We start from the raw sequence: 68170 nt of genomic DNA, 5'->3' as shown, positions 1-68170 counted from the left end.
GCAGGACCCATTCCCCTCAGTGAGCTGAGGGCCTGGCCCAGGGCTGAGCGCAACAGGGCAGTCGGTAGTGGTTCTTGACCAGCTGAATGAGTTGTACCCGGTCAATCTTTGAGAACGGGTCATAGCATGATGGTGAGAGCCTGGGTTCAAATCTCAGCCTCACAACTTCCTAGCTGTGTGACCTTGAGCAAGTTACTTAACCACCCACCCCCCACCCGCCCCAAGCCTCAGTTTCTTCATCCAGAAAATGAGGGTAAAGCTATTAACAAAAACTGTATCATAGGATTCTTGTGGCCATTCAGTGAACTAACATGTATATGGCTCCTAGGACAGTGTCTGGCATACAGAAAACACCAACTCACTCAGCTTATATTATGTGGGTGTGTCATGGGTTATGATTTTTCTGCATCTCTTATCTGCATGTATGTTCAAGTGTGGATGTGGTGTGTGCAAGGGGGGCTTCTGGGCTGAATCACGGTGAGGGTGGTGGTGGCGGAGTGCAGTGGGAAGAGTGCTGGCTCTGTGGCCAGGTCAGGCAGGCGTGGGATCTAGTCACAGCCTCAGCACTTCCTGGATGGGGGTGAGGAGTCCCCAGCAAGGGGCTTCTCCTCACCTACAGAACATGTATAAGACCTTCCTCAGGGGATTGTCAGTGAGGAGGAGCCAAGTACCCCTGGAAGCATGACAGAGGGCTGTAATTCTTCCCATATTGTATGTGGTCTGTGGTACGTGGCTCTGCGTGTCTGGTGGTTGCGTGGATTTGCAAATACGGGAGACATGAGGCAATGGAAAGAAGCCTGATCTGGCATTCAGGGCACCTGGGTTCCCTCCTAGCTCTAGGAAGGGTGTTTTGGAGCCACGCCTCAATCCTTCTGGGTTTCGGGTTGTTCATCTCTACAAGAGAGGTGTTAAGACTGACCTCTCAGAGCTGTCATAAGGATCAGATGAGATGATGTGTGAGGTGCCGCCAGCAAACGGCACTTCTCAAGAGCTTTTTCCAGATGCCATGGTCCCTATGGCTAGTTTCCAGCCACCTGACACTGTGATCCTTCCCATACATGGGCACAGAGGGAGTGTGAATGTTTGTGCAAAGAGCCATTTCTTCAGGCAAGGCAGGAGGGCATCCCTTGGCATCCATCCTGGGTCCCTTGGACCTGTCCAGTAGCGGTGAAGCCTGTGGGCTCTGGAGCCAGGCTGCCAGGGTGTGAATCCCAGCTCAGCCACTTCCTAGCTTTGTGACTCCAGGCAACTGACTTACCCTCTCTGTGCTTCTCTTTCCTCTTCCGACACTGGAGACGAGAATGGCACCCCCATAGAGGCCTTTGTGAGGGGTACACAGTTCAAGTGTGTAAAGTGCTTACGGCACAGCCTGGTACAGATGTTTGTGGTTATTCCTGAGTCGGGCTGGGTCAGAGGGGTGCGCTCCGCTGCCCAATTCCCATGTCTTTCCTGGCCAACAGATAGCTCATCCCCTGGAACCGTCCTTTCTGAGCTCTGACCAGTTTCCCTGAGGCAGAAGTTCCTCGAAGGGTGCAGCCTGAGGCACAGCAGCCAGCACAAGCTGCTAAAATAATCACATTTACAGGAGGCCCAGGATGTCGGTGGGACAGATATTTTTGAAAGTGAATGTTAGTGAATTTCAGGAATGAGAGGCGGGGGACATACTTTTACAGGTCCCCAGCTGGCTGGAAATGAATAAGCTTTCCTGGGCTCTGTTCCCCACCCCTCTCATACCCCATCCCACCCGGAACTTCACAAGGAGGCAGGTGACTTGAGTGGGTGGCGGGAATCATCTTTGGCAGGGTCAGATCTCCCTTCCCACTGCTCCTGCTTGCCCTGGTCCTGCCTGTGACCTCAGAAGGAGGAGGAGAACCAAGAGTGGGAAAATGTAAAGGGGCGCTGGTGGGGTAGGGGGTGATAGGAATGAGAGAAGAAAGGAGGGGCGGTTAGGGAGAGGGACATAGAAGTATGGGGGTCAGCTGAACTGAGGCAGGCAGAGGCTCCTGTGCACGCGCAGCTCTATGTGTGAAAGAATGTTTGCCGGAATGTGTGAGTCAACGTGTGTGAGGCAGTATGTGTGTCTGTGCCCCAGTGTCTGTCTGTCTGACCAGGAAGATACAGAATCACAGACCAACACCACCGGCAGGGACCAGACTGCGGTTCTGCAGATGGGAAAGCAGGTTCAGGAATGAAATGTCCACCCAGTCCCTGGGCAAGTCGGGTACTAGACCCTGGGTCCCTGGACAACTAACCGAGGACTGGAGGCCGGGGTGGCGGGGCAGGGGTGGGCGGAGATGAGGAGGAAGGGGACCAGGAAGATACGTTTTGAAGGAAGAGGATTGGGAAATCTTCCTAATTCCTGCCCTTACTCTGGGTCTCCCCTGCGGCCCCCAGCTGGAGGAGGATGGTGGGGGGGGAGGCAGGACAGCGCTGCCCCAGCAACAGTAGAGGAGGAGGGGCAAGAAGCAGCCTCGCAGGGTGCAGGGCCCCTGTGGGAAGGGTCCAGCATCCGGCCTCCCCCTTTCCTGCAGACGTGGACTTGCCACCCCAGCCAGCCGGGACGTGTCATCCTTGGAGCCCATGACGGTAGCTGCAGCCTCGAATGTGGGGAGGGCCCTTCATAAAGGGGTTGGGGCACATTCTCAGTTTGGCCAAGCTCAGCCCTAAAATGGAGCGGGGAGGAGCCTGAGCCCACCAAAGTTCTGCCCCCCCCCCCACCTGTCCCTCCTCAGTTTCCCTACCTGGGCAATGGGAAAGAGGACAGGAAATTCTGTCTGTGAGGGGTTAAGTGGAATCTGGAGGAATTCTCTAAGCAGGCCCTCACCGGGTCTTGCATGTGGCTTCCCTGCTCCTCCTCCAGAGCCCCCTGCCTGGGAGGAGCACCCTCTGTCCTGAGATGAGGGGGGAGGGGGGGAGGAGGGGAAAGAGGATCCATGGCCAGGAAAGGGAAGCTGCAACCAGAACAGACATTCCCGATGACTCACGGGCCCGGAACGCCTTGAGAGGCGGCAGGACAGCCCTCTGTTCAGCTGGGGCAGCCGGAGAGGACCCAGGCCCCAGCCTCCCCACCCCCGCCCTGGGGGTGGGTGGCAGGGAGGTGAGGGGAAGGCGGAAGGTCAAGAAAGAGCCCCACAGAGGCTCAGGGAAGGTCACTGAGAGGTGCCTTAGGGAAGGGAGACCATGGGCCCCTCCACTTCCATGTTAGCCACAGACTACACTCCCGAGGCAGCAGGAGCAATGAAGGCTGCATGCCACAGAAGACACCCCCCTTCCCCGACCTTCAGGGAACTCCCTTTCTAGAGAACTGTTTGAGAATAGGAGAACTTTCTGCCTCTACCCCTTCCTGGGACTGGAAATCACACCTTCTTGCCCTAAAGAGTAGGGGGTTGGCTTCGATGGTCTCTACAGAGCCCCCCTTAGTCCTTACCCACTCCAACTTCCTTTACTGCCATGCTCCTCCTGTGACCCCAAACCCCTCCATTTGCTGGGCCTCATCTCTGGGGAGGGGAAACTGAGGCCCAGAGTGGTCTGGAGGTCCAGGAAACACGACTGCTCCCTCCCAGATCTGGCTGACCTGGTGGAGTGCTGGGCTCAGGGTGCCTATGTCCAGTTCCTCCTCCCCCCAGCAGAAGAGGCAGTAAAGCCTTTAGTCTACGTGGCAGGCAGAGGGGGGCCTGCGAGGGAGGGGAGCTGGGAATGAGGTCAGCGGGTTGGATGGGCCAGGCTGTGGCTGTGAAGGCATCTGGGCTGCAGCAGTCTGGAAGGTAGGGGCCTCCAGGCCGGCCACTCCCAGCCCCAACCCGCCATCCACCCGCCCACCATGGCCTGTCTCCCGGCTCCTGCTCCTCCCCTCCCTGCAGCCCACACTCCAGCCAGGCCAGATGGTTCCCATCAAGCCTCTTCCATGTGGCAGTTCCACCCTGCCCACCAGGCTCCCTTCCCCCTCTGGCCACACGGCTCAGCTGAGAGTTGGAGAACAACTCTCCTGCCCTGTCTTCCGCAGGCCTGGACTGGTATCATGTAAGATCTCTGTAGGTGTTGACCCCTCCACCCCCAGTTCCTTCCCTAGCCCCTCCAGCCCTCCAGCAGCCACTGCCACCCAGGATCTTGAAGCGCACCAGGGATTTACCTCTGACCCCTCAAGCTCAGCTGTGTGACCGGAAGCAGGTCAATTCCCTACTCTGAACCTTAGTTTTCTCATCTGTGCAAGGAGGGGGAGAGTAAGGCAGAATGAGCTCAAAGAGTCATTCTACCTAAACATCTGTGGTTGTATCACATTCCCACTTTGAAAGAGGATAAACTTTCCAGATCTGGTAATAATGGAACACCAACTTTGGAAGGGTCATCTGGTCTACCTCTTTGCCCACTCCCAAGCTGTGTTTCTTCAATGGTCTGAGACACACAAATCCCACCCACTTTCCTTGCATCTCCCCCTCTCTCCCAAGGGCTTCAGCCTTCTAACTTGAGCTCTGCTGCCAACGAGGTGTAAGATTTCCAGGCAAGTCCCTGGCAAAAGGCTTACAACCATACCCTGTTCAAAAGCAGTCATTGGCTCTCCATGGCCACCGAACAGATTTTAAATTCTTCTGCTAGAATTCCAGGCCTCTAGAAGTTGGCCCCAGCTTACCTTTCCAGCCTCACCTTCCATGTTTCCTTTGCTCAAGGCCTTCTCCCCACCACCTCTGGCTGTGTTGGGGTTAGGGGGAGGTTTCCTAGATTTGGTGGTGCCCTCCCTCCCATTCCAACCCTGCCTTCAAAGCCTCACCTCTAAGGCTCAGCTCAAAAGCAGCTCCTCCCCTAAACCTGCCTCATCTCCTTTTGTCATTCTCATCACCCATGCATCTCTCTGGAGGCTTCCATTGACCGAGCATGATGCAGGCCAGCAAGCTGGTCTCACTGCTACCCGTTCCACATACTGGGGAGATGAAGATCAGAGAGATGGAGAAACTGACACAAAATCACACAGCCAGTGCTGCCCTGGATGAGAGATATTTCTGTCTTTTATTTCCCACCTGGACTCCCCATTGTCTGAGGACAGGAGCTGTTGTTCCCAGAGCTCTCCTCAGCACGGGGCTGACCTCAGGAGGTCTGCAGTAACCATCCACTGCATAGAATTGACTAGAGTGTTTGCAATAGGCATCAACCTCAGGATATTCTTCCTTTACGTGGGGCCCTCGCCCAATCTCCTCCTTTCCAGAATACCAGGCCATCCAGTCTCTCAGAGGACCAGGAATCATCCTTGCTCCTCACCACCACACTCCCACTTCTGCCAACCCCAGCGCCTATAAACTCTGCCTCTCAAAGGGCTCCTGAATCCATTCTCTTCTCTGTTTCCATCCCCTTTGACCTGGCCTCGGCTCTCATCGTCTCTCTGCCCTGCAGTGGCCAACTTCTACCATAGCCCTCCCATCTGTACTACTGTACCAGGTGACTAGAACCATCTTCTACAAGCACAGAGCTGATTGTGTCCCTCCCTGCTGCAGACCCTCTACTGGGGCCCAGAGCTATAAGGAACAGACTGAACCCCTTGGTGTGGCTTCCTTGGTCTCCTAGCCTTTGCTTCTTGTGCTCCAGTCACCCCAGTCTTCTCTGGGTTCTGTAGGCATCTAGAACTTGGCATGCTCCCTCTTGTCACAGAGCCTTTGCACTATGGTACCATGACACTTACTGCAAACCCTCACCCTAACACCTACTCTTTATGTTAGGTGTCCCTTAGCTCATCTGCCAACCTCTTTAGGGAAGCCTTTCTGGGCCCCCAGGCTAGGGATGACTCCCTGGGATGCCTGCCACTCAGAGCTCTGTGTTCCTTTCCTTCACGACCTTTCAAGTTGCAACAACATATTTGTTCATGTGATTTCATTCAGGTCTGTCTCTAACAGACCCAAGCTCCATGAGAGCAGGCTCTGACTGGCCAGGCCCCGGTGCAAAATGCCTGTTGGATAAATACTGGTGAATGAACAATTCTGGATCCTTTCTGTGTCCAAGTCACACTCTGTCCAAAGGGGTGCTCTGTCCAGGACTGGTACAAGTGAGAAGACTGGGATCCCCCATCTTCCACTCAACCTTCACCCCAGAAACTCCAGATCCCCAGATTTTCCAGGAAGAACTGGTGGCTGATATAGAAGAGGACCACACCAGACACCTGTGGCCAAGGCTTCCTTGGGATGAGGGTAGGGGTGGGGGTGAGGGTGAAGGAACCAGATGGGCTCTGGACAGGTGCCTCCATCTCACAGAGGCTCCTCCCACCCCTTGCTCTTTTTCTTTTCAAATCTAAGCTTCAAAGGAGCCTTCGCACACACCTCCTAGGCACTTGGACCAGATGTCTGGCTGTGACAAAAGCCTCGGCCCCCTCAGCCCAGGCTCCGCCCCCTAGGCCCCTCCGTCCAGGCCCTGCCCCCTTGGCTGGCGGCTGGCCTCTCCGTGGAGGGTGGAGGCTAGCCCTGAAGCCTAGGGAGACAGCCCCCAAGAAGGGATGGAGGAGCAAAAGATACCGGAAGAGAAGGAAGAGAATATGAGAGAAAGAGAGGGAGGGAGGAGGAGAGTGTGGGTGGAGAGGTTGGGACCTGGGCCAGACACAGAGGAGAGCGAGAAGGAGAAGGAGAGGAAAAAGATCTAAGAAAAAGGAAGGAAAAATACATAAGCCGGAGAAATGCAGGTGGGGTGGGGGGATAAGAGAATAGGAAAAAGGAAGGAAGCGGGGAAAGAGAAGGGGGCTAAAGCAGGTACAGAGTGGAACCAAACCAGAAAGGGGCAAATCACAATTCAGAGAAACCTGCTCTGCCCCCAAACCTGGTGCGATCAAGCCAGGTCCCTGGCCCAGGAGCTCAGGCTCCAGCAGGAAAGATGAGCGTTGACTCTTCACTTGAGATCATCAAGGAGTGGAAGCAAGAGCCTATTCAGCACCTTATTCTCAGTTGCGACGACCCCGACCCATTGGGGACCTGGTGAGGTGGCTGGAGTGGGCCTGGGGAGCCCTAATATCACTGATGGGTTGCAGTCCAGCCCCCGACCCCTGCCGGGCATCCCAGCCCCTTCCCTGGCTCCTCTGGCTCCACTCTCCTCCCCACTCTTGGACTGGGGGACGCCCCACCAAGAATGGGGTAGACCTGCCAGGACTAGAAATCAAGCCTTCTCTTCAAGAGAAGAGAAATGAGGTGCCAGCTGGGCCCAGATGTGGGGATCTGAGGGAAGGGAGAGCCAAAAGCAAGAGGGACTCAGAGAAAGAGCTCAGGAGAAGGAGGGGTGGCAAAAGAACCAGAGTCCCATGGGAGAGAAAGACGAGAGACAGGGGACAGACACACAGATAGGAGTGGGGGTGGGGGAGAGCAGGGGAAGAAAGAACCAGGAAGGAGGGAGAATGGGGCATCTAATCATCTCCCCTCACAGCTAAACTGCTCCTCAGAGCTGTGTGCACTCTGACCCTGTTTCCTGGCCTCCCACCTGCTCCTCAGCCTCCTTCAGTCTGGCTTCCTCACCCATCACTCCACCAAAACTTAAACTTAGGGCACTAATCACCACCGTGCTGCCAAACCCAGGGAGCATTTTGCCCCTTATCGTACTAATTCTCTCTGCAGCATCTAATTCTCTCTCCTTCTAGAAAAACTTTCCCTTGCACACATGACACCCACCATCCTTCTCCTCTCTGCCCTTCTATTCTCACTCTTGTCCTGTCTCCTGTGCAGAGGGGCTCCTCCACCCCTTCCTGCCTCCTCAGCCTGGAGGTCCTCAGGCTGTGTCCCAGCCTTTCCTCTCTCCTCCCTCCATGCTTGCTCCGGAGACCACCCCTTCCACACCATCATCTGGGGGCCTATGTTTGTTTTCCCTCTGAGCTCCAGACTCAGACACCCAAGGGTTGCCCCCACCTTTCTGACCACATGTCTCATAGATATATAACACTCCACATGGACAAATTTCATTCATCATCTTCCCTCTAAACCTGGAAAAGACAAAGGGAGACCTGGGTGGCTCAGTGGTTGAGCATCTGCCTTTGGCTCAGGGCGCGATCCTGGGGTCCTGGAATCAAGTCCCACATCCAGCTGCCCAGAGGGAGCCTGCTTCTCCCTCTGCCTATGTCTCTGCCTCTCTCTGTGTGTCTCTCATGAATAAATAAATAAAATCTTTTAAAAAAATAATAAACCTGGAAAAGATGAAGAGACAGAGGGACATCTCCAAAGGCTGAGGCTGAGAAAAAGCAGAGCTGTGCCTGGAAGCTAAGGAGCTTAGCTGAGGACCCAAGGGCCCAGCCCCTGTGAGGCTGAACAGAGGAGTGAGAGAGGACCCCACACCCTTGAGATCTGGCCCAGACATTTCCCCGAGGGAGGGGTAGGACCAGAGCAGAGCTCTGTGATGGGGACCTGTGGAGACCCAGTTGTGCTCTTCAGCCACACTCTTAGACTTCCTCCCCTTCTCTCCTCAACCCTCTCCTAGGGACCCTCTCTCCAACCACCAGTTGGGGCTGGGGTTGGGGGAGAGGAGCATGCTGGAAGGTCAGACTGCAGAGGGAGGGCAAGAACTTCAGAGCAGCTGGGAAGGGCTGATCCCCCTCACCACCACCACCACCAGATGCACTACTTCTCCCTAATCCCACATCACAGAGTCCAGACTAGGAGCTTGGGGTGCTCCCAAGGAAGGGGGACCTGGGGGTCACAGGCCTGCTTCCTCTCTCACGGGAGGAGGGCACTTGGGGAAATTTGGAGAGGGAGAGAACTCAGAGCTCAGCACTTTCCTCTTTCTGTTTTTCTTCTTGAGGAATTTTTTTTCTCCTAAGTGCTGATGACTTTACCATTACTTGGGGGTGTGTGTGGGGGGGAGATTTTGGCTTTTGTTCCCCCCCAACTCCAAATGCCCGACTAAGTCTCACATTCCACAAGAAGCCAGAGCTTCAGAGTTTCCTAAAGATGAGGTGGCGTCTCCTCCCCTCGCCCAGCGCCCTCCCTCATCCCTCCCCGCCCCCCTTCCCCAAGTCTCAAGCCCAAGGAGGCCCAGCCAGGCTGGGAGGAGACCCCAAGCACATTCTTCCTCTCACTGTCATGCTGCAGAAATTAAAGACACATCTTCGGGCTGGGCGCCCGCCAAGCGTTTCAAGTCGAAAGTGGCAGAGGAGGCCCAGGGCCTCAGCTCAATGCCACGTGTAAAGAATGCTTGGAAAGCCTCTGCCCACAATTCCTGGGGCAGAGGTCTGCCACTGGATGTTGGGGCACTGGCTGTCACACAACACACACACACACACAAAGCCCACCCCCAGCCCCAGGGGTCCCCAGACATCCTTCAGAACCCCCAGGCCCAAGATGTACAACTCCTCCTTGTCATCTGAGGCTTAATCTCTCCTTTAAGGCAGGCTTGAGACAGCCTGGACCAGGAGCACCCAGGGAGGGGATTGAAGGCTGGAGTCCTGGCTTCGAGAACTCAGCCAGGGAGGTGGGCAGGTCACACCAACTCTCATCCTGAGCTGGTGACACCCCGCCCCAGACAGCCATGGCAGAGGAACAGAATCCTTCTCCCCTGTTGGGGAGGGGTGCTCCTTATCTCTGACCCACAACGTGGGGGGGATAGGAACTGCCATCTCAGCAGCCCAGTGCTGTTGTGCCCTGTAGTCGCTGGCACTAGGCGGGGGCAGGTCCTGGGCCGCAAGTTGCTGCCACATGGTGGGGATAATTGATGAAGGCCCATCCCTCCATTGCTGTCTGCAGCCCTGCCTCTCGGAAACTCTATATTTTCCCTTTAATTATAGCCCCTGTGCTCTCCCCCCGCTGCCCCACCCGCACCGCTCATCCTGGCTGCCCACGGCCAACGTGGCTCCCTCCCCTTCTGTTCCCTTGGTCTTTTTTTTTTTTTTTCCTTTGCCTTCGTTGCACAAAACCAGCTGGGGGAGGGCGTGGAGAGGGGTGGGGGGGGAGGCAATGGAATTTTGGATGGTTTGGGGGAGGCGGGACTCCCCGCTTCCACGTTTGCAGCTCTGGAGTGATGGGGGTGGGGGACCCAGGCAAGGGGGATTGGAGTTGATGGGCACTGCAAAGGGACCCCAACTGCCTTCTCTTGGGCCCACAGATTTCCGAAGGGCCAAGAGTAGAGCGTTGTTGGGAGGTTAGGACGTGGGCAAGGGAGGACACTGGCCCCTGGGGCATCCCCCTAAATACCATCTGTTGTTCTTGGGGTCTCTACGCCCCTTCAGGGTACAGATTATTCTCTCCCAGTTCCAGGGGCAGAGAGCAATGCCCGGGGTTTTCAGGAAAGAGGTGGGGCAGTGGGGAACATCCTCTAAAATAAGGTCACTTAACTTTCCCTGGAATTCCATCCCAAATGCCCAAAGGCAAGTTTCCCCCAGACACCCAAATTCTCCCGTTCTCAACCTTAAGTCTAGGTACAATCAGGGAAGGGCTTTCTGCAGCTCCCAGAAGGAGCACCCTTTCTCTGGTCTAATGTCTTCTACCCAAGTGCTCCCTGGTTTGACTCAGCGGGGGGGGGGGGGGGGGGGGGGGTAGGTGGGTCTCTAACCAGGCCCTGGCCACCACCTGGGCTGACCCTCACCCAAGACCCTTTTCTAGGTCACTAGTAATCACAGTGCTCCTGTGCAACCTCACTGCGCAGCAACTTCCCACCACCACTCTGTTGCCCTATCACTTAACCCCCAGAGCTTCCTTCTGGAGAGATCACACATTCAAATTTCTCACCCAGTGTGTCAGCGTCCCTACTGCATCCCTCTCAGTCATGACCTGGGTCTGGGGGAGAGCACTGAAGTCCACTGTGGGGCCTCAAGCATGGCAGATTTGACATCCTCATTATAAACCCCTTCTTGCCAACCACTCCCACCCAAGCATCTCATTCCTCATATATGCAAAGAAATCTCTAGCTTGTTTCCGAAATATGCCTAAGCTCCATATCCCCACTGTACAAGAAGACACCCCTAAACAGGCACATCTTTTAAATTCTCTGATTCCCCCATTTTAGAGGAGATCCCTGCCTCTTCATACCCATCCCTTAACTCTTGCCAAGGATGTCAGTAGGGTGAATGAGGCATGGCCAGGACTACCCTCTCCCGGATCACCCCCATTCCTTCTACCTCTGGAAGGTTCCCTTCCCAGCTCCCCAGTTCCAGTTCCTCCAGATGGGGGAGTCCCCGGAAGAAAGCCCAAGGGGCACCACCACCCACTCTGTAGCCCACACTATACGGAGGACCTAGCCGCACCTCAGCAGTAGCATCTCTGGCCCAGGCTGGGCTGGGGGGCTGGGGAGGCAGACCTGCTAAGGGGGGAGATGTGCGGTGGACTCCCTTCCCTTCCCTCCTCCTCCCCCTCTCCCTTCCAACTCCCAAATTGGGGGCCGGGCCAGGCAGCTCTGATTGGCTGGGGGACGGGCCGCCGGCTCCCCCTCTCCCCTGGGCAGAGTTCCTCCCAGCTCTCCACCAGGATGGTATAAAAGGGGCCCGGGCCAGTCGTCGGAGCAGACGGGAGTTTCTCCTCGGGGTCGGAGCAGGAGGCACGCGGAGTGTGAGGCCACGCATGAGCCGACGCTAACCCCCACCCCAGCCGCAAAGAGTCTACATGTCTAGGATCTAGACATGTTCAGCTTTGTGGACCTCCGGCTCCTGCTCCTCTTAGCGGCCACCGCCCTCCTGACGCACGGCCAAGAGGAGGGCCAAGAAGAAGACAGTAAGTCACAAACTTTTGGGGAGTCCAGGGCTACTTTATACCTTGCCCTGCGCTCAGTCCCGGGGGTCCGCGACTTAAACTGAGACTCAGGATGCTCCGGAGACTCCGGGATGGAAGGGAGATGGTGAGGGCTCTTCCTCGCGCCGCGCCGTGGGAGAGAAGGCAGTGCGCCCCGGGTGGAGGATGAACTTCAACGCCCTGGGTAGTGGGAGGGGAGGATGGAGCGCCCCAGGAGTCGGCACAGGAGGGAGTCCCGAGCGCTCAGGGTGGAGTGCTACGTGGGACATGGGGGTCTGGCCGTCGGGGGACGGGAAATTACGTCGAAGATGGGATGGGGGCGCCGTGCTGGGAGTTCGAGGTCCAAGATGTAAAAGCCATCGAGAAGGCTGGGGGATGATTCATAAGGAAAGATTGTTTGCCCTCTCTGCAGGCTAGACAGTGTTCCTGGGGCCGCGGGGGTGCGGGGCTGCGGGGGGAGGGGGCGCGCAGAGTGGGCGGATTGGAGGATGAGAAACTGGCGCGGGCTAGGCAGGGCGGGGTCCTTGCGCCCTCTGCCGATCCACACCGAGCCCCGCGCCTGCCCGTCCAGCGCTTCCCCGCGCAGCAGCTGCGCGGGGCGGCCCGGCGTTATTGCCGGTCGGGGACCCCAACTCTAGACCTAGAAAATAAAGCTGGGGACTGGGCAGCCTCAAGTCTCTAAAAGAACTGGTCAGTCCCAGGAAATTGCTTAGTGTTGCCCGCCACCTAGTGGCCGTCTGTGTAGACGCTCGCGCGGTGGGCGTGGTTAGCTAACTACTATTTGCGGACTTTTTGGTTCTTTGGCTAAGGAGCGACCCAGAGGTCCTGACTAGCTTTAGAAAAGAGGGGGTTGTCCCTAGAGAAGGCATTTAAGATGTCTGGGCGCTGGAGGTTAGGGTGTATCCTGCTTTGGGGGGTACGATTCAAGTCTCTGGGCGGGACCTCAGGCCAGTCGCCCCGCCCCATCCTCCTAGCCCCGCCCACGCTATCCCACCTGCCCTGGGATGGGGCGGAATGGGGGCTGGACCTCCCTCTCTCCTCCTACCCGCCCCCCAGCCCCCGCCCCCCACCTCGTCTCCACCCAAACCACTCCCCTCGAGCCTGCTGGCTTGGTGGGGCCCCTCCTGCTCTCTCTCCACCCCACTCCCCTCTCTCCCCTCCCCCACCCAGCGGCTTTTTATTTCACTTGGCTTCAGCGCCGATGGGCTGGGGTTGGAGTTGGAAGCAACTCCGGCCTAAAGCTTTGTTTAAATTCCTGAGAACTGGAAAGAGTTATAGCCGCCCTGGCCAGGCGCCTCGGCGCTGTCACTGGCTCTGATGAGGAGCAGATGAGCTTTTAAGGATTTGGGAAAACGGGGAGGGGGGAGAAGGAGGAGGCGGGAAATGGAAAATCCGTGTCCTTACGACGGACGCGAAAGGCGGGTGGAGCTGGGGTCCCTGGAGCCCCGGGGCGGGGGGCCTCGGGCGCCGCCGACAGCCCCTCCTTTCCCCTCTCGCCCCAGTCCCACCAGTCACCTGCGTACAGAACGGCCTCAGGTACTATGACCGAGACGTATGGAAACCCGAGGCCTGCCGGATCTGTGTCTGCGACAACGGCAACGTGTTGTGCGATGACGTGATCTGCGACGAAACCAAGAACTGCCCCGGCGCCCAAGTCCCCCCGGGCGAGTGCTGCCCCGTCTGCCCCGACGGCGAGGGTACGGCTCGGGGCCTGGGGGCGGGGGGGCGGGGCCGCCGGGGGCGCCCAGTGCGACCCGCGGCTCACGCGCGTCTCTTCTCCCCTAGCGTCACCTACCGACCAAGAAACCACAGGAGTCGAGGTAATCTGCCCTCGACTTTTACCACCCCCCCCAAGGGTCCTTAAGCGTCTCGCGTCTCTAACCCGGCTTCTCTTGTTTCTTCTCCCCGCCAACCCCATAGGGACCCAAAGGAGACACTGGCCCCCGAGGTCCGAGGGTAAGCGCGGCCCGTGCTCGGTGGTCCGGGTTGGAGGCGGGCGTGGCTCAGGGCCTGCGCTCACCGCCACCTGCCCCCTGCCCTCTCCGCTCCGCTGCAGGGACCTGCCGGCCCCCCTGGCCGAGATGGCATCCCCGGACAGCCTGGACTTCCCGGACCCCCTGGACCTCCCGGACCCCCTGGACCCCCTGGCCTCGGAGGAGTAAGTGAAGACTTAAAAAACAGTCCTGGCAGGCCCTGTGTGCTCCCCTTCAACTCCTGTTCTGGGTTTTTTGGTGTGTTTTTTGGCAGAGGGCATACTTTATATTTTGAAATGATTTCAGACTTACAGAAAAGTTTCAAGACTAGTGCCAAGAACTCTCATATACACCTCAGAGTTTGTCACATTTGCTTTATCAGTCTCTATGTATGCATATGATTGTTGCTATAATTCTTTCTGAACCATTGGTCCCAGATAAGTTGCTGTTGTTACGTCCTTTTGCTCCTAAATACTTTAGTGTGTGCTTCCTGCCAACAAGGGCTTTCTCTTACATGACCACTGCACAATGATTCCATTTCAAAATTCTAACATTGATACATAACTATTATCTAATATACAGTCCCTGTCCAAATTTAAACAATATCCCAATAATGCCCTTCCTGGCATCTTTTCTCCTGATCCAGGATCATGAATTGCATTTCATTGCCAAGTGTCTTCAGTTTCCTTTACTCTGGAACATTCCTCAGACTTTTTTTTTTTTTTTTTTTTTTTTGTCTCTCACGACACTGAAATTGTTTAAAGAAGTCAGTTGCTTTGGAGAGGCCAATTGTTTTTGTACACTGTCTCTCAATTTGGGTTGTCCAGATGTGTCCCCATAATTAGAGCTGGGCCATGCATTTTTGGCAGGAATAGCTCACAAGTGATGTTGTTGTACTTCTTAGCGCATCACATCAGGAGGCATATGTCAACATCCCGTTGTCGCTGGCGTCTTCCACCTTTGAACTCACTGATATCTCATGCTCTCTTCTCTCTCTTGTTTTTTCTAGAACTTTGCTCCCCAAATGTCTTATGGCTATGATGAGAAATCAACTGGAGGAATCTCCGTGCCTGGCCCCATGGTGAGTCAGCAGGGGCAGAGATTACAGAAGAGCCGGTAGGGATCCAGACAGGATAGGCCAGTGATGGTGAATGGGGGTGGTTTAGATAATTCAAGAGGTCGAGATGACCTTTGGAACCTGAAATCTAGAGAGGATGCAAGGCAACTGGGTGTTCCCAATAGGAACCACTGAGAGATAGCAAGACCATACACACATTGCACTTTTCCACAGAGGTATCACTGTGACCTCTCTCTCTCTCTCTCTCTCTTTTTTTTTTTCCTTCTGTAGGGTCCTTCTGGTCCTCGTGGTCTCCCTGGCCCCCCTGGCGCACCTGTGAGTATCCAGGATGTCATCATGTACCACCCTGGGCTTTGGTCTTTAGGAGGGAGGATTGGGAAGAGGGCAGGGTAGGTGCTCCAAGAGAGCTCTTGGTGATCTGGGGAAAGACTGGCAAGAACCTGTCCTTCTAACCAAATTCTTCTTTCCTTGTCTTCCAGGGTCCTCAAGGTTTCCAAGGCCCCCCTGGTGAACCTGGCGAGCCTGGAGCCTCAGTAAGTGCCCCCCCCCCAACTTGTGTTCTATACAAATACACACCTCCTCTACATATGTGTGGATTCTCCTATTAAAGGACCTCTCCACCCCCAGCGTCTGGGCGGACCCCTCCTCCTTCCAATCCCAGCCTTCCTCTTCTTTTTTCCCCCTTATCTTGGTCTTCTAATCTTCTTTCTTCCTGTTTTTTTCTAGGGTCCCATGGGTCCCCGTGGTCCCCCTGGCCCCCCTGGCAAGAACGGAGATGATGTAAGTAGCCCAGGCGGGAAGATCCCATCTAGCCCCCCCACACCTCCGTGGGCTAGGTCCCTGTAATCTCCACGCCAATGTCCCACCACCTTTGGGAGTGATGCCCAGAGAAAGGAGGCTGAGTTCTCCCTAATACATGGGACTGCCCTTGAACAATGATCTTTACCCTTTGTGGGATGTTTCCCCATCTTCCCCAGTGGAGGTGATTGGTCCTCTCCTCATCCCAGCCACCTTAAAGCATTCTCCAACCACTTCCCTTGGGGTGAATTACTTCCTTAGGCTTAACAGCTCTGGGTACCTCAGATTTGCCCTCCATATACCGAAACAAACAGAAATACCTTTGGAGGGAGTCAAAAGTCACCAAACAGAGATTTCACAGTAGATTTAAGTTGAGCTCTAAATTCAAAGATAAGATTCTGAGCTCCTAAACCTGATCTTCAACAATATCAAGAAAACCCAGACAGACCTTCCACACTTTCCCAGCCATGGGGGGCATGACAATGATAGCCTTTTCTCTCCCTTTCAGGGTGAAGCTGGAAAGCCTGGTCGTCCTGGTGAGCGTGGGCCTCCTGGACCTCAGGTGAGCAGGAATGCAGGGCCCCCCAGGACCTTCCCTGCAGGTGGGCTTCACTTGGGAGCTGTGTCCTCAGTTGCTTCTTCTAATGGCCCTGCTTTTCTCCTCTTTTTCTTTTCTCTCCAGGGTGCTCGGGGATTGCCTGGAACAGCTGGCCTTCCTGGAATGAAGGGACACAGAGTAAGTCCCTTCTGAGCCATCTAAGCTTCCAAAGTCCCAGTATCCTACCATTTGGGCCCCTTTCCCCAAGGGATCCTGTGTGCATTGTGGTGGGTGGCAGCTACAGAAGTCCCAAGGAATAGAGAGTAGACATCTAAAAGAACTTCCCTCCATTGGGAAAGAAATCTGAATAAAGGGATTGGGTAAGATCTTGGCCCAGTTGGGGTTTTGTCTACTTGCAGAGACAGAGGCTATCCTGACCCTCTGAGTCACCTTCTCAGGTCCGAGTGGGGACTGAAGTGATCCATCCCTTCCATAGGCACTCACCTTGGTCTTTCTTCCTGTCTTAGGGTTTCAGTGGTTTGGATGGTGCCAAGGGAGATGCTGGTCCTGCTGGTCCCAAGGTAAGAGGTTGTCCAAATGTCATGGGCCTTGTCCTCATGCCCTCCTAACCTCCCAAGTCCCACTACACCAACGAATTGCTAACTTTATTTTTTGTTCTCTAGGGTGAGCCCGGTAGCCCCGGTGAAAATGGAGCTCCTGGCCAGATGGTGAGTGTGTTCAGTTCTAGAAGGAAGAGAGGGGACAGGGGTATAGGAGCAAGGTGAGGTTTGGGGGAAAGTATGTGTCTCCCATCTCACGTGGCTTTTTTGGCTTTTGTTGTCAGGGCCCCCGTGGTCTGCCTGGTGAAAGAGGTCGCCCTGGAGCCCCTGGCCCTGCCGTAAGTCCTCCTGGTCCCTTTTGGCGGGGGGATGCCTGGGTTCTGGAAGGGGTTTCTGGGGAGTTAACAGGGCCTGGCCAGTGCTCAGTGAATGTAACCCGGACTTGCCCTCTCTCTCTCTCTCTGAAAGGGTGCTCGTGGAAACGATGGTGCTACTGGTGCTGCTGGGCCCCCTGTGAGTACGGCCTCTGGACCTCAGTACCTGGGACTGGGGAGGGCTCTCAGTGTCAGCTCTTGGGGTGGGCCCCATTGCTCAGAGTCCCAGGACCTCTGCTGTCCCAGGGTGTGACTTGCAGCTGCCACCTGCCTTCTTGCTTACACTTCCATGCTGTTCACAGGGTCCCACTGGCCCCGCTGGTCCTCCTGGCTTCCCCGGTGCTGTTGGTGCTAAGGTGAGCACCCTACCCACGCCTGCCCCCACCACCCTCCTCTGAGCGCAACACTCACAGGCTGAGGGAGGGGTATCTCCCTACTCTCCAAACCAGAGGGACCCAGAGAAGCCTGTTTCCCCAACACCTTTGTCCTGGAATCCCCTTCTCTGACCTGGGAGTCCTGATCCTTGGTTTCCCATCCTTGACCTCCACACACCCCACAACCCCGACATCCAAACATGAGATTGGGCTCCTGACATGTCCTTTTTTTTCCCATCCAGGGTGAAGCTGGTCCCCAAGGAGCCCGTGGCTCTGAAGGTCCTCAGGGCGTGCGTGGTGAGCCCGGCCCCCCTGGCCCTGCTGGTGCTGCCGGCCCTGCCGTGAGTGTCACTTCCTCCTTCCCCCGGGGCTGCTCCCCAGTTCCAAGTCCTTGCCTGTCACTCATCCACCTCTCTATCTGTGCCACAGGGAAACCCCGGTGCTGATGGACAGCCTGGTGCTAAAGGTGCTAACGTAAGTACCCTGCAGGTTGCAGAGCTGCCCCCGGGGGACCCCCTTCCACGTGCCCTCCACCCCCTGGGCTCAACTTGTTCTGTCTCCCACAGGGCGCTCCTGGCATTGCTGGTGCTCCCGGCTTCCCCGGTGCCCGAGGCCCCTCTGGACCCCAGGGCCCCAGCGGTCCTCCTGGTCCCAAGGGTAACAGCGTAAGTATCACTGTATCACCTGTGCCCTGCCCCACATGCCCACTCCAGTGTGGCCCTCACCTGAGCAGCAGGAGGATCCAGACCAGCTGAGTACCCTCCAACCCACTCATCCTCTCTTGCTCCATCTTGCAGGGTGAACCTGGTGCTCCCGGAAACAAAGGAGACACTGGTGCCAAGGGAGAGCCCGTAAGTCCTCCTGCGGCTCAGCCTATCTGCCCTGGGGACCCCTTGAGGGAGATCCTGGGAGGATGGGAGCCTGGGTGCCAGGTCAGCCTCTCACTGCAGGCCGCCCCCCGGCTCTCTGCCCTCTCTAGGGCCCCACTGGTATTCAAGGTCCCCCTGGCCCTGCTGGGGAAGAAGGAAAGCGAGGAGCCCGAGGTGAACCTGGACCCACTGGCCTGCCCGGACCCCCTGGCGAGCGTGTAAGTGCCACCTCTTTTTGCCCCCAGCGCCAGCCTGGTGCCCCTGTGTCAGGGCTCACTGGCCTCCTCTCCTCCTGCAGGGTGGACCTGGTAGCCGTGGTTTCCCTGGTGCAGATGGTGTCGCTGGTCCCAAGGTAACTTCTCTTCACCTGCTGGGATGCTGACCCTGTTGCTCTGCGGGCATTACCTTCCTTTCCCCACGCAGTCACCTCCCGCCTCCACCCCTAGTCATCAGCACCCCATGCTGTTCACACCGGGCTTCACCTTGACCTCCCCACTGCCACCAGTGCCCCTCAGAGCACTCCCCACCCTGCCCTCACCAGGAGGACTAAGACACTGGTGCATGGTGAAGAAGCCCAGCCTTGAGACCCTAATTGTCCCTGTGACTCCCCCAACCAGGGTCCCGCTGGTGAACGTGGTTCTCCTGGTCCCGCTGGGCCCAAAGGTTCTCCTGGTGAAGCTGGTCGCCCTGGTGAAGCTGGTCTGCCTGGTGCCAAGGTGAGCCATGGCCCCTCTCTGCTCAGCTTGTCCCCAGACCCTGCCCATCCTGTGTGGGCTCTGGAACAAGGTGCCCTGGAGCAGGACCATGGGTCTGCCCTCCGAGGTGCCCTGTCACTTCCTATGTCTCCCTCCTTCCCCCCACCTGCCTCACGCCTCTCTGCCTCCCCCTAGGGTCTGACTGGAAGTCCTGGCAGCCCTGGTCCAGATGGCAAAACTGGCCCCCCTGTAAGTATGACTCCCTCTGGGCCCCTACCACTCTGCTGGCCAACTGCCCTGTTCTTAACTCTCACTCCCAATCTTGCGCCTTCCATCTTTAGGGTCCCGCTGGTCAGGATGGTCGCCCCGGACCCCCAGGCCCCCCTGGTGCCCGTGGTCAAGCTGGTGTGATGGGATTCCCTGGGCCTAAAGGTGCCGCTGTGAGTATCCATTGAGGAACATTGCAGAGCCAGGGACGGGCACTCCTAGGAGAGGAGTGTCCCGGGCTCCAGCTCCAACTTTGCCCCTGGCCTGCTGTGTGGCCTGAGGCCACTCACTGCCCCTCTCTGGACCTTAGTCTCTCCATCCATATAATGGGAGACTTCTCCTGGCTCTATTCCCATTGCTCTATCCTGGGATAAAAGTTTTGTTGGAGCCCCCCCCCCCACACACACACATACACACACACGGGGGTAGACTGGACCTTTTATACTCACCCTGAAATCTTTCTGGGTTCTTTGAGGTTGAAAAAGAGGTGTCAGAGGAGATGGAAGCCCTTTGCAGTTCAGGTCACCATAGATATATGGTGGCAAAAAGGATGGGAGAGGATAGGGGACAGCAATCCGAAGGAGAGAGGTCTCAGGGGAGAGGGCTCAAGGAGACACCAAGGGACCAGCAATAAAAGCCAGCAAAGCACTTTCCCAGGACCAGAGCTGAGAGAAAAGAAAACCATTTAAAAATTTTTTGCTCAGGGTAAACAGGAAGAACACAGGAGGCCTGGTTTCCCACTTAAGCCCCCTTAACTATGATTCTTCCCCCACAGGGAGAGCCTGGCAAGGCTGGAGAGCGTGGTGTCCCTGGCCCCCCTGGTGCTGTTGTAAGTATCTCCCCAGGCTCCCTGTCCCCTCACTGCCCCAGCTCATGACACAACCCCCTCCTGCAGGGAGGGGGACAGAGGCCACAGCCCCTCACCAGGTCACCTGCCCAGGCACCCCAATCCACCTGTCTGCCCCTAGTGGCTGCCCTCCTTACCTCTGCTCTCTCTGCACAGGGTCCTGCTGGCAAAGATGGAGAAGCAGGAGCTCAGGGGCCCCCTGGCCCTGCTGTAAGTGTCCCCGACAGACAGCCTGGGGTGGGGGCACCGTGGAGACACCCCTCCCCCTCTGCTCCAGGGCCTTCCAGTGACCACAGGGTTCTCTCTCTGACAGGGCCCCGCTGGCGAGAGAGGTGAACAAGGTCCTGCTGGCTCCCCCGGATTCCAGGTGAGGCCTCATGGGTGGCGGAGGGCAGATGGGGCAGTTAAGGTATGGGGTCAGTCCCCTTTGTCCTTTTTCTGATTTTAATCCCGCTCTCTTCCTCCCTCCCCCATTTCCCACCTACAGGGTCTCCCTGGACCTGCTGGTCCTCCCGGCGAAGCTGGCAAACCCGGTGAACAGGTAAGAGACAGTACTGGGCCCGAGAGGTGGGGAATGCAGGGCGAGAGGCCAGCCCTCCCTAGCTAAGCAGATAACCCTTAGCTAGAGGGATCAAGGTTAGATGCCCCAAAGGACTTCCGGTCCTGAAGGGAACCACACAGAGGGAAGCATGATAGGATCTGGAAGTCTCTCTGTGGCTGCTGGTCCTGAGGATTTTTTTTTTTTTTTTAGAGTTGCGGGGATAACTGACTGTCCCTTGGCCCAGAGTTTGGAGAGGAGGCTGTCTTTGACACATCCCTAGGAGGAGGAGAGGGATAGCCCCAGTTCAGTGACAAGAAGGGGTTGATGTCTAATGACAGACCCCAAGGGCCAGCCCCCAGGAAGAGAACAAGAATGCTTTCTAGTGGAGGGGCAAGGTGGCATTGGCTCACTCTCTGTCCTTTCCTCCCCCTCAGGGTGTTCCTGGCGACCTTGGTGCCCCCGGCCCCTCTGGAGCAAGAGTAAGTAGAGCCTCTTGCTGCTCCTGCCAAGATGCCCTGCCCTTAGCCCTGTCCCTGGAACAGTCATCACCTGCTCCGTCCTTTCCTTCCAGGGCGAGAGAGGCTTCCCTGGTGAACGTGGTGTGCAAGGTCCCCCCGGTCCTGCAGGTCCCCGAGGAGCCAACGGTGCCCCTGGCAATGATGGTGCTAAGGTGAGGGCAGCATGGGGACTGGGTCCAGCCCCTCTGGAGTCAGGGGTGCCTGGCTATGGCCAAAGCTGCCCAGGTGTGGCTGAGGGATGGGAGGGGGACAGGACTGGGTGGGGACCATGTGAGTCCTCAGGTTCTGGGCTAGGAACCTTTCCTCTTAGCTGGTGCTGATCTTATCCTGGGCACCGAGACTGGGAGATATCAAGAGGGGGCTCAGGGCTGTGACCCACTCCCGGGACACCAGGCCTCATGCTAATCCTCTTGGTTGTCACCTAGGGTGATGCTGGTGCCCCTGGAGCCCCCGGTAGCCAGGGCGCTCCTGGCCTTCAGGGAATGCCTGGTGAACGAGGTGCAGCTGGTCTTCCTGGCCCTAAGGGTGACAGAGTAAGTTCAACAACCCCCACCTCGAGCTGTGTAGGGTTCCCATCTCTTTCTCCCTCTGCTTCAGATGCTCCAGCCTCTCTCTTTATCCTCCCTGGGGTCTTTCCCTCTTTTCCTTAATCCTCCCTTCTTCCCTTCTGACCTCTTTGTGGGTAAATCTGCTTCCCTCCCCACGAATTACCATGGTATCAAGAGGAAGAGTGACGTCCTAGATGAGGGATCCCTTATTCATCCCTCTACACAGGGCATGGACCTCTTAACCTAAGTTCCACCAGCCCCCAGGCAGGCACCTTTGCCTCTGGAAGGTGCCTGAGCACAGGTCGAGACAGGGGCAGAGCTGGAGAGGATTCCCAGACACGAGCAGGATGTTCTGGGTCACCTCTCTGCCCTCCACTGGAAGTCTCAGGTTTTCGTGTGTCTTTAGGGTGATGCCGGTCCCAAAGGTGCTGATGGCTCTCCTGGCAAAGATGGTGTCCGTGGTCTGACTGGCCCCATTGGTCCTCCTGGCCCTGCTGGTGCCCCTGGTGACAAGGTGAGGTGGCCCCACCATCTTCCCAAACACAGCTTCCCCAGCAGGCGTGAGCATGTCTCCTGGGGGGAGGCTGGTCCTGCCATTCTGAGCTGGTCACCTGAAGTGGGAAGACCAGAAGGGAGGGGAGGCTGTCTGGGATCATCCGCCGGGAGTACTCAGGGTGTGCCCCTGACCTGAGCCTCTGTCCTTCCCTCTCAGGGTGAAGCTGGTCCTAGCGGCCCTGCTGGTCCCACTGGAGCTCGTGGTGCCCCCGTAAGTACAGAAGACCCACACTCTGCCCTACTTTCTGGCCCTCTGTCTAGGCCTCCTCTCCCTCCATTCTCACCTGCTCTGTGCCCTGGGGAAGGCTCCTCAGGGCCCATCTTCCCCTCCACCCTGCCCTGCCCTCCCCCACCCAAGGCCCCTCTCCAACCTGCCTCCTTGTCTTCTAGGGAGACCGTGGTGAGCCTGGTCCCCCTGGTCCTGCTGGCTTCGCTGGGCCCCCCGTGAGTACCAAGACCCCTATCATTTTCCATCACCAACTGGGACCCAGAACCTTGGGTGACTGCATGAGGACAGTGGCATCGGCCGGAGTCAGGGGATGAGGGTGGGAGGGGATTGTGTCATTGTCCTTCCCCAGCCCTGTGGAGGCACCTGATTCCCCACACCATGTCCCCCTCCTGCGCTTACCACACTCCCCAACCCCTCAGGGTGCTGATGGCCAACCTGGTGCTAAAGGTGAACCCGGTGATGCTGGTGCTAAAGGCGACGCTGGTCCCCCTGGCCCTGCTGGACCCACTGGACCCCCCGGCCCCATTGTGAGTATCTCACCCTCCGGGTTCCGAGTGGCAGACGGGCAGGCCTGGGCTGGCCTGTTCTTCACGGCTCTGTGCTCTCCTACAGGGTAACGTTGGTGCTCCTGGACCCAAAGGTGCTCGTGGCAGCGCCGGTCCCCCTGTGAGTAACTCAGTCTGTTTTTCTACTGGGGCTCATGGCAACCTGCATGGGGAGGTAGGGGTGGCCGGGCCAGCTGAGGGGCCTGTTCTCCTTCTGATCTCTTTGTCTCCTCCTGCCAGGGTGCTACTGGTTTCCCTGGTGCTGCTGGCCGCGTCGGTCCCCCTGGCCCCTCTGTAAGTACCTGTGGTGGGGATTCCACAGCTCTGGAGTGGCGGGGGGGTGGTGAGGGGCACAGGTGAGGGGAGGGAGGCGAGTCCATCTAAGTCCCTCAGTGGTACCCCGGAATCCTGTGGAATCTGACAGCACCTCTTCTCCCTGTCCAGGGAAATGCTGGACCCCCTGGCCCTCCTGGCCCTGCTGGCAAAGAAGGCGGCAAAGGCCCCCGTGGTGAGACTGGCCCTGCTGGACGTCCCGGTGAAGTTGGTCCCCCTGGTCCCCCCGGCCCTGCTGGCGAGAAAGGATCCCCTGGTGCTGATGGACCCGCTGTAAGCTCGAGCTCCGGGCAGGGGTGGGGGGTCCAGAGCGGGGGCGTGAAGGGTCCCCGGCCACTGCAAAGTGCCTCACCTTCATCTCCCTCCCACAGGGTGCTCCCGGCACTCCCGGACCTCAAGGCATTGCTGGACAGCGTGGTGTGGTCGGTCTGCCCGGTCAACGAGGAGAAAGAGGCTTCCCTGGTCTTCCCGGCCCCTCTGTGAGTGCCCCCCTCACCTTGGGGAACCCCAAGAAGAACCATCTCAGGACTTGGAGGCCACAGGATGGGGGCATTGGGTCCAGAGAGGCCAGATATGGTAGATGAACCTGGGGCCCTAGGGCCTTCCCCCACCCCCCACCCCCGGTCTGACTTTTTCTTCCCCCTCAGGGCGAACCTGGCAAACAAGGTCCTTCTGGAGCAAGTGGTGAACGTGGTCCCCCTGGTCCCATGGGCCCCCCTGGATTAGCTGGACCCCCTGGCGAGTCTGGACGGGAGGTGAGCAGTCGCCGGCCCCATGCCAGTGCCCTCAGCAAGGCCATTTTGGCCTTTGCCTGAACCTCCCTCCCCCTGCCTAATACTCACCTGTTGGCCCCTCTCTGCAGGGATCTCCTGGTGCTGAAGGCTCCCCTGGACGAGATGGTTCTCCTGGCCCCAAGGTAAGATGGCAGCACCCTAGGGCTGCAGCCCCAGCTGCCGCCTCCCTGCCCCCACCTGTTCCCTTTAGCTGGGACCAACTCATTCTCCCCTCCTCTACCCCCCCCACCCCAGGGTGACCGTGGTGAGACCGGCCCTGCTGGACCCCCTGGTGCCCCCGGTGCCCCTGGTGCTCCTGGCCCCGTCGGCCCTGCCGGCAAGAACGGTGACCGCGGTGAGACTGTAAGTAGCCGGACTCTAGCACAAAGTCGGGGGGGCAGGGACTCTCCGGGCCTGCCTACTGGCCTGCAGATGGACATCTGACCTTGCCTGGGCTAGGGGAGAAAAGGGTGTCCTGCAGGATGTCTGGGCCCCTGGCCTTCCTGTAAACCTGGGCCACAGCTCAACCTTGAGGCCCCTCTCCTAGATAGGACCTCGCCTCCCCTGAGGGTTGGGGTTTGCCCCAGGTGCCCCAGCTCACATGAGGCCTGAATTCACCTGAAGGCTCATCTGGGGCTCGGGAGGGACGGACATGGTGGGAAAGGACATGAGGAAGGATGGATGTGGCCGAGGGGTGGTTTCATCCTGCAGCTCAGGCTGTACCAGGATCTAACACGCTCTTTGCTCCTTCTCCCCTCCAGGGTCCTGCTGGTCCTGCTGGCCCAATCGGCCCTGTTGGTGCTCGTGGTCCTGCTGTAAGTACCCTGCTCGGGCCCTCATGTCCTCAGTACCTGGCCCTGGTGTGGACTGCACCACACTCAGTGCTAATGGAACTTCTGTCTGACAGCCTGTTCTCTCTTCTCTTCTAGGGACCCCAAGGCCCCCGTGGTGACAAGGGTGAGACAGGCGAACAGGGTGACAGAGGCATAAAGGGTCACCGTGGCTTCTCTGGTCTTCAGGGTCCTCCTGGCCCTCCCGTGAGTATGCCTAGCACCTCCAGCTACCATTGAGCCCTGTTATACAATGAGGGGGGATTTTTGCCTCAGTATCCCCTCTAGACAGCCATTCTCACTCCTCCCTAGTGGGCACTGGAGTGTGAAGATTTATGGGCATTTCCAAAAGGCTTCTGGGAGGATGAGGGACACAAAGAGGGGTTGGGGTGTACCCGTTGGGACTAGATATCCAGAATAGCAGGGCAGAGGGTAGGTTGCTGGCTACGTGCCACCCACGCGGAGTCTACACTGACTTTGCATCTGTCCTTCAGGGCTCTCCTGGTGAACAAGGTCCTTCTGGAGCTTCTGGTCCTGCTGGCCCCCGAGTAAGTCATGCCTCTATCTATCTTCTCTTGCTGGGGCCCAAGTCCACGCTCACGTCTGAGCCCTCTGCCTGGGTCACAGCTGTCCCCACATGTCTGTACAAGGGTCTGGGGGCAAGGGTTGGGATAAGGGAAGAAGGCAGCTGGAAAAACTTGCCTGACTGTAGGAATGAACGCTCATGAGGCCATGGAGCCCAAGACAGGCAGGGAGAGTGGTGGGCCTCTCCACAGAGTTGGGCTGGTGGAAATTCGCTTTCTAGCGGGCTTTCTCTAACCATATTCCCCTTCGGCAGGGTCCCCCTGGCTCTGCTGGTTCTCCTGGCAAAGACGGACTCAACGGTCTCCCAGGCCCCATTGGCCCCCCCGGTCCTCGTGGTCGCACTGGTGATGCCGGTCCTGTTGTACGTAGCCCCCTACCCTATCTGCCCGTGGCCCTCAGCCCCAAGGGCGCTTGGACCCTGGTAATCCCGGCTCTTCTCCCTCTCTGTGCAGGGTCCCCCCGGCCCTCCTGGACCCCCTGGTCCCCCCGGTCCTCCCAGCGGCGGTTTCGACTTCAGCTTCCTGCCCCAGCCACCTCAGGAGAAGGCTCACGATGGCGGCCGCTACTACCGGGCCGATGATGCCAACGTGGTCCGTGACCGTGACCTCGAGGTAGACACCACCCTCAAGAGCCTGAGCCAGCAGATCGAGAACATCCGGAGCCCTGAAGGAAGCCGCAAGAACCCTGCCCGCACCTGCCGCGACCTCAAGATGTGCCACTCCGACTGGAAGAGCGGTGAGGGCATGCCCCAGCAGTGCCTTTCCTCCTCCTCCTCCTTCTCCTCCTCCTCCTCCTTCTCCTCCTCCTCCTCCTTCCAGGACAGCGCTGAGCCCTGAGGGGTGTGACCCACCTCCCATTGCTCCCTTGACTCTGTCTTGCTCTGTCCCACTGCAGGAGAATACTGGATTGACCCCAACCAAGGATGCAACCTGGATGCCATCAAGGTTTTCTGCAATATGGAGACAGGTGAGACCTGCGTATACCCCACTCAGCCCCAGGTGGCCCAGAAGAACTGGTACATCAGCAAGAACCCCAAGGAGAAGAGACACGTCTGGTACGGCGAGAGCATGACCGACGGATTCCAGGTGCGTGAAGCCAGACCTACAGCCACTCTCCCAAGATAGGCTGGTATAGAGCTCAGAAGGGGCAAGAGGGGAGGTCCTGGGTAGCGGGAGTTCTGGGTCTTTGATACTGGCTTAGACATTGGATGCCCATGGATGAGCAAGGGGTCCTCTTCTGGATGGGAGAGGGGTTCACTGGGATGCTCTCAGAGAGGACCCCGGGGAGGGAGGCCAGCACCAGAGGCTCCAGCATAGTCACTCACTCGCTTCTCCCTCCACCCCCCCCCCCACCCCACAGTTCGAGTATGGTGGCCAGGGCTCCGATCCTGCCGATGTGGCCATCCAGCTGACCTTCCTGCGCCTGATGTCCACCGAGGCCTCCCAGAACATCACCTACCACTGCAAGAACAGCGTGGCCTACATGGACCAGCAGACCGGCAACCTCAAGAAGGCCCTGCTCCTCCAGGGTTCCAACGAGATCGAGATCCGGGCCGAGGGCAACAGCCGCTTCACCTACAGTGTCACCTACGACGGCTGCACGGTGAGTCCTGGGCCGGGCCCCAGTCTGGGCTCCGGCTCTCTCCATAGGCCATGCTTGCCCTCACCCTGCCACCCCCACCCGGTGACACCCTTCTCCGCTTGTCTCCCCTTCACCCCAGAGTCACACTGGAGCCTGGGGCAAGACAGTGATCGAATACAAAACCACCAAGACCTCCCGTTTGCCCATCATCGATGTGGCACCATTGGACGTTGGCGCCCCAGACCAGGAATTCGGCATGGATATTGGCCCTGTCTGCTTCCTGTAAACTCCCTCCCACCCAACCTGGCTCCCTCCCACCCAACCCCCTCACCCCTGACCCTGGAAACAGACAAACAACCCAAACTGAACCCCCCAAAAAGCCAAAAAATGGGAGACAATTTCACATGGACTTTGGAAAATATTTTTTTCCTTTGCATTCATCTCTCAAACTTAGTTTTTATCTTTGACCAACTGAACATGACCAAAAACCAAAAGCACATTCAACCTTACCAAAAAAAAAAAAAAAAGAATAAATAAATAACTTTTTAAAAAAGGAAGCTTGGTCCACTTGCTTGAAGACCCATATGGGGGTAAGTCCTCTTCTGCCCGTTGGGCTTATGATGCCCCAACACTGCCCTTTCTGCTCCTTTCTCCATCCCTCCTTTGGGCCTCCCCTCCACTGCTCCCCATATCGAAGTCTCCCCAAAAGACACAGGAAACAATGCATTGTCTGCCCAGCAACCAAAGGCAATGCGAAAACACCAAAGTGACCCCTATGCTCCCAGCCCACTCCCCTCACCCAGCACCCCCAAACCCTGGGGGGACCTGAGTTTCTCAGACTGCCAAGGACACCTCACCATCTGGCATTCCTGTGGCTCCTGCAACAATCCCCTCTTCGTTTTCAAGGGGGCGTGCTGGGGGGACCACTGGCCCCTCGCTGCCTGCCGGGTTTGGAGGAAAGTCAGGAGGGGCTGCAACAGCGCGGTGCGGAAGGAAACATCGGATTCATTCGGGGACACGTGTCAATCCCCCGTGCAACAGGGCTGGGTGGGAGAGACTGCTCTGTTCCTTGTGTAATTGTGTTGCTGAAGGACTACCTCTTCTTGTCTTCATGTGTCACCGGGGCAACTGCGTGGGGTGGGGGTGGGGGCAGGGCAGAAGGGGCTCCCCATTTTATATCAAAGGTGCTACATCTCTGTGATGGGGTGGGGTGGAGAAGGAATCACTGGTGCTATAGAAGTCAAGGCGCCCCACCCCCAGGCCAGCAAATGTTCCTTTTTGTTCAAAGTCTTTTTTTATTCTTTGGTTGTTGTTGTTTTTTTTTTTTCCTTGCGGATGGGGACTCGTGAATTTTCTAAAGGTGCTACTTAACTTGGGGGGAGAGAGTGTCGCAGCTCCATGCTCCCTTCCACCCCCTCTCCGCCCCCCTGGCCGCTTCTCTCTCCATCTCTCTCTCTCTCTCTGAAACCCGCTCCTCAGCTGCACCCCATCCTCACGGCCTCTCTGTCCTGTGTCCTCTCTCTGGGTTTCAGAGCACAACTTCCCAAAGCACAAAGCAGTTTTTCCCCCTAGGGGTGGGAGGAAGCAAGACTCTGTACCTATTTTGTATGTGTATAATAATTTGAGATGTTTTTAATTATTTTGATTGCTGGAATAAAGCATGTGGAAATGACCCAAACATATCTGCAGTGGCCTCCTGATTTCTCCCCTTGGAGTCTGGGGGTGGGGGTTGGGGCGGAAAGCCTGCGGAGGGCGTTTTGGTGGGGGGGGGGTGGGCTCTCCTGTTTCTTGCGCCTTCCCCCACCCTCCCACTCCTCACCTACCATCTTCCACAGTGGCTCCCCTCTTCCTCTTGCCTTTCTTTTTTTTTTTTTCTTAAGATTTTATTTATTTATTCATGATAGACACAGAGAGAGGCAGAGACATAAGCAGAGGGAGAAGCAGGCTCCCCACCGGGAGCCCAATACGGGACTCGATCCCAGGACCCCAGGATCACACCCTGAACTGAAGGCAGATGCTCAACCACTGAGCCACCCAGGTGCCCCCTTTTGCCATTCTTATGCCTTGACCCTTTCCCCCTCCCTCATGCAGTCTTCCTGGCGAGTCTCCCAAATGCCTTCTTCCCTAGGGTGCCACACAGGCCACTCCCATGTGCAGCAGCACGCACCTGTGCACATGCCTCCCTTCAGATCCTTGGCTGCCCAAACCTCAGGCCTACTCTCCATTAACATCACTGACACTGCTCTTGCTCTGTGCAGCTGTGGGTACCCTGCAGGGTTGGGGGTAGGGTGGAAGGCACCGCCCAGTGGGCACTGGGAGTCCCACACATGGCTGACGGGGGTGGGGCTGGCAAGGAGTACCTGGAAGCCTCTCAGCAGGGCCTCTCCCTGGGCAAACATAGAGGGTCATCTGGCCTCTCCTCCCTCCTCAGAGCTCACTCTGAGCTCCCCCAAAAGAGCAAGAAGCAGGACAGTTCAAGAAGGGTCGCTGAGCCTGCCCTGAGGGCCTGAGAGAGGAGAGGAAGGGCTCTGGCCTTTCTGTCCCAGGGAAAGGCGGAGGCAACAGACCTGCCCTCAGAAGAGCTTCCCCAGGGCCCTCGGAGAGCTGCAGTCAGGCACTTACAGGGTGTTGTCATGCAGGCAACAGACCCTGACCCTGACCCTGCGGGGTATGTACCAGGTCGCTCTTGGCCTTCTAAGTCCTCATAATCCCTCCGTGCAGAGTGGCCTGGCAGGTCACTCTTCCCATTCCCTGCATCCTGCCCATTCCTTATCCCTTTAAAAAATTTTACTTCCTCTGCCTCATTATCTCCCTCCCTTCCCTTCTGCCTCCCCTTCTGCCTGCCCCTCCCTCCTGCCTGCCTGAGAACCTGAGCACCCCCCAGCTGACTGGTCAGCTCCCCAGGCTCAGGAAAGGGGGACAGCAGTGAGCAGTCACTGGGGACACAGAGGTCTCCAGAGAGTTGGAAGTCTGGAGTAGACCAGGTACCCGGAGACCTGGAGACAGGGAGAAGTTGAAGCTGTGCCCCCCACCCACCCACCCAAGGTCTCGGGGCCTAAATCTCAAAGGCAGGAGGAAAGGCCCATATACCTCCCTTGGGTCTCAGAGAAACAGAGTCAGAGAGGCCATCGTCAGCAATGCTAACGCCATTGCTGTCATCAAGCGGTCATGAAGATTAATTGTGGTTTTTAATAATTCATCATTAGCACTTCTACCACAATCTGGACAGTGTAGAAAGGGAATTTGTCTCAAGTGGTTAAGAAATTATGACAAATAAATGAAGGTTTCTTCATATGCAAACTACCGGACCTGTGTGGCAACTGCTGGGTGATGCCTTGGTGATGAGGCCCATCTACCCAGGCCTCCATCCCCGGGGTGTGGGGGCAGGAGAGGGCTCTGTGCTGACTTAGCCCATCCTCCGCTGCACCCCCCTCCTGGGGGCAACCAAGGCTCTACCTGGCTGCTACCCTCCTGTCCCTTCTCACTGTCCCCTTCCTTGCCCACACCTGTCACACCACCCTAAAAGGTGACCACAAATCCCAGGTGTGTACTACACGTTCCACTTCCGGGCCTTTCTTGATGCCTCTTCCTCTACCTCCTCATTGGCCCGCCCACCCCAGGCCTGGTTTGTCCCCTCTGAATTTCCACAGGTCTCCACATCTACAGAATTAATTTTAGTCTTAACAGTAGACACCGTTGTGCCGTTTTATGCTTTCGCAGTTCCCTGTTGTGCCTTCCAGGCCCAGCGGGGCTGACTGAGGCCAGAGACCAGTGTGCCATGCAGGGCTGAGCACCAGGCCCCGCTTGGAGACTGGGGAGACGAGAGCGAGAACGTGAGGTAGGAAGGGGGAGCTCGGGATCCCTGGGTGGCGCAGCGGTTTGGTGCCTGCCTTTGGCCCGGGGCGCGATCCTGGAGACCCAGGATCGAATCCCACGTCGGGCTCCCGGTGCATGGAGCCTGCTTCTCCCTCTGCCTATGTCTCTGCCTCTCTCTCTCTCTCTCTCTCTGTGTAACTACCATAAATAAATAAAAATTAAAAAAAAATAAAAAAAAAAAAGGAAGGGGGAACTTTCAGGGAGCTCTGGGTGCCTGTGTGAACCAGAGTGAGCGGGCGTGAGAGGAGGAGCAATGAAAACCAGCTCACGTGGGAGAGCTGACAGCGTGGAAGGCCCTAGGCCAGTACTTTCTGCAACCTGGAAGCGCACTCTCCCTATGCTGTCCCATACCATAGCCACTAGCCACACGTGGGTGTGCCACTGAAGAACTCAATTTTTTTTAATTTTTTTTATTTATTTATTTATGATAGTCAGAGAGAGAGAGAGAGGCAGAGACACAGGCAGAGGGAGAAGCAGGCTCCATGCACCAGGAGCCCGACGTGGGATTCGATCCCGGGTCTCCAGGATCACGCCCTGGGCCAAAGGCAGGCGCCAAACCGCTGCGCCACCCAGGGATCCCAAGAACTCAATTTTTGATTGCATTTAACTGTAATTAATTTTCTTTAAGATTTTGTTTATTTATTCATGAGAGACACACAGAGAGAAGCAGAGACACAGGCAGAGGGAGAAGCAGGTGCCCTGTGGGGAACCTGATGTGGGACTCGATCCCAGGACCCCAGGATCACGCCCTGAGCCGAAGGCAGACGCTCAACTGCTGAGCCACCCAGGGGTCCCTAACTGTAATAGTTTTAAGAACTGCAAGTGGCTAGTGGTCACCACATTGGGCAGCGCGTCTCTAGACACACGAGTGAGTATGTCTCTTATTATATAGGTACAAATGTACACACAGAGACACAAGTGTATGTGTGTGCACGGTGTGTACACACACGCATATGAGGGCACATGAGGTGATGCCGTGTGTGGCAGGGGTGTGCTGGGTAGCTCTGAGCCTGTGTCATGTGGTACGAGGCCAGAATGTGGTTTCAGTGTGTGTACAGGACAGGAGGGGAGGGGGACAAAGGGGCCATTGTACCACATTCCCAACTCAAGCCCTCCTCTCTGCTGACATCACCGCTGCCCTAAATAGAGCTGCCCAGACCCGCTCCCCCAGGCCCTGGCTGCCCCCTGCATGGTGGCATGGCGCCGGCTGTTCCACTGCTGCTCCCCAGGACTCACCTCTGTCTCCTTTCTGAGGAGATGGGCCACATTCCTAGGGCTGATTTCTCAGGCAACTTCAGATGGAAAATTCTAGAAAGGAAGGAGGTTTCATCTGGATTTTTTATTTTTGCTGCTTTCTCAGAATCCCGAGTCCCTTCTGTGGTATGAGTCCATCTCCTGGCAGGATTTTTTTATGACTGAAATATGGCATCCTCCTTTTTTTTGGGTCAGTTCTTCACCCTCCGCTGCCCCAGAGCCTTCAAGACTTTCCTGGTTGGATATGGGTGAGGTTGGGGAAGGGAGAGGTTGGGGGCAGCCGCCGAGCTGGAGTACAGGAGCCTCAGGCAACGGTGGGGGTCTGTGGGGTTGTGTGCAGAACAGGAGAGTTAGTGTGGGGCTGTGCTCAAAACCAGGACCCACAGTGGAAAGCTGCTTGGGGACTGTGAGTGTGGGAGGCTGTATGAATGGGTGAGGTTGATGCCACCCAGACATCCCTGTGTGCATGAGAATGTGTCTCACTCTCTGCTGCCCCATAAACAAGTGTGTCTGTGATCAGAGGGGCCCCACACGCGTACAGGTGTGTTGGGGATGGGTGAGTGGGGGGGTCTGCATATATGAGGACCGCTTCCACACACATATAGCAGCAGAGGAGATGCTCTGTGAACTGAGAAGGTAAGGGTCTAACAGTAGGAATGTGTGTGGGCATAGGTGTGACAGAGGACATAGGAGGGCCTGCAGATGGGTGGGAGCAGCTGAACAGGGAGGAGTTGAGGAAAAATCAGGAGTGGGTGGGTGTGGGGGACCACCACCCTAAAGTGCCAGGGCCAGTGGAGCCCTCTCAAGGATGAGCACTGTGTCTCTGTCCTCTTCCTGGTATGTGCTCCAGAGGGTACAAAGTAGAGCAGAGAGATGTCCACGGATTGCGAGGCAAGACCCAGGAAGAAAGATGGCCCTGATCTAGCAGGGTAATCAGACCCTTCTGCACACAGAGATTTCAATGCCTTTGCAGAGCACTTGCACAGCAAGGCCTGGAGGGAGGTGAGTTTGGTGTGTGCAGGCAGGGGAGAGTGAGGTTTTCTCTGCATAAGGCAGTGGGAGGAAAAGGAGGATGGAGTGGGATGGGGACCAAAGCACATTTTAGAACCAGAAGACCACACATTCAAGTTCTAAGTGTCTTCACTGTTGTGGCGCCATCTCCCACCCCCTGCAACTCCTCAAGGCTTTGGAAAACTCATGCATGCATAGAGGTCTGGTACCAGCAGGTGGTTCTGGAGAAAGTGAGGAAAGAGGCCGAGTTCTGGGTTTGGGTTGATCTGGAGTAGAGATGAAGGAAGAGCTGTGAAACGGGCGCTGCGCAGTAAAGATAGTATGCGAGCCACGGACGTGATTTTTCATTTTTTAACAGCCATATTAAGACAACAAAAAAGAAACCGGTGAGGTTAATTGTAATAACATATTTTATTTAACCCACATATCCCAAAATTTCATTTCACTGGCCAGCAGACCAGTGCCAGGAAACATGGAAATTTCAGCCTCCACCCCAAACTTACAGGGAGAGCATGAAGACTTCACAGGGCACAGAATGTAAATGGAGCTCACTTAATCTGGATCTTAGTGGGCAGGGGGACCCCATGGGCCTCTGGCTTGGGAGTGGTCACTCAAGAGTTCCTATGTAATAATGTCTCCTTTCTCAGGAGCTGCCAGATGCCAGGCACTCGTCCGGGGCTCACAAATCCTCCCAACAGCCCCCAGGCAGTTATGATTAACATCTTATGAGTAAACGAACTGTCAGAGCCATGATTTGAGTCCTGCTCACTCTGAGCCCAAATCCCAACAAACACACCCTATAAATGCTGTATGTGTGTGTGCATGTGTGAAGAGCCAGGGAGACACGGGCCCCATGGGGCAGGGCCCTGTGTTCTCACTCAGGCATGGATCCTCCTCCCAGACTGAGATGTTGAGGGAACGTCTAGGGTCAGGCCACCATGGGGTTCTGTTTAGGGTGAAGGTGGGGCCCCCCCACACACTAGATCGCAGGGTAGTGCTTGCTGTGGGACTGGAGGAGCCAAGGGTGGAGCAGGACATGTAGCTGAATCTTGGTGGGGCGGGGGACACTGTGGCTATTTTTCCTTGGCTATAGACTGTGGGGCGTGACTGCTCTGGAGCCTCATCCCTCAGCGAGAGGAGAGGTGCTGAGTCCGACAGTGCCTTTGCCACGCGCTGCCAGGGGCGCCTGGGTGTGCGCGTGCGTGTGCCTGGGCACGGCTCAGTGTCCTCTGCAGTCACGCCATCCTCCCAGCTACTTGTCTGGGCTGCTTCCTCCCAGGCCAGCAGCCAGGCTCCCGTGTGCTCCTCGGAGCCAAGATGTCAAGGCAAAGCCAGGCAGCAGAGGGAAGCAAGGGGCGGCTGGCTGAGGAACTCTCCCAGCCCTGGTTACCTGGGCAGGAGCGCAGAGACCAGGAGAGGGCAGCCCCTGCCTCAAGGGGGCAGCGATCGAGGAAGAACACCCCGGAGAGCAGCCTGGCAGTCTAGAGCCTCTGGCCTGAGCACATTCTGTGCAGCTCCAAGTTTCAGCCAGATGAGGGGCCTCAAGGCAAAGGAGGAAATGAAGAGACAGAGGCACTGTCTTGTCAGAGGACACATGTGGTTAGGGGGTGGCCACACCAACAGGCACTCAGTCAAAAACATCTACTGAGCACCTCCCAAGTGCCTGCCTACACAGATGCTTATGGGATAACTAACTAACAACTAACTAACTAAGTAACTAAGTAACTAACTAACTAACTAACAGGTGTGGGATGCCCAGCAGGCAGGTGACAGGAATAAAATGTTAGAAGCGCTAGCTGGGCACCTTCTTTGCCCAGAAAGGAGGAACAACTTTCTTAAGAGCTCTGAGCACACCCAGACCGGAGTGCCCCCTCCAAACATCTTTCCTGAGCACCTGCTGTGTGCAGGCACCCCAGCGCCCCCATCCACAGTGGGCACACAGAATCCTGCCCTCCTGGATTTTATATCTGGAGGTGGAGCTTATATCTAGGGTAAGAAGCCAGCCTAGAACAAGGCACAGGGAGGGTACACAGTGCTCTGGAAACAGGGGAGCTGGAGGGGGCTCTCTGAGGAGCTACCATTTGGGCAAAGACCAGGACAACTGCGATGGGGGGAATTGTGTGGGTGGGGTGTGGAGGGGGCAGGGGGATCCCGGCAGAGAGAATAGCATGGGCAAAGGCCCCCGAAGCAGGCGTGTGTTAACGAGGCAGTGTGGCTGCAGTGGGCGTGTGAAGAGTAGGAATGAGGTCAGAGGGCTGGGCAGGGCCAGCAGGCCTGGGTCAAGTGTGTGGGTCTTACTCTCAGTGTGACCAGAAGGCATTGGAGAGTTAAAAGCTGCAGGGGTGGGGGGTGAGATGTCCTGATCTTTCTTCTCAAAGGATGGGCCTGGCTCCTGCTGGAGCTGAGACTGTAGGGGCAGGAAGGCAAAGGTGCTGTTGCAGAGGCCCAGGAGCCAGATCCTGGAGCTTCACCGGGAAGACGAGAGTGGAAGCCATGAGAAGTGGATGGATTCAGGACACACGTGAAGGTGGGGATTCCAGGGAATGAAAGAAAGGGGAGGGGTCTGTGGGGACGCTCACCACCCCCTTGCCTGTACATTTCTGAACACCCGGATGTGATATTCAGAAACTTAGCCGTCCTCAAGGGTCCTTGGCCCAGGAGGCCCCCCCCCCTTAAGACTGGGGGCTGCCTTCTCCATCAGCCCCAAGCCTGGGACCCTATCTCCAGGTAAGGAAAAATTCCACATGCAGCTGCCCATCTCTACCACCCCCTTGGGGGAAGGAGAGGGATAGTTGAGAGTCAGCTCCAGGACAGTGGGTGGATCCCAGGCCAGGTGGGTTGAACTCTAAAAGAGATTTCGAGGTCACCATAAAGTTGTCTTGTCCTGGTTTGGATTTTCTTGGAGTTGCCCCCCAGATCCAGGGGCCTGAGACTTAGATCCTAAGTCCTTGTTCCTCTGCTATGCCTCCTTTTTCTGGGTCCCTTCTTGGGCCTAAATCTGGCTTGTCCTCCCAAGGGAGTGGTCAGATGTGAGACTGGGTGTGGCTCAGAATGTCAGTGGGCAGGGGCCCAACTGGTCTGGTGCAGATATAACCACCTGGGAGAAACAAGCCAGGGCCTCTTCCTAGCCAGCGGAGCTCTCCAGGGCCAAGCTGGTGACACTCAGCTCAACAAAAGTTCCAGGTCATGCAGTGTCCTCTGACCTCTGCCCGGCCCCTGGAGAGGCCCACCAATAAGGGGTCATTGAGCCCGGGCATTCAGGGTCGCTTATCCTGACCCCTCTCTCCATATACAGACTGGACCCCTCATAGCATGAGTTACAAAGGGGCTCCTTCCCCTCCGGGATCTAGTTAAGTAAGAGCCTGGACCTATTGCTTCCAGAATCCTTCAGCCCTCCAGAAGGCACATGGGGGTGGGCACACCAGGTTCTGAGCCAAACTCTGCCACTTGCTTGCTCTGTGACCTTAGGTAAGTTGCTTACTCTCCCTGGGCCTCGCTCTCCTCCTCTATAAAATGGGGATGATGACCAGTAATCCCTCACTGTCAGGTTCTGTTGGAGGAATAAGACCAGGGCCACAGATAGCAGGTCCTTCCCTCTTTCTTCCAGAGAGGTTGAGAAAACAGCAAAATGCCCAGAGTCCAAAGGGCAGGCTGGTAGCCCCTGGCTGACTCTGAGGGCTCCCAGAAGGCAGAAAGGGAACCTGAGGCAGCAAGTGCCAGTCGGACGCTGCTGAGAAGAAGGCGCCGGTAACAACAGGTGAGCAGAGCTGCAGCTCTTTATTCCAGGGGTCTTGACCCTCAACCCCCTCACCTTCCCCTGCCACCATCTCTCTGCTTGTTCCAAGCCTGGGGGCCATCAGGCCAGGAGCCAGAATCCTGAGGAAGGATGTGGCTGTGGGTCAGCTGCTCTGTGGGAGGCGGGGAGAGAGGCAGAGGAGACCGGGGCTGGAACTGGAACAGCAGAGGGAGGGGGTGAGGGGCTGTGATGCCCAGGCCTTGGTCCTCCTGCCTCCTCCCCACCCCAGCCCTCCGACCATTTGGCATGGGGGGCGGGGACATAGCCCTGGCCCTGCGGAACAACCCTCACGGCTGCCTCAGAGGAGCAGGAGGGTCTGCTGACCCCTCTCTTTGACCTCCCCTTCCCCACCATCGGTCCCAGCCCCCAGACAGGAGCCACGCTGTTCCCAGATATGAGGCTGACACCACTCCGCCAGACCCACCTGCATATCCCCTCAGTGCTGGTCCAGGATGAGGGGCACCTGGGCGCTGTCCACTCGCGGAGGCAGCCGCTCGCCCGTGCGCACGTTGAACATAGGCAGCGTGGAGAGGGGCCGGGGCACCTCGCGGCTGGATGCCATCTGCCGCAGCTCCTCTGTGTTCCCGCGGATAGTGCAGTGGTGGACCATCTGGATGCTGGGGGCACGGGCCGGCACAGTCGTCAGTCCCGGGAGCCAACTCCGCTGAGGCTCGGCGCCGCACGGCCTCTGAGCCACCCTGCAGTCCCTCCCCACCTGGTATGTAGAGGAAACTCACACACATGACGGGTGAGGGGAAGACAAACAAGGAAGGTCTTTGGTGCCAGCTCAGTGTCCAGTGAGGAGGCATAGGCTGTGGGCACAGCCAGCCTGGATTCCAAGCTGTGTGTCCCTGGCAAGTTGCTGAACCACTCTGTGCCTCAGTGTCCTCAACTATAAGATGGACATAATGCTAGAATCTGCCTCCTAGTACTGTGGTGGGAATTAAATGAGAAAAATGTTTAGAGAAGTGCCTGGTGCCTGCTAAGAACTCCTGAGGTGCCAGCCATGAATAGGTACCCGCAGTGGATTGGTATTTCCAGAGGCCGGCGTTTGCTGGGGTTTATATTCCGATCACCTTCCCGGTCCTTCCAGCATTCAGCTCCCTCCCCAAATACTCTCTCCTACCATTGACCATCCAGTCTTCCCTACCTCATCCCTCTTAGTCTGGCAAACTTCCCCCTCCATCTCTTCCCACTTCCTCCTCTGGCTCCCGGGCTGTTTCCTGCCAGGCCTCCAGGGTCTCATCTTCTGGCTCCTCCCATCTAGCCTCCCTGGCCTTTGTACCCGGCCCTCTCCCACCCCTCCCCAGCCTGCCCCCCACCACTGACTAGCTCTGGGCACCAAGTCTTTGCTCTCTGGCTTTATTCCAGATCAAAACTCCATGAGGCCGACCCCAGGATCTGCCTTCAGTGGGCCTGAAATCCCTGTGGCCGTCAGAAAGCCCTTTCTGAGCTCTCATGTCAGAAAGGAGACTTGCTTCTGTCTTCTCAGAAAGCTCAGCCTCATTCTCATTTGAGATCCTGATGAGCTTGCCTTCTGCTGCCTGGGGCAAGCTTCTGTTCATTCTGAGAAGTAGGGTAGCACGGTGTAACCCAACATCAGGACTTGCTTTGAATATAAATGTGAGTCCTACTACTTACTGGCTGTGTGATCTTATGCAAGTCACTTAACTTCTCTGTGCCACTATTTCCTCCATCGTAATGCAGTTTTTGTACATATTAAATGAGTTAATACAGGAAAAAACACTCCTGGTCAGCATCATAGCAAGTGGTAGCTAATATTATAGGAAGGCCAACGTTGCTATAATCATCATCAGCGTTATTTTATTATAGTAGGCCCACTGATGTGCTTGACCTCTAGTAAAGGGATGTTTCCAAGCCCCTTTACATGAATCCACCCACATTTGTGGGTCCAGCCTGGAGATATTTTCCTAGATTACCTGGTTGCCAGGTGAGAGATAGCAGGGACTCTTCATTACAAACAATAAGAATTAGTTTTCCTTGGGGCACCTGGGTGGTTCAGTCAGTAGAGCATCCCAATCTTGATTTTGGGTCAGATCATTATCTCAGGGTCTTGAGATTGAGCCCAAGTCAGGCTCCCGCTCGGCCAGGAGTCTGTTTCTCTCCCTCTTCTTTCCCTCTGCCTGCCCAACTCTCAAAACAAATAAAATCTTAAAAAAAAAAAAAAAAAAAAGAGGGGTGCCTAGATGGCTCAATCTGCCTTTGGTTTAGATCATGATCTCAGGGTCCTGGGATGGAGCCCCAGAGCCCCATATCACTGGGCTCCCTGCTCTGTGGGGAGCCTGCTTATCCCTCTCCCTCTGCCCCTCCCCCTGCTTGTGCTCTCTCCTGCTGTCTCTCAAATATATATAAATTAGTTTCCTTAAAGGAGTAGGGGCCCCAGGCAGGGTGGAAGCTACCCCACTTGCCTCTGGGTTACTGATCAAATGGGGAAGGGGCCATTATCCCCACCCCAGTCCAAGTCTCTGTAGACACCAATAGCAGCTAGAGCCCAAGAGATTAGACTACAGGTCAGACTGGCTAGCTTCATGCTGAATGGGCCACATTCCTCCTGGGGGGAGTAGGACCAAGTCCTGTCTGGTTGGCGGGAGGAGGTGGAGTCACCCTTTAAGGCCAGGGGAGGATCAAGATGAGCTCTTGAGTCTGGAATTTGGCAAGCACAGTTGTCCAAAACACAATTTTCCATTCCCAGGCAAGGGGAGGCTGAGAGAGAAAGGAAGCAAGCAGCATATGGATGCTTAGGACTAGAGGCAGCCAGACAGGTAATGCCCTGGCAGGGGAAGGGCCTTAGTTAATGCCCCCCCTCACCACTCCCCCTCACCCCCAGCCCTGCATCTGGATCTCATTACTCTGGCAACACACACAGGTGGAAAATGTTCCCGGGACATTTTTCCAGAGCAGGAGCAGAAGCCAGACCCACTGTTGCCTTCCACATCAGCACTTGGGCAGCCGAGAATGAATAGGCAGGCATTCCTACACACATGCACACACACACACATGCATGCATGCACACTCTCCCCACCGCCAACACACACCCATTGAGCCCTGTCTCTGACACATAGACCACAGAAGAGGGTCAGGCTGGAGGACTTTCTGACCAGCACACTCTGATACAGGCAATAGAATCACAATTTGTGGATAATTTGGAAAACAGCAGACACTGAACAAGCAAAAAAAAAAAAAAAAATTGAATTTGTAGAAATAAATCAACACAAAATCCAAACCATCAAGGGCTAATGTGGCACATGGTAAACCTGGTTATTGGTTCAACATTGATGGAGGAAGCAGATTTTCCTGATAGCTTCAGAGCTGCCAAACCAAGCCAGGAAAGCTGGCCATGATGGAAATAACTGCTCAGAAGAGAATTTCCACAATGGCAGAAGATGTAATTGATCAAATTTGGCACAGGCCAAAAAAATTGAGGAATAAAATGTTCCTTGAAAAACTTACATGGAAAATCACTCATCCCAATGGGAAAAAGTTCTATCAAATAAAAATGAAAACAAAAAAACAAAAACAAAAACAAACAAACAAAAAAACAACCAAAGCAGAGCCTTTCCACTGCTTTGTGATCAAAAGTGACCAAGGAATCAAATTGACCTAGGGAGATCAAGGAACTACATTTTTGTTCACTCTGGAAAATGTTATCCCTGTAAAAAAATCATAAATGTTGGTATAAGTCTGTTCTACAAATGTTTGTATTCTTCAACCCAGTGGGTTGAGATGGCAGGTTTAAAATGGAGGGTCTCAGGGGGATGGCTGGGGGCTCAGTCGGTTAAGTGCTCAACTCTTGATTTCAGCTCAGGTCATGATCTCGGGGTCCGGAGATGGAGCCCTGTGTCAGGCTCTGCGCTCAGTGCAGAGTCAGCTTGTCTGCTCCCCCACCCAGCTCTCTCTCTCTCTCTCTAATAAATAAATCAATAAAATCTAAAAAAAACAAAAAACAAAAAACCACAACCAACCCTGGGGTCTCAGAATACCCTGAAATCAGCCAATGAATACATTTCTAAACACACATGGGCCTGCATCAACACGCCATGTGGGGTCCACCCATCCACCCACACAGCCTCAGCCCTTCTTCCTGGGGCACCTGACTTGTCAGATGCCCACACTATCTGGCAACTCCGTGCACACCTCCCAGATGGGAACAATGGGACCACTGTGACCCTCGCAGGATTCTAGTGGCCTCACAATGTCCCCCTGAGGTCACTGCAGAGATAATCTTGCCACCCCCTGCACCTGAGACACAAGTCTGCTGAGGCCAGCTGAGGGTAATCATCCCTGGTCCTCCTCTGGCCACCCAGAGGAAGGCTCCGAGGGAACCAGGAACAGAGACTTGCCTCACCCACAGAAGAGCCACCCAGTGGAGACTTCCAGCCGCCACCCTGGAGGTCCCTGCGCCTAGTTCCCTCCACCCGCCCCAGGGAGAGATGCAGAAAGACACTTTGGTACCACCCCCATCTGCACCTGTGGTCTCAAACACTGTGCAGGGTGCGAGCTGGCAGGCCAGCGTATCTGGGACCCCCAGCAAGAGCGAGAATGGGCACTGCACCAGCCCCAAAGCCCATCGGAAGCCCAGCATATCCAAGGTGATCCTGGGGGTCGTGGAGGACAAGGGGATGCACAATCCTGTGACTCTAGCCACCCTGAAGAAGGCGGTCGCCACCACGGGCTACAACATGACCCGGAATGCTTGGCGCTTCAAGCGAGTGCTCAAGGGGCTGGTGGACAAGGGCATTCTCAAGCAGGTGACTGGCAAGGGGGCCTCAGGCTCCTTCCGCATGGGCAAGAAGTTTGCCTCCAAGTTCAAGTTCAGGACCCAGAGACAGCGCAGGTCTGGGCAGCGCCGGTCTGGGCAGCGCCGGCCTGGGCAGCGCCGGCCTGGGCAGCGCAGGTTGCTAGCGGGCTCCCAAAGGGGGCACAAGCGGCTACCCAAGGGGGTTCGCAGGGTGGCCAAATGCCGCCATAATTAACAGAGCAGGCCAGGCAAGGAGGAGGCAGGGTGCCAGGCCCGCCACAGGCTCAGTGAGAATAAAAGGAGCCTAACTTATCTCATACCTGCCTCCTGGAATCTTTGGGGTTCAAGGGAAAGGGAGTGGAAGGAGACTTGGGACAGGGGAAAGGTAAAGCCGGGTTGGTGGGCAGGGTGTGGAAACCTGAGCAAAAGAGTAAGATGGATTTGGCCAGGGCTGGAGGAATTGAAAGCATATGACATCACATGGAGAAACCCGGGCCAGAGAGCGTCCCACTGATTGTGTGGCATAACCGAGCCTGGAACCATACATAGTGTCTGACTCAGTGAAGCGTATGTGTGTGCGTGTGTGCACATGTTGTGCATGTGTGTGGACACGCAGCCTCAAGTTGCTTCTCAAACCCTCTCCCCCGCCCCTAGGGTGGCAGCAGACCCCTACACCCGGCTAGGTCCCTTCCCATGCCCCATCCCAGATTAGGGTCCTCTATGGAGACCAGAAAATGAGAAGGCCAGGCCAGGATAGGTCAGGCGCAGCAATCAGCCAGCCCAGAGCTGGAGCTCAGAGGCCAGGTATGGCTCCCATCCTCCCAGAGTAATCTGCTTGTCTGCACTGCTCATGGAGTCTAGGGGTGCTCCCACCCAGCCCCCAGCTTTCCCCTACTCACTCAGAGGTGGCCAGGTCTCTCTTCAGCCTGTGGAAAAGTGAGGGAGGGTAATAATTATTATCCGCAACCCCCCTCCTGGTGCCAGACCAGGCAAGAGGTCCCCATTTCTTTCCTGGCCGAGGACTCCGCTCCCTGAGGGGGTCTGTGTCCCCAGGGAGCACAAGTGCCACAAGGAGTCCCATGGATGTGAGCACCAGCCACAGTACCCTCCCCACCCTCTGTCCCCCACACTCACTGTCCCTCTCGCCGGCAGCACATGATGTAGGCCAGCAGCAGAGTGAGGAGCAGAGCCACCAGCAGTGGCACCAGGAGGGTGACCAGTGCGTCAGTGAGGAAGTCTCGGGCCGTGGCCTCAGTAGGTGGGCAGAAGAACGGGTCAATCTCCAGGATCCCATCGCCTAGGGTAGGCATCTCATCTGCAGGCTCTGGCACTGACTTATCCACCTGCTCAGAGAGCCCAGGAGCAGTTGGCTGGACACAGAGACGCCTGGGGGACAGGGCAGGGGTGCCCCATACAACCACAGGGTTTCCTTCTGCCTGCCTCCCCCAGCTTGGGTGAGTTAGGAGGACAAGCACTGGACTAGGACCCCAGAGAGAAGGTCGAGGAGAGGCAGGTCAGTACAATGGTTAGAGCACACCTCTAAGGCCCTACTGTGTAAGTTTGAATCCTGATTCAGACAGGTGCTGTGCTGGATGACTTACCTCCAGGTGACTCCTCTCCCTCACCTGTAAAGTCAATGGTAATAGTGGTACCTGTCTCTGGAGCGGTGGTGAGGGTAAAACATGTTGATTGGATAGTGCCTCGCCCACGGCAAGTGCTCAAAGATGTTGTTGATTGAGTTGAACAGAGGACTCTAGGGGTTCCCAGACTGGGGAGTCAGGGTCTCTAAGGACCCCAGATCCTCAGATAATTGTGCTCAATATCCCAAAAAGCAGTAGTGAGCATCTCTGGTTTGTAACTTGGGAGTGAGAGCTATCTTTTCCTTGTCGCAGGTAGATTTGCTAGGTGACACCTTAGAAGGAAGCAGACAGAACTGCCCCAGAGTGTCCCGTGGTGGGAAAAGGATTTTTGGAACTGCCCTATGGAAGTGATGGTTCTCTCTGCTGGGTTGGGCCCACCTGCGACTTCTGGACCTGGAGAGCCCTTTTCTGGATTATGGACTCTGTCGCCCCCTTATGGGATGAGATGGAACTTCAGTGTGCTTGTGTGTGTGTGTGTGTGTGTGTGTGTGTGTGTGTGTGTGTGTGTGTGTGTAATCAGAGAAAGAAACAGGAATAGAGATGGAATGGAAGAGGGGTACGGAGGAGATTGCGATGCCCTATCCCCACCCCCGGAGCCAGGATCCCTCCTCACCAGGGTCACATTGCACCAGTCAACACGGAAGTAAGGTGCCAAGGTGTCATAGCAGGACAGAAGTGGAGGCTGACCCTGGGCACAGCGAGCGTGGCTGTCAGGAGATGCCACCATCTTCAGGCAGGTGGAGAAGGGTGAAGCAGATCCCACCTTGATGTAAACCCTGGGCCCAGATAGAAGCCACGGTTAGCATACTGGGAGGGGGGTGCCACTGGGCACTGGAGATTTGGGGTTACAGGGCCACTTCTGAGACCTGGGTTATGATGAGAGTACACAGAGCACCCCAGTCTTCTAGGAGGCCTAACACTCCCAGGAATGTCTTTTGATGGCTGGATCTTTTATGTCCTCATGGGATATCAGGGAGTATGGAGTTTAGGGTAATTACGGTTTGGGCCCAGGAAGGGCAAAAAGATGAAGGGGTGGCTGGAGGAAAGTGGACAGTGATGTGACACTGGGAGATACACTTGGGTGTGAAGATACACGAAGGTGCTCCATGCCCCACCACCTCGAAGGCCAGCTGCCGCCACCTCCTCCAGAAAGCCCTCCTGGGTCACACACTTACCCTTCCTTGCGACCCTCAATGGGAAGGGGGACGCGGCCTCCACGGTCCAAGGCAGAGGTAATGTTGAGTAGCTGGAGCTCCCCTGGCTCCCAGAGCCCTCCCAAGGATGTGAGGAAGCGACTGGCAGGCGTTGAGGGCAGCACCTCCTCCACATCATGGCTGCACACCAGGAACTCAGCTTGGTATGGCAGCAGGGGCCCTGGAAATGCCAGGCTGGCACTTGAGGCTGCCCGGAGTACTGCACGGATCCTTCCCAAGGCTCGCCCCATTCGAGCTCCTCCCTACGCCCCATCAGACTCCTTCCTTCCTCCCTAACTTCCCATCCCTCACAGGCCCCAAGTGCCCTGCCCACAGCCTCAACCACTTCCCAAGGCCCCACAGACTGTCAGCACAACAGCCAAGAATACAACTCAAGCCTTTCCAGGATGCCTTGCTCCCACTATTCCCACTTGTGGGTGTCCCCTTCACACACACCCCTTCCCTCCCGAGGGAAATCCCCCAAGAAGGGCATTGAGGGGGTAGAGGTGGGGCGGGGGTGCGGTGGGGCTAGTAGTACCTTCTGGGTCTCCAATCAACAGCACCAGCCTCTGCCGGGTGGTGTCAAAGCTGTCCCGATTGTAAGCTGTGACCTGATGGGGTAGAGGGAAGAGGGTGGAGGGATGGGTTGAGGGGAGAAACAAGGAGGGGACTGAGATACCCACAAATTAGAGGCATCTAAATTATGTAAATGGACAGGCACAGATGCCCACATGGGACAGAGCCACTGGGGTCCCTGCTGGTACCTCAATGACCTGGCGCCCACGATCTTCTGGAGTGGGGGTGCCATAGAGGAAGCCAGGCTGGTGGGGGCTGCGCTGGGTGTAGCGGAGCCACCGAGGCAGGTCTGGGTATCCTTGGAGGTGGGCGTGGTAGGTGATTGGGACAGTGGAGGGGACATCTGGTAGAAGGAAAGAGGGTTGGAGAAGTGATAGGAGGCTTCACTAGCCCCCGGCCAGGTACCAGCAGCTCACTCGATGCCCTTCAGACCCCTCTTACCAACATGCTCAGGAAGATGCAGGAAGGTTTCCCGGTCCAAGGTGTGCACAAAGACACGGCCCACAAGAGGCTGCAGGGTGGTCTGCTGGGCCTCGGTGTCCCCTCGCCCTGCCAAGAGACCTGTGGGGACCCCACAACCCCCAAACCCATGCATCAGCATTAGTCCTGGGCAGGGAGGGGATAAGTTCCTGGTGCCCCTAAGAGACAGGAGAAGTGGTGGGAGGCCTCCAGGAAAGGACAGGGGGTGCCCTGGCTGTGCCACACACTTGGATCAGTGACAGGACTTGACCTTTGTTTGGTTTGGATTCATGGGAGCTGCCTCCCTCAGTCCTCATTTTAAGCTCCCTTTAAGGGGTCACACCAGGCAGGGACTGCTATCTGGCTAGGGGGTATGTGGGGTGTGGGGGTGTGTATGCATGTTAAGGGTACTTGCAAAAAATCCCTAAAGAATGCTGTGTCAGGGGTGCCTGGGTGGCTCAGGGGGTGAGGCATCCGACTCTTGATTTCAGTTCAGGTCATGGTCTGATAAGGGTCTCAAGATGAAGTCCCATGTTGGGCTCTGTCACTCTAGGCATGGAGCCTGCTTAAGATTCTCTCTCCGTCTCCCTCTGCCCCTCCCACCACCCTCCCTCCCTGTGCATGCTTGGTCACCCTCTCTCTCTCTCAAAAAAAATTAATAAATACAAATTTTAAAAAAGAATGCTGAGTGTCTGGGAAGCTGGAGGGGAGGGGGGCACGGAACAAACTTTTGAGGAAGGTGGGTAGCGAGGACCCCTTCCAACTCCCCTAATACACAGCAGGAAAGGGGCCCACAAGAGAAGCCAATAAAAGCTAAGCAAATGGGATCCTAAGCCCCAGGAGAAGGACCTGCCCCAACGGGCCCCCACACCCTCCCAAGGCCAAATTTAGCCTGAGCCTAGAAAGGAGGCAGACCAGCCAGCCCATTAAAGGGCCAACGACACTCCGGGCCTGTGCCATCAGGCCCACCTTGGCCTCAGACACCCCATCAGTCAGAGCTCCCAGGCCCCCACATACCAGAGCCCCACGTCCAGCCTCATTTCCCTGGGCCTCCCGCTGGACACAGCATGAACACCCCAAAGTCCTCTGGCCCCTGCCCCAGACCCCTCCCCTGAGGGGCCTCTGTATTTCCACCTCTTCACCCCTAAATCCCATCCCTTTGTCCTGGGCCTATCCCAGAAGAAGGCCCCAACTTGCCCACAAGGAGAAGAATCCAGATTAGTGCTGCTGCCATGGCTGCCCCAGCCTGCCCGGGCCCTGAGAGTGACAGAGACAGGAGCAGAGGGGGAGGAGGGAGGGAGGCAGAGTGGGAGGGGACGAGGGAGGGGATGAGGGAGGGACGAGGAGAGGGAGGTGTCCCAGAGCAGCTGGCCCCAGCTTCTGCCAGTGGGTCCCTCCCCTTCCCCCCCCAGAGCAGGCACTGAATCTGGAGTGGACACTCCCCTCACACGACAGGGTCCCTCCAATGATCCCCCCTTCACTGCAGTGGCCAGAGAACATTTTCTAAACCACCAACCTGACTCCCCAAGTCAGCCCTGAAAACACTAAGGGCTCCTATTGCCCTAAGTCCCCAGCTGTTGGTGGCTTTCAGACCCTGCCCGTACCTGGCCATCCTGTCCAGCATCCCCTCCTGTCACCCTTCCAACCAACGAACCACACACACACACACACACACACACACACACACACACCATCCCAGGCTCCTGCCCAGCCTCTCTCTGCAGCCCCCTAGCTGCCATGCTCTCAGTCTTTTGCACAAGCCCTTCCCTCTGCTTGGAGTTCCCTTCCTGCCCTCGTGGGACCAGCAAACTGCCACTTGCCTAGCAAGCCTCAAGAGAGGCCTCCTCTCCTCTCTGAAGCCTTTTTGCTCTGGCTTCCTCCACTAGGCTGAGCTGGGCTCCCCCCGGGTCCCAGAGTGCACAGCACTGTGGGGTGGACTGGAACCTTATTATCCTTGCATCCCGGACCTGGCACCAGGCCTGGCAACTAGCAGGTGTAGGGGGGACTGACAGCCTCCTTAACTGCACACAGAACAGCTGGCTGCCCACCTCCCCAGCTGTCATCCCCAGACCAATCACGCTCGGCATGTACCCCAGGTCTGGGAAGAAAGACAGCCCTGGACAGGATGAGCCAGGCAGACAGGGGAGCAAAAGAGGTGGCACAGGCTTGGAGGCCCGCCAGCTTGGATGCAATTCCCACCTTGACCCCTCCCTGGAGACACTGGCCTTGAAGAGCTCAGCTGTCCTCTCTAGGCTCTGTTCCTACAACTACAACGTGGCAGAGATAGTGCTCACCTCTCATGTCCTTGTGAGTCCTTGTGACGAAGCCACAACATCATGAACTCTGCGCATATTTACAGAGCCTGCGCAGTGTGGGGCAGGAGGCAGGGAGGGGCAGAAAGCTGGGCCCGTGGAGCCTGCACACTGGTGGGGACAGCTGACCCCAAAGGGGAGGGATGCACTTCTCTTTGGGGGCTTCTCACTCAGAGCAGGCAGAGAGGACTCTCCCTAGACGTCCTGAGAAGGAGGCTGGGACTCAAGGGTGCCAGGGTTCCAAAATTCCTGGTGTGTGCGTGAGCCTCCCTCCTGGGCCTTACTACTTCCCCCGCCATGCTCAACACCCCAAGCAAGGACCCCCGGGAACAGGTCTGGTGGAGCCTGAGGGGCAGGCTGTTGGCCTGTCAGCCAGAATGATCCGTGGGCAGGTTACTGAGTCCTCATCTTTCTTTCTCTCTCCCACCACCTGACCATCCCATCCATCCCTGGAGAGCCACCAAATTCCAGAGTCAGCGTCCACTTAGGCTCTCAGGCTTGTCCCAGAGTCACCTTGGCGCCTCTCTGCCTTCTCAGAAATGGAGGGCATGAGGAAGAAAGGTTCTGGAGGCAGAAGGAGAGTCAGAGGGCTCTGGGGGAGCAAGCAGAGCTGACAGTCTGGCCAGTTGCCCAGGCCTCAGCACCTCAGTGGCTCCATGTGACTCCGTGTGACTCCCCTGCTATTTTATTTGAGCCACCTACTCATACCCTCAGCTGTCTTGAGGTAGCAGTGTCCAGTGCCACAGGGCCTATAGACACATTTCCTTACAGATCCTTCTCCCCCTCCCCCAAACCAAGGGAACCAGGGACTGTGCCAGGAGCCAGTCGGAAGTCCCCTGGAAGTCCCCTATGGCCCACGAGAGGATCTCTGCACCTCAGAGCTATCTGGACTGCAAGCTGCTGCTAGACTGCTCAGTATCTCTGTTTGTTGGGGCCTGACAGGTAGAGAGTGGGGTCACAGGGCCCTTGAACTTCTTAGTTTGCAAAGTATTTTATTTTATTATTTTTTAAAAACTCACAACCCTGAGATCAAGACTGGAGCTGAGATCCAGAGTTAGCCACTTAACTGACTGAACCACCCAGGTGCCCTGTAGTTTGCAAATTTTAAACAAAAGTCTGCAGAATAAAAGAATGAACCCCTATATATCCATCACCCAACTTCAACAGTCAGCAACTCGTGGCCAATCTCCTTCACCTGTACCCACCCAAGTTTCCCTCCTATTTAATTTCTTCTGTCAATATTTTAGCATGTAACTTTGAAAGACGATGACTCTTCTAATTTACTATTTTTAATAGAATGACTCATTTTTAAACAATCACAATTATTACAACTAGTACATTAGCAGACCTTAAAGTTAATAATTCCTTAATATCAGACCTATAGTGTTCAGATTTCCAATTTCTTATAAATGTGTTTGGTTTTTTGTTTTTTACAATATATTTGTTTGAATCAGGATCCAAATAAGGTGCACACCCTGCAACTGATGGATATGTCTCCTTTAAATCTCTTTAAATCCATAGATTCCCCATTAAAACCTCTCTTTCTCTCTGTCTCTTTCCTTGAGAGAACCAGGCTATTTGGTGTGCAGTCTTCCAGGCTGGGTTTTGCTGATTGCATGTCTAGGGTGTTCTTTAACAAGTCTCTCTGACCCTCTGTACTTCCTGTAAATTGTATTTCCTGTACATTGTTATTTCCTGTAAATGGTAGTTGGATTGAAAGTCCTGATCAGGTGTAGGTTCTATTTTCTTTGGCAAGACCACTTCACAGATGGTGGTACTGCTTCTTCCATCCAGAAGCATAGCAACCATGGATGCTTCGTGCCTCATCCACCAGTCTCCCTCCCTCCCCGCCCCCAATGGTGATACCCACAATCACTCCTTCCTTTATTAGCTGGAATAATTCTCGACACAGAAACTGCCCCTCGTTTACTATTTGGTTACTGAGTGTGGTGGCTCATATAGCAAAGATGGGATAAATACTCAATTCTGTTCCTGCATTTGCGAATTTTGAAATAATTAGTTGATTCTCTAGCACCTTTCAAACTTGGGCCAGTTAGGTTTTTTTTGGGGGGGGGGGCAGTTAGTTTTTTAAAAACTGTAGCATAATTAAGAATTGATGGCTTTAAACATATTCGATTGCTTCAGTCCATTGTGACTAGTGTCCCTTCTGGCCCTCGAGTAGTCCCTTCTTGAGCTCCCCATGTGGCTCTCACCAGCTGGAGCATCCCTCTGGGGGGATAGGTGGCTCAGGCCTCTGCATCTCCACACTCGTCGAAATATGAGTGTATTTCTGCCGGATCTCCCCCTATCAGTGTCTCCATTTAATTCCTCTGGTCCTTTGTCTCTGGCTGTCCCCATTTCAGTGAATATTTGCTGAATGAATGATTGATTGATTGAATGAATGAATGCGTCATCTCCCCAACTCGTTCCTTCCACTTCTGTCTATATGAGCCTCCTGATTTCTGAGGGCCATATTTTCTTCATCTGCACCTACAACGGGGGGATTATATGTTGTCAAGAGGGACAAAGGAAAGGGATTCTCATCATTGTGATCTGATTGTCGCATCTGCCTCCCAGACTCCACCCACATCTTCCCCCCTCCTCTCTGCCGCCCCCAGCGCCACAACAAAGGATGCGATCTGTCAGTCCGCCACGAGAGGGCGCGTTCGCCGCTGCCTCCTGAGCCTGCGCCTGCGCAGTACTGGGGCAGAGCGAGGACAGGGCCGGGGGTGGGGGGGGTCGGGCGCAGGGGAGGGAGCGCTCCGCCCCGGTTGGGGATGCGCGTCAGAAGTGTTTGCTGAGCTCTGCAGCTAGAGGGGGCGACGCAGGAGGAGGCCCACGGCCTCAAGCCTTACCTCGTCCTCCCCTTCCGGGTCCAGAGGATGTTCTTTCAAGCGGGGAGGAGAATGCGCCTGCAGGCGGGGGGCTGGACACAATGCCCTCTTCCCCACGGTCCCCCTCATTTGTATCAACCCTCCGACTTGCAAGGGCACGTCCATATTTCCCCACTCCCCTAGGTGTTTGGGGGCGCCAGTGGAGGTGCTGAGGACCTAGGTGTACCAGAATCCTCCACCCCCCCCTTTTATTATTTTTATCGTTGGTCTTCAAAGAGCTTCCTTGAGCCTTGTGACCGCCCAGAGCAATCATCAATCATGGATCTGAGAATACCAGAGACCCAGCCCTGGCCAAACTTTTTAGCTTACAGGCGAAACAGAGAAGGGGAGGGACTGTCAGAGGTCTCACAGCCCAGTATTCGCGGCCCAGCCAAGTCTCGGGACTGGGAGCCAAGATGCTCCCTCTCTGTAACGTGGGGAGTAATCAGGATCAATGAGATAATGAAAGCGAAAGTGCTTTGTAAACTGTAAAGGTCTGGAGAAAGTAAGGGGTCTTTTATTTATTTATAGCTGAAGGGGCAAGACTATAGCTGCCCAGGGCCAGCCCACTGGCACTGCCTGAGAGCTGGGAGAAGTTGGATTTAGAAGCTACCGCTCAGTGATAGAAGGATTAGGAAAATAAAAGAAACAAAATCTCTGACATTTTTTGCAGATGGTATGTTATTTACAGAGAAAATCCAAGAGATTCTGCAGGCATGTTATTAGGGTTATTAAGATCAGCAAGGTTGCTGGACAAAAATTAATATCCAATACAAATAAAATAGGAAATCCAATAGTGTTTCTATACACCAACAAAAAGTTATTAGAAACTGTAATATCTTTTTAAAAATAAATCATTAAAAATAAAATTAAAATCGTACTGAACCTTGAAAAAACTCACAGATATTTATGAAGAAAAACGATAGGCTGTAAAACTATAAAAACTATAGGCTATAAAAGGAATAAGTGGAGAGATGTTTTAAATTTAGAGATGAGAAGCCTCAATGTCATGAAGACAATTCTCTCCATATTAATCTTCTGATTCAATGAGAGTCCAATAAATATCCCGATAGGATTTTTCAGTTAGGCAAGCCGATTCTAAAATTCATACAGAAAAGCCAAGGACCAAGAAGAGCCTAGACAATTCGGAAAAAGAATAAGCTCCTAACAGATACCAAGACTTATTTGAAAGGGATAGTAATTAAAACAATGTGGTATTGGTGCTGGGCTAGACAAAGAGATCAATAGAATAGAGTGCCCAGAAACAGACCCAAGCATATGTGGGAATGTGATTTATGATGTCAGTGGCATTGCGACTCAGTGAGAGGGAACAGACTAATAAAAAGTGTTGTGACAATTGGCTTTTCGAATGAAAAATCTTCACACCATCCATAAATATTAATTCCAGATGGACTGAAGACCTAAAAGTGAAAAAAGCAAAACTTTATAATACTTAGAAGAAAATGTAGGAGATCTCAGGATAGGAAAAGATTTCTCAGACAAGAGATGCAACTCACAAAAGACTGATCAATTTTACTACATTACAAAAAAGAAAAAGAAAAGGCTTTCTGCTATGACATAAACAGAGTTAAAAGGCAAGCAACAACCTGGGTGACAACATAGGCAGCATGTGAAACAGATAAAAGGACCTGAAAACAATGTAACATGTGTCAACTGAACTGAAAATGTTTTTTATTTGAATTAAAAATAAACAACTAAAAGATTAGTATCCAAGATATATAAAGAACTCCTACAAGTCAATAAGGAAAGCATAGACCTTTTGGGTACCACCCCAAATGGCATTCCTTCCCTTCTTCCCTGCCTACTGGAACCCTGGTATGATTCAGGAATCCAGAGTCTAGGTTTTTGGGGAGGCTGGGCCTTCTCCAGATGCACCAGGTGAATGGTGATACAGTTTCTCTGGCCAGTGGTTGGCTTAGGTGTGGACATGTATGCAATTCTGGCCACCAAGCCCAGAAGGGAAATCTCCTGTGGGGGCTCTGGGAGAATGACACTGAGAAGAAACGTCCACTTCTGCCTCTGGACGTTTGTCTGCACAAGACACCCGGAGTTGAGGCCACCCCTGTGGACCATGAAGGGGCCAGTCTAAGAGGCAAGCCAACATGATGAGGAGGATTTTGTAGAAAGATGGGATGACCCTGGTTCTTGGTTGTCACAGCTGAGATTCTGAATTTAACCAACCCTAAGGCTTCTTGTTATGTGAGATCATAAAATTCCTTTTTTGCTTAAACCACATCTAGTTGGGCTTTCTATAACTCGTATCAAAAGGTGCACCAGAAAAAAATGGTGCAACAGATAGCAAAGTATATGGACGTAAGCAATTTGCCCAGAGGAATCCCAGATGGTCAATGAGCATGATAGGATGTGCGACCTCATAGGCAGGGAATGCAGATTCAAATGAGGTATCACTTCACACCCATCAGACTGGCAAAAATAAAGTCTCACAAGAGCAGATGTTGGCAAGGATGTGGTCAGACAGGACATGTTGTACAAATGCTGGTGGCGAGAGCATAAAGCGGAGCTGTCACTGGAGAGTGGTCAGGCAGTACTAGACAAGTAGAAAGTGTGCCTGCCCACGACTCTGGCTCTCTGCTCAGAGGTATATGCTCTTGGGATGCGTTCACAGAAGTACAAGGGTGTTTATTGCAGCCCTGTTTATAATAGCAAAACACAGAAACACCTCAAATGCCCTTCAGTAGAGGAACTGATAAATAAATTGTGGCTTATTCCCATGATGAAATAACAAACAGAAGTTAAAGTGAAGGAATCAGAGCCACACGTATCAGTGTGGCTCTGTTGTGAAAAACATGCCAAATGAAAGAAAAAAAAGACGCAAAATGATCCACACAATAGGATGGTTGTTTTATACATATTGACAATACAGAAAGCATTACTGTCTGCTATTTTATGAATACTTCAGTGGGTAGGGAAAATATAAAATTATGGGCTAGAGGTATAAAGGAAGGGAATTCGGATTCTACAACACAGGTCAACCTTGAGATATTATGCTAAGTGAAGTCAGCCAGGCACAAATGCACACATGGTCTATGATTCCCCTTGCACGAGGTATCAAGAGCTGTCACATTCATAGAGACAGGAAGTAGGATGCCAGGTGCTCGGAGAGGAAGACATGGGGAGTTAGTGTTTAATGGGGACAGAGTTTCAGTTGAGAAGATGAGAAATTTCTGGAGATGGGTGGTGGTGATGGTTGCACAACAGTGTGAAGGTACTTAATGCTACAGAACTGAATGCTTAAAAGAGTTAAAGTAGCAAATTTTATGTTATTTCATGTATTTTACAATTAATAATAATAGGGGTGCCTGGGTGGCTCAGTTGGTTAAGAATCTGACTTTAGTTCAGGTCAGGTCAAGCTCCTCACTTTGCGGGGCTCCCCTCTCAGCAGGAATCCTGCTTTCCCTCTGCCCCTCCCCCTCTCATGCACTCCTGTGCTCTCTCTCATAAATAATAAAATCTTATAAAAATAATAATAATAGGGATCCCTGGGTGGCGCAGCGGTTCGGCGCCTGCCTTTGGCCCAGGGCGCGATCCTGGAGACCCGGGATCGAATCCCACGTCGGGCTTCCGGTGCATGGAGCCTGCTTCTCCCTCTGCCTGTGTCTCTGCCTCTCTCTCTCTCTCTCTCTGTGACTATCATAAATAAATAAATAAAAATTTAAAAAAAATAATAATAATAAATTGTGGACTATAAAGGGTGCATGCATCCCAGATTCGCGACGGTGGGTATGGTGGACAATGGGACCGGGCAAAGAGAAAGCACCAACTTTCATGTCCTCTCCTGTGAAAGAATATAAAGCAAAAATGACACAATGCTAGAGCACTTATAAATTCTGCTCATTACATCGGAACTTTTCTTATTTTTTAAGAAACTTTTCAAACTAAAATTACATATATAGCATACATATATATATTCATCCTTTTTCTTTCTTTCTTTCTTTTTTTAAGAAGAAGAGTTTTCTCAAAGAGAACTGCTCTGAAGTGGCAGGATTTGTCCCCTGAAGGTCACCTCAAATGCAAGGGGTTGAGTGTGGGAGACGGGAGAGCTGGCCTACAGAGGCTGTACATGTGCCAGGTGCCCCGCCAGGCTGAGCCTGGCAGAGCTAGTCGGGAAGGGAGCTGGCATGGGCAAGATGCTCTTTTCCCTGACCCACAGCAGGTGAGACAAAGGCTGGTGGCGGAAGGTAACTCTGAGAGCCAGTCTCCTCCTCAGGCACCCACTATGGAAGATCCAGAGAGCAGATGAAAAATAGAAACCACCATCAAAACACAGGAATGTATATTATTAGCAGTTGGAGCAGGCAGTAGAAAGAGTCCTTCGAATCTGCTGATGACAAACTACATTGCCCAATCTTTCCGGGTGATTTTTTCTTTGACCTCCCTGCATATCTCTGGAGCTCCCACAGCTATGGCTGTCTGTATTGCAAAATACATATTTACAGGCCCTCTAAGCCTGGCTAAATATAGGCTTTCTTGTAAGGCAACTGATGAGTTGGAGAAATCTTTCCTCTGTCCCACCCATTCCCCATTCCCCAACACACACACACACACACACACACACACACACACACACGCACACCCTGACTCCTCCTTCTGTAGGTGGATACCAAGGGACCCTTGTTCCTGTGCAGGCAGTGGGGGGAATTGAGGTATCAAGGGGCAGAAATAAAAACCCTTTGGCAAATAGAGAACGGAGGTCACCTTCACTCCAGGAATGACCCCAGAAGATCCAGAGGGGCTGCAGGGAGGGGGTGCTTATGTTTCAGGTTTCCATATAATAGACCTTAGAAGGAAACGAGGCAAAAGGCTAGAGGCAGAGGCAAGAGGAGAGGCTCCAAGTCCCATGAAGACCCACATAGAGATGCAAATGCTGATGCCCATTTTGGCCACACCCGCTCGCACATGTGCACACACTACCATACATGTTCAGATACACATGCAATCCGTAACCGTAGACTCACTGAGCTCCTGCTTTGTGCCAAGAGTTGTTCTGAATCCATAAGGTCCTCATAGAACTAATTTAATCATCAACACTCTGAGGCTATGTTGTCTCCACTTTACAGATGAAAAAATTTGTTGAAGTCCCTCAACTGGGAAGTGGCAGGTTAGGAAGAAAGACAGTCTGGCTTCAGAGCTTCTATTCTGCTCTGTTCCACATGGAGTGGGGGAGACCAAGGGTCTTCACACTCAGGAGACACACTCAGACATTCAAATTGAGCTTTTTGAGGAAATGGGGCTGAGGGAGGGGAAATGACTAGTCCCAGGTAACCCAGCAACTGGGTGAAGCTATGATTCAGTTCAGACCTTGTGAACCACAGCCTGGTCTTTCCTCTAAAACTGGATAAGTCACTTCCCTCCGGCAAGTCTCAGCCCTCCCCATTCCCCCTGGGAACAGGTCAACCAAGGGCCTTCAAAGGACCCTCCAGCACCGACATCCCGGATTTGAGTTTTCCTCTATGCAGTCATGTAACAACACACATGCCTTTCCAGCATCTTATCTGTCCAAGTCCCTGGCAGAGGAGGACAGATGAAGGGGAATGATTGGGGCAGGGAGCACTGGCTCCCCACAAAATGGTCGAAGGGCAGTGTCTAGGCCAGCCTCTGCTCAGATGACTGTGGCCACAGAAACACAACATTCAGAGGCCAAGTCTCAAGGCCCCAGGGCTGGGAAGAGAAGCCAGCCTGGCGCCCTGCCCAGGCCCCAGCCCAGGGCGCTGAAGGCTCAGGACTTATCACAGATCTCTCTGCCTTCATCACCCGTTACACCCGGTGTTTAAAACTACCAAGCCTCAAGGAGGGTCCTCATCAGATTTGGGGGTAGGGGGAAAACCAGTGGCTCTATCAGGAGAAGGGTGGAGGGCAGATTCTCTCTCCCCATGAAAGCCTCCAGCCCTTTTAGCAAGGACTAGAAAAGGCATCTCCGTCCCCATTCCCCCTACCTTCTGTGTTCCAGACACTTTCCTCAGTTTATCCTCTGGGACAGAGACACTAAGTTCCTTTTCCAAGGTCACACAGCAAGCAAGTGATAGAGCCAAGATTTGAACTCTGGCAACCTAGCTTGTGGGTCAACTTTGGGAACCACCTCACCCTCTCTCCCGGAGCGAGGTGAGGAAGGACCACCATTTAAAGACCATCAGGCACTGTTGACCCCCAAGGCCTACGCCACAAAGGACAATAGGAAAGATGGCTAGGTCACCGTGGGTTGCTGAACCAAAGGAGAGGTGAGGATCATAGCCAGGGGAATGAAAATTAGGTTTAAACCTTTCCAGGTGGATGATAATCCTCCCAACCTGCTTTCCCCACCCTCCTTGCGGGGAGGGGGGGGGCGGATTCCTGTTCCAGGCAAGCAGGGAGGGGACAGAGGAAAGAATACCCCATTCCTCACCCTAGTCTGGCAGGCCAACCAGCTTGGTGCCTGACCCCAGGGAAGGAGTGATGGTAAAGCACTTATTGCTCCATAAAAGCTTCTTCGGGAATTCTGGCTGAGGGTGTCCGCTGAGCTAACCAGGAGCCCATGAAATAATAATCCCAGTCATTATTAGCCTCAGCCATCCATGCTCTGGGCCGACTCCACCCTCATGCATCCCAAAGCACTTAAAAGGGTTTCTTCCTTGGAAGTCTCAGGACAAGCAAGATCCAAGCCTCCCAGCAATTCCAGTTCACCCCAAGCTGCTGCTGGAGGTGTTAGGGGTGGGGTGTCCCAGGGTCACTAGGCCTGACTGCTAGTTCTCAGCTCCTCCTCCTACCCTTAGGAGCTGGCTTCCCCACCTGGCCAGAAGCGTGGGCCCAGACCCCTTGGGCTGGGACCAGTTAAGATGACTCACTAAAGGGTGTGGGAGATTCTGGGCAGAACACCCAGGGGCCTGCGCCTTCCTCCAGTCCACACAAGAACTTCTGGGGACAATGCCCAAACTCCCATCCCTCAACTAGGTGAGGTTTCAGTCTCCCCCAACTTCCACAGTGGGGTTGGGGGGTCTGCAGGGGAGGCAGGTTTCAAGTCCCAGACTTTGAACTTGGAAACCCAAGTCCCAAAGCTTGTTCCTGAAAGGTTTTCTAGAAAGGGCGGAGAGGTGGAGGATGGCTTCTTCAGTCTGTCCCATCCCAAAGTATAAAATCGGGGAGGGGGAACTGTCCTGGGCAACTGGGCAAAGAGGCAGGTGGCACTGGAAAGCCTGAGGTTTGGGTTCATTTCCGGTCCCTGCTCAGAGCCCAAATCTTCCCTCGCCCCCTAGCCTCGGGATCCAGTCCCGTGGTTCCTGGCCCCTCCCTGTCCCAATATTCAGGATTCCCAGGCAGCTTCCCACACCCCATCCCCCACGCTCTTCTGCACGTGCTAACCGGCTTACATCCCGCAAAACCCACAGACACCCCTACAGTGGAGGAGTGGGAGGATTCCCTACAACAGCCCTTCTAGGCAAGCTGGGGAGAGAGTGGGAGATTGGGAAGAAGAGGAAGAGGATGGAAGAGAAGAGGGCGGGGGAGGAGGCAGAGACCGCAGGAAGGCCTGAGATGCAGGAAGCAGCTGGGAGTGGGGGGAGGCTTTGTGCCTGAGTTGTTCTCTGGGTCCTAGGGTCCACACTGTTCATCATTTTCTGGGATCTGTGGGGTGAAGTAGCGCATCTGGACCTGTCACAGCCTAGGGAGTGGACCTTAACTCCCAGCCCTGGCAGTGGGGGACGGGCAGGGGGCAACCCCAGGCTCCTTGCTGTGTATATGGGGGTTGGGGAGAGCATCACAGTAGCTTCCTGGGTTGTCAGGACCGGGGATGGGTAGTCTCTACTATCTTTCCCCCTGCCTCCTTAGCTAACACACACTTGCACACAGTGGCCAGGATCCTTTCCAGTCGGACACCCGAGCCAGAGCTCTCACTGGTGAAACTCTGGCCCCAGGCCTCCAGAATTCCTCCTCCCAGTGTGAGAGGCGAGTGCCCCCTTAGGGGTGGAAGACAAGGATTCCACCCACCCCTTCCCTTGCAGCCTGGGTGCAGAGTGGGCTGGCGACTGGACAACCCATTACAGGGTTCCAAAGGGCAAAGGCCAGCTTTGGGCCGCCACCTGGGGGGTATGAGGACCATTTCCTTTCTCCATTCTCCTTCCTCCTCCACCACAAGGCCAGCAACACTGGGCGGAGCTTCCACACCTTAGAAGGTTGCAAAAGGTTCTCCATAAGAAATTGTTAAAATGCAGGTTCCTGGGCCGGCCTCTGAGATTCTGCTTCACAAAGTTTGGAGGAGGGCCCAGAAATCTGAATTTAAAAAATGTTTAAAGTGCCCAGCGATTTTGATGCCGAGGGTCTTGAACGACACTAGAGAACTACAAGGACCCTGAAGGAAACAATCCTGTGCCCCGCCCCCACGACTCTCCCTTCACGTTTGGGGTGAAGAGCCCCCCCCCCCCCCCCCCGTGAGACCACTGCGGCTGGACCGCTTCCCCCAGTATTTGGTGGGGGCCTACTTTGGTGGGTCTGGGTAAGCCGCAGTCAGCGGTTGGGATGGAAGGGCTGAAGAGGACGGGCCGGGAGCGGGGGGTCAGCGTCAGGCTGTCGGAGCGGGAGGGGCAGGGGAGGGGATACAGTCGGGAGGAGGGGAAGGGGAGGGCTCACAGACTCCAGCCCCGGAAATCCGATCCCTTTAGGACCCAGAGGTGCCAGTCCCCCAGCGGCGGCGGCGAGAAGGGCAGCCGCTCGGTGTCGGGCAGCCGCGGCTCGGGCAGAGCCAGAGAAAGACCAAGGCTCGGGGCGCGGGGGGGAGGGAGGGAGGGAGGGTGGCGCGGCGGCGGCGGCGGCGGAGCGGCCCGGGCCGGCCGAGCAGCCATGGGCGCCGGGGTGCCGGGCCCCCCGAGAGCCAAGGCCCCCGGCCGGGGTGGGGGACTCCCGGGCTGCCAGCCCCGCTGACACCGCCTCGGACGATGTGAGCCGGCGCCTCCGCCGCTGCTTCGCGGGCAGGGCGCGCGGTCCCACCGGCCCCGGCCGCCGCTTCTCTCATTTGGGTGGGGGCGACCGCAGCAGGCCGCTCGGGCTCTGGAAGAGGGGCCGGTGGCTGTGGCAGCTGGATTGGGGGAGGCGACCCACACAGGGCGCTCGCAGATTCCCCCCCCCTTTTTTTTTAAGCGGGGTTAACTGTTTTCGGCAGCCTGGTTGGGGGGAGCCTACAAAAGGCCTTCCGGGGTTTCTTTTCTCGGGGGGAGGGGGCGGTGGTCCCGACTTGGCCAGCCGCCTGTTGGAGGGGGGGAGCGGGAAGCGAGGGGATGCGCCCCCGCCTCCCCCCACCATGATGAAGACGGAGCCGCGGGGGCCCGGGGGTCCCCTCCGGAGCGCCTCCCCGCACCGCAGCGCCTACGAGGCGGGCATCCAGGCGCTGAAGCCGCCCGACGCGCCCGGGCCCGACGAGGCGCCCAAGGCGGCCCACCACAAGAAATATGGCTCCAACGTCCACCGCATCAAAAGTATGTTCCTGCAGATGGGCACGACGGCGGGGCCGCCGGGCGAGGCGGGCGGCGCGGGCCCCGCCGAGGCCCCGCGGGCGCCCGAGCGCGGCGTGCGCCTGTCGCTGCCGCGGGCCAGCAGCCTCAACGAGAACGTGGACCACAGCGCCCTGCTCAAGCTGGGCACCAGCGTGTCGGAGCGCGTGAGCCGCTTCGACTCCAAGCCCGCGCCCTCGGCGCAGCCCGCGCCGCCGCCGCACCCGCCGTCCCGGCTGCAGGAGACGCGGAAGCTGTTCGAGCGGAGCGCCCCGGCGGCCTCGGGCGGCGACAAGGAGGCCGCGGCGCGGCGGCTGCTGAGACAGGAGCGCGCCGGCCTGCAGGACCGGAAGCTGGACGTCGTGGTGCGCTTCAACGGCAGCACCGAGGCGCTGGACAAGCTGGACGCCGACGCCGTGTCGCCGACGGTCAGCCAGCTCAGCGCCGTGTTCGAGAAGGCCGACTCGAGGACCGGCCTGCAGCGCGGCCCGGGGCTGCCCAGGGCCGCGGCCGCCGGGGCGCCGCCGCTCAACTCCAAGCTGGTCAGCAAGCGGTCCCGGGTGTTCCAGCCGCCGCCGCCGCCGCCCGCCCCGTCGGGGGACGCGCCGGCCGAGAAGGAGCGCGGCCCCGGAGGGCAGCAGCCCCCGCAGCACCGGGTGGCCCCGGCCCGGCCGCCCCCCAAGCCCCGGGAGGTGCGCAAGATCAAGCCGGTGGAGGTGGAGGAGAGCGGGGAGTCGGAGGCCGAGGCGGCGCCCGGGGAGCTGATCCAGGCGGAGGTGACGGTCCACGCGGCCCTCGAGAACGGCAGCGCCTTGGCAACCGCTGCCAGCCCCGCGCCCGAGGCGCCGCACAAGGCCCAGGCGGCCCCCGAGGAGGCCGCGGCCCCCGTGGCGGCGCCTGAAAGGGGCGGGGGCGACGGCCGGGCCCCGGACGTGGCCCCTGAGGAGGCGGATGAGTCCAAGAAGGAGGACTTTTCGGAGGCGGACTTGGTGGACGTGAGCGCCTACAGTGGGCTGGGGGAGGACTCCGGGGGCAGTGCCCTGGAGGAGGACGACGAGGAGGACGACGACGACGGGGAGCCCCCCTATGAGCCCGAGTCGGGGTGCGTGGAGATCCCGGGGCTCTCGGAAGAAGAGGACCCGGCCCCGAGCCGGAAGATCCATTTCAGCACGGCGCCCATCCAAGTGAGTGAGCCCCCTCCCCGCCCCGCGCCGCCCCCGCCCGCCCCTGCCACGTGCACGCCGGCGCCCCCGCCTCGCCAGCGCCAGCCCGCCAGCCCGCCCGCCCGCCCGCCGGGCCTGGCAGGCTGAGTCAGCCCCTGCCACCCAGCCCCCTTCCCAGAAGTTACCACCCGGAGGGGGCGTGGGGGAGTTCCAGCTGTTTGTCAGAGGGGGACCATTCGTTTGTCAGAGCGCGGCCTGCCCCGACCTGCCCTCAGGTTCCTCTGCCTGCGGCCTCGCCCTGGCCGCCCTGGCCCGGCCGCACCTGCATCCTGGGACACCTGCTTCCCCTTCCTCTCCCAGGCACTCTTCCTCCCAGAGGCTGCCCGAGGCTCTTGGGGGCTTGGGTGGTGGGGAGTGTGTGTCTGTGTGTGTGTCCTCAGGAGACCCTCCCCACTTTGCTCCTGACCCCACTGGGCGGGAGAGGACGAAGAGCTTAGAAACACCCCCCTGCACTCCCCCTATAGAGGAGGGAGGAGCCAAGAACTTCCTAAAAGAAGGTGTAGGGGACCACAGTCCTCCTGCATCCTGTCTGTAGCCCCCACCCCAAGTTTGCAGAAGTGAAAGAGGGAAGCAGGTCTTTGAGGGTGAGCTGGGCTGGGGCCATGTGACTCGGTGGGGGGAAAAGGCCTAGTCTGGCGCTGGGGCCCTGTTCCCTGGGGTCTGTGCTGGGCCAGCTGGGGAGGTGGAGGTGTTGGGCAGGGAGCAGGTGCCTAGCCTGGCTCATGAGGGAGCTGGGCCTTGGGCGGGACACCGAAGAGAGGGGGTGGGAGCTGGGAAAGCCCCCAGGGCGCCTGGCAGCTGCCCACATGTCTTTGCTCTTGGCTGCTCGGTAGGGCACACTCCCATGGCCTTGGCAAACTCCAAGCCCTCTTGCCACATTCTCCGGGTGCCCTGAAAGAGGGATGGGAGCTGCCTTTCAGCACCCCCATCCCTGCCACCACGCTTGTGATTGGTTTGTGGCTGGTGCCAGTGCCCTGAGATCCTCAGAACAGTGCCAACGGGAGTGGTGGGGACATCCCCGGGAAGAATTAAGAGCCCTGGGTCACCTCCTCCCTTCCTGCCACTCCAGTCTTGGCTGGCACATGCAGCCTAGCTGGCCCTATTCTCAGGCTCAGCTGTGCCCAGCACTAGATCCACTGCAGGGGGCTGTCCAGGCCTCGGACTCTCCCGGGCCTGGACCCTGTCTTTACCCCTCCAGAGCCAAGCCCTCATCTCTTTGCTCAAAGTTTCTGTAACTGGTCCTGGACTCTGAGGCTGCCCATGTTTCCTCCCAGCCCTCCTAGAATATCAGTGGCCCCTCTCCCACCTCTCACCCCAGCTGAGGCCTGAAAGGTGCTACTCCCAGGCCAGCCCTCCCCCTTCTGAGGCTGCGACCTTACAAGTCTTTCCTCTGCCCTCCCTGTCCTGAGAGCTATGGGATCCTGGATAGAGGATGAGGGTGTTTCTTGGGACCTGGGGAGGAGGTGGGGACCACTGAGAGAGTCAGGACCCCCACCCCCCTTTCATCAGTTCTCTGAGCAGCCTGATCCCCTCAGAGATGGAGTTTGGTCTTTCAGTCCTAGGCCTCTGACTGTCTATATTTGACACCTTACCCTGATTTTTGGGTAAAAAATAGCGCATGATTTGGAGCAGTGCTCCCCGACTCCCTGGTGACTGTTGCTCACAGGACTGTGGGAGCCAGTGGTATGTGATGCCTCCTTGGTGTGTCTGACATTTGACCTTACTGGGGATTTCCTCCCCCCCCCCCCAACCCCAGGACCTCAGGTCCTTGTTGTTCCCCCTCCCTGCCCCCACCCTGCATTGACACTGACTCCCGGGTCCTCTGTGGATGACCCAGTTGTTGCCTTTATGAAGGTTTCTGCTGAGGATAGAGAGCTCAATGCCACATTGTCACTTGGGGCAGGGGACTGGGCCCAACCCTCTGATGGGCTGGGCACATTCTGGTGGGCAATGTTAGGGGCGGTCTGGGCCTCTGAGCCTGAGGCCTGGGTTTCCTGCAGGGGGCAGGATTTGAAGGGCTAAAAAGAGAGGAGAGGGCAAAGCCCAGGACAGGCTGGGAGAGTGTTTTGGAGGTCACAGTGTATTGGCTTGCTCATGGACACGCATCGCATCGGGGAGGGCTTGCTTCGGTTGATCCAGACCACCACCAGACTGAGGGTTGCAGGGACCCGGTCTGCTGGAGCAGAGGGTGAGGGTCAGGGGACTCAGATGCAAAAGTGGGCCAGAGCCGATTTGCCAGGCCCCAGGCATGAGTGCAATGGGGACAGTCACAGGTGACCCATTCCCCAGGGCCCAGCTGGGTGCAGTCTCATCCTGCCCTGACCTTGGCAGCAGACCTTGCATCGTATCCTATGTACAGACTGGGTGGCCCATCCCTCCAGGGGGCTTGAGGGCCAATGGCCAGATGTCAGAAGGGCAGTCTGACCGCTGCAGGACTAACGATGAGCTTTAAGGGCCAGAGCTTGGATTTCTCTGATGTAGTGACATTGAGGGACCTCCCAGCTGCACTTCTCATCCTATGAAATCCCACCTTGGGAGTGAGGCTCTGGTGGGGAGTGACACTGAGTGAGCCCAAACAAAGGCTGGGACAAAAGTCTGCTGCCTGCCAGGGTGCCCGTGGACCTGCTCCTGGAAGAGAGGGGGCCCTGGCAGGGGCCTCAGGGGACACGGTACTCCACTCCAGCTGCACAGGCCTCCGGCCCAGAGCTGCTCCCACCCTTCCCCGCCCCCGCTTGGCTCCAAGTGGTGCCAACCTGTCGCTGCAGGCAATGAAGCATGAACGTGTCATGGTACCCCAAATGGTGCTCATTAACCTCCCACTGGGGGTACCCTCCCCCTGGACCCAGAGTGAGGCCCTCCCACAGAGCCCCTGTCCTAGCTTCTCTGTTCTCTGGAGGAGGGTTGGAATTCCCCTTCTCACTGGGAGACATAGGAAGGAAACAGCAGAGGGGCACAGGAGACAACAGGTAGGCCTTGGGGCCCCACGTAGGCTGGGTTCACTGGGGACAATGTTGAGACTGCTGCTCCTTGAGCTCCTTGCTCTTATCAGGGCCTTCTAGTGCATTGGGGACAAGGGGCACACCTTAGCACTGCTTCTCTGGAGGGAAACTGAGGCCTGGGCATGCAGGCAAAGCCACAGGGGCCTGGCGTTCCCCTCCACCCACCTCCTGCCACCTGAGGGGCACCTCCAGTGCAGGGCTGCCCTTTCTCCATGGGGGCAGAGCAGATCCTTCCTGCTTCCCTCCCCCACCCTGGCCTCAACTTTAGGTTCAGGTCAGCTGGGTCCTGGGTGCCCCTCTGTCTTCTTCTGTTCCTCCCTCTCCTCCTCCCTCCCCTGTCCCTGCGTCTCACACCCGTTCCCCCCTCTCTCCCCATCTGGCATCCTCCAGGATCTTCTCCATTCTTCCTTCCCTCCTCCTCCCTCCTCCTTTGCGCCTCTGCTCCTGCTCAGCCTGTTCTTTCCACTCTTCTGCCGTCTGTGTCTGCCCCGTCTGGCTCTCTGGGTCCTCATGTTTCTCTGTGTCCCGGTCTGTTGGTCTGTCTCCGACCTAGAGACCCGGCTTCCTGAGTCTGCTGCTTTCTGGAGGATTGCCCATCTTTCCTTCCTCCAGCAGCCACGCTCAAGCCAGTAGGGGCTGTGGAAGAAAGTAATGGTGTGGTTGGGGCAACCGCATCCCTTTCTCTGTTGCCCCATGCGCTGGAGCCCCAGAAGGGCCTGCCATTCCAGCTGGGGTCATGCTGGGGCTGGGGGAGGCCCAAGCAGGAGAGGATCGCCAGTGGGCACCTGCCTGCCTCAGTGGCCTCTGGGCACCAGCTCCACCCCTGCCCTCTGACTAGCGGCCCCTCTGCAGGTGTTCAGTACCTACTCCAACGAAGACTACGACCGGCGCAACGAGGACGTGGACCCCATGGCCGCCTCGGCTGAGTATGAGCTGGAGAAACGGGTGGAGAGGCTGGAGCTGTTCCCTGTAGAGCTGGAGAAGGGTGAGAGGCCCAGGGCCAGGCCACAGAGCGTGGGGGAATCTCCTCTCTGGCGCCAGCCCCACCCTGGGCCCCTGAGGCCACTGCCCCCAGCCACAGGGACTCCAGCAGCCAGAGCTCCTCCCACCGCCCCCCGCCGGCCCACACTTTGCGCCTTTAGGTGCCCAGTCCCCAGAGCCCCGTGGGCAGGGTCCCGGGCTCTGTTGGGGCCTGGTGGTGACAGAGCAGTCACCAATGCCCGCTAACTGTGTCCTTACATGCTATAGTAGGTGCTGGGCAGGGACGGGAGAGGCCGCCACAACATGCAGACTCAGGTCAGTGGGGTCCCCAAGGAAATAACGCACTTGCGTTGAGCAGATGGGAATTTTGGGGAGTATGTGGGAAAGAGAGAGGAGGCTTGGCTAGATTTTGATCACGAGGACAAGATGAGTATGCAGGGCCTTGTAGACTATGTGGAGGACACTGCCTTTTTTCTAAGATGGACGGGAAACTGGTAAGGCGTGGGAAACACACTCTAGAAAGACCACATCAGGCTGTGCTGTGGGGAGAAGGGTCCTAAGTGGATGGCGAAAGACCACAGTGGTGTGGACAAGATGATGGCTATGGGGGAAGTGGGTATACCTGAGAGGTCCTTGGAGGTAGAATCTGCAGGATCTGGTGGTTATTTGGCTCTGGCTGAGACCATGAGGGGGAGGGAGGAATCCAGGTGACTTCCAGGCCCCATGAGGGAGTGGCAGACGGGAAGAGCCTGTTTGTGGGGGAAGATAAGAGTTTGGATGTCAGAGGTTCGTGAGACAGGAGGGGACAGCTGTGGAGAGAAGAGCAGGAGGTCTTCGGTCATTGAGGCCGTGAGTATGGATGAGCGTGCGTAGAGAAGACCAACCCCATCATGGCTACCCCCACACCGTCCCATCCCTCCGCAACCCTCATCTGCGCGTAGGCAGTCTCTGGCCCACCCACCCGCCTGGTTCCACCTTCAGTGTGTCCTGCTGCTCATTGGTTCTTGGGGGGAGCAAAGGGCAGGGGGTGACCCAAGAACTTCCTAATTGGCTTGGCAAAGAGGGGGTGGACAGGATGGTGTCCCTTCCCCAGTTGTGGACATCCCCTAAGCATGGGGACTGCTGTTTGAGGTCGGGTGGGCCCTGGGGGTGAGGTAGGGGGTCAGTGGATGTCTCTTACTCTGTCCCCCACAAGCCCTGGCCAGAACACCTCACCTCTACCTCCCAACACCAGCCTCTCATGACTTTCTGCTCCGCAGACTCTGAAGGCCTGGGCATCAGCATCATTGGCATGGGGGCTGGAGCCGACATGGGCCTCGAGAAGCTGGGCATCTTTGTGAAGACGGTGACCGAGGGTGGTGCAGCCCACCGGGATGGCAGGTACCGGCTCCCCTTCCCCACCGCAGCCAGCTGCCAGCCGGGCCACCAAGCCAGGCCAGGCCACTGTGCAGGGCTCAGGTGTTCATGGAGGTGCCAGTCCAGGGAGGACAGCAGTAAACAACCTGAGTGAGCCCCCTGTCCTCATGGCGCTTACATCCTTTGCAGGGCAAGGAGGGGGGCTGTGTGGAGGCATCATAAGTTCTGGTTTCAAGTGTGTGTTGGGCTGTGGTGGGGAGAGCACAGACACGGAGTCTCAGTTCCTGGTGGATACATCTGAGCTTTTTGTTTTTCTCACTTGGCAAATATCGAATCCCTGGCTCTGTGGTGGGGCTGGAGCCAGGCCCTGGGGAGTCAGTGAGGACTTCCCTTGCCCTTGGGAAGCACAGGCTGTGGTGAGGCAGGCAGACATCCAAGTGGACACACAAAAAATGTGGGAAAAAAAAAATGTGGGAAAAGTACAGGGTGCCGTGAAGGCATCAGAAGCAGGACTTGCTCTTTCTGGATAGCAGGGAGGGCTTCCTGGAGGAAGTGACAGTGGAACTAAGACCTGAGGATGAGCAGTAGTCAGGCTGAGGGAGTAGGATGTGCAAAGGGTTCCAGGAAGAGGACGGAAAGCAGGCAGGTGTGGCTGGAGCATAGAGAGCAAGGGGGACCCAGGTGTGTGGTGTGCCTGGGGAGGGGGCTGCTACTTGTGTGTGTGCACGTGTGAGCATGTGTACCTGTGTTTGGCACCTGAGGCTGAAGGGGTCAGAAGGGTTGGGAGGGCCTTCTGGAGCCCTGGAGAGCCTGATGACCCCAATGTGGACCACTTCACTGTGTCTATCACAGAGGGGAAGTGGGAAAGGGCTTTGGGCATCCCCAGGGTTGTTTGAAGTGGTATCAGGGGTGCCTTGTGGTGGCACCTTCAAACCCAGACTCCCTCCATGTGACTGAGATGAGTTGGTGTCCCTGTAGGGGCTTGGTGACTTTGGGGTCATGCTTCTAGAGCTTGGGTTGCCTCACTCAGGGTACTTTTGCCTGCTGTGGCCCAGGTGGCGTGTGAGATGGACAAAAGGAAGGTGACACCCCTGCTCTTTCACTTATTGCCCCTCCCCCATTTTGGACTTCCAGAGCTGTTCCTGTGGTCACCTGGTGGCAGCGTGGGGGTGTGTGTGCCCACGTGAGAGAGTAGCCGCATGCGGGGCATGTGGCGGGGGGGGGGGGGGGGGGGGGGCGGGTGAGCTGTTCACAATAGGCTATTTCCTCCATTTCCGCAGAGGAGCCCTAA

At 56.2% G+C, this 68170-nt stretch overlaps 3 protein-coding genes across 4 annotated transcripts in view; 2 read left to right on the top strand and 1 right to left on the bottom strand.

Annotated features, from left to right (window-relative positions):
* Positions 1 to 11351: 11351 nt before the first annotated feature.
* COL1A1 (collagen type I alpha 1 chain) lies at positions 11352 to 27630 on the top strand. The gene is made up of 51 exons (XM_072747462.1): positions 11352 to 11648; positions 13169 to 13363; positions 13452 to 13486; positions 13587 to 13622; positions 13723 to 13824; positions 14649 to 14720; positions 14988 to 15032; positions 15197 to 15250; positions 15444 to 15497; positions 16024 to 16077; positions 16198 to 16251; positions 16581 to 16634; positions 16737 to 16781; positions 16898 to 16951; positions 17082 to 17126; positions 17290 to 17343; positions 17604 to 17702; positions 17791 to 17835; positions 17928 to 18026; positions 18159 to 18212; positions 18341 to 18448; positions 18529 to 18582; positions 18848 to 18946; positions 19121 to 19174; positions 19267 to 19365; positions 19968 to 20021; positions 20196 to 20249; positions 20353 to 20406; positions 20527 to 20580; positions 21015 to 21059; positions 21152 to 21250; positions 21524 to 21631; positions 22053 to 22160; positions 22359 to 22412; positions 22592 to 22645; positions 22850 to 22957; positions 23043 to 23096; positions 23216 to 23269; positions 23420 to 23581; positions 23680 to 23787; positions 23956 to 24063; positions 24171 to 24224; positions 24337 to 24444; positions 24843 to 24896; positions 25011 to 25118; positions 25406 to 25459; positions 25750 to 25857; positions 25949 to 26231; positions 26391 to 26581; positions 26856 to 27098; positions 27217 to 27630. The coding sequence occupies exons 1-51, from the start codon at positions 11558 to 11560 to the stop codon at positions 27361 to 27363; spliced, it is 4383 nt and encodes a 1460-aa protein (XP_072603563.1). The 5' UTR covers positions 11352 to 11557; the 3' UTR covers positions 27364 to 27630.
* Positions 27631 to 36976: 9346 nt separating this feature from the next.
* Positions 36977 to 46939, bottom strand: SGCA (sarcoglycan alpha). Of its 2 annotated transcripts, none has more exons than XM_025995869.2 (10): positions 46839 to 46939; positions 45624 to 45743; positions 45371 to 45525; positions 45145 to 45217; positions 44589 to 44787; positions 44027 to 44189; positions 42908 to 43116; positions 42673 to 42699; positions 37439 to 37631; positions 36977 to 37169 (listed from the first exon to the last, which is right to left on the bottom strand). In XM_025995869.2, the coding sequence occupies exons 1-9, from the start codon at positions 46873 to 46875 to the stop codon at positions 37451 to 37453; spliced, it is 1164 nt and encodes a 387-aa protein (XP_025851654.2). In that variant the 5' UTR covers positions 46876 to 46939; the 3' UTR covers positions 36977 to 37169; positions 37439 to 37450. The 2 variants fall into 2 exon arrangements, with proteins under 2 accessions (XP_025851654.2, XP_072603562.1); XM_072747461.1 differs by having other exon boundaries at positions 36977 to 37126.
* Positions 46940 to 59621: 12682 nt separating this feature from the next.
* PPP1R9B (protein phosphatase 1 regulatory subunit 9B) overlaps positions 59622 to 68170 on the top strand; it is a 16336-nt gene continuing 7787 nt past the window's right edge. The window contains exons 1-3 of the mRNA XM_072747447.1: positions 59622 to 61504; positions 65395 to 65527; positions 66783 to 66903. Of these exons, the coding sequence (XP_072603548.1) occupies positions 60131 to 61504; positions 65395 to 65527; positions 66783 to 66903 (1628 nt within the window). The 5' untranslated portion in view covers positions 59622 to 60130. The remainder of the gene's footprint in view (positions 61505 to 65394; positions 65528 to 66782; positions 66904 to 68170) is intronic.

The sequence above is a fragment of the Vulpes vulpes genome, chromosome 2, assembly GCF_048418805.1.
Source record: "Vulpes vulpes isolate BD-2025 chromosome 2, VulVul3, whole genome shotgun sequence".
NCBI lineage: Eukaryota > Metazoa > Chordata > Mammalia > Carnivora > Canidae > Vulpes > Vulpes vulpes.
The sequence above is the reverse complement of the archived record's forward strand: the minus strand, read 5'-3'. Positions and strand labels throughout refer to the sequence as shown.

Excerpts from the sequence above, each read along its gene's own strand:
- COL1A1 (XM_072747462.1), top strand. The coding sequence starts at position 11,558 with ATGTTCAGCTTTGTGGACCTCCGGCTCCTGCTCCTCTTAGCGGCCACC. Across the intron at positions 16,782-16,897 it reads ATGGAGCTCCTGGCCAGATG|GGCCCCCGTGGTCTGCCTGG; the intron begins GTGAGTGTGTTC and ends TTTTGTTGTCAG. Across the intron at positions 22,646-22,849 it reads CTGGCTTCGCTGGGCCCCCC|GGTGCTGATGGCCAACCTGG; the intron begins GTGAGTACCAAG and ends CCAACCCCTCAG.
- SGCA (XM_025995869.2), bottom strand. The coding sequence starts at position 46,875 with ATGGCAGCAGCACTAATCTGGATTCTTCTCCTTGTGG. Across the intron at positions 45,526-45,623 it reads GCATCTTCCTGAGCATGTTG|ATGTCCCCTCCACTGTCCCA; the intron begins GTAAGAGGGGTC and ends TCCTTCTACCAG. Across the intron at positions 44,788-45,144 it reads GTTGATTGGAGACCCAGAAG|GGCCCCTGCTGCCATACCAA; the intron begins GTACTACTAGCC and ends TGGCATTTCCAG.